The sequence below is a fragment of the Argentina anserina genome, chromosome 4 (assembly GCF_933775445.1).
Source record: "Argentina anserina chromosome 4, drPotAnse1.1, whole genome shotgun sequence".
NCBI classification, from domain to species: Eukaryota; Viridiplantae; Streptophyta; class Magnoliopsida; order Rosales; family Rosaceae; genus Argentina; species Argentina anserina.
In genome coordinates, this window is record NC_065875.1 from 18,327,201 (window position 1) to 18,388,148 (window position 60,948).

Genomic DNA, 60,948 nt, shown 5'->3' on the forward strand with positions numbered 1-60,948 from the left:
TACGTACAGGAAATACGTATTTAATATTTATACGTACAGAAATACGTATATAATATTTATACGTACAGAAATACGTATTAATGGAGTATTGTGAATAGTGAACAGTGAACAGTAACTTCGTATAACCAAAATTGCTGAACAGTACCGTATATTACTGTTTTGGCATTTAAAGGTTTACGAAACGATTCTAAATTCTTTTCTTATTCTTTTAAGGTGATCGTTAAATCGAGAAAAGGAATTAGCATCGCGAATTGTGGGATTACGCTCAAGTCAATAAGGTGAGTAAAATCTCACTGAATTACGAATCTACCCTCGTGGTGATTCAACATTTTTACAAGTGTGTTTATCAGATGAATTACAACATGTATATAATTTTGTGGACTACATATATACAGTATAATGGTAATAAGTACATATATATATATAGTTCATTAAATTACGTACTGTTATTAATTCATTAAAAATAGTCATTTCGGTGACAGAAAAATTGTGCATGTGTGTGATTTAAATGGTACGATATGATGTGAGATTATCGTACGTAATTTTCAGGTGTTTATGAAATATGACATGTATAGGATATAGTGGACTATGTATATATTGTATAAATGGTAAATAAGTACGAATATATATAGTTTGCTATATAATATACTGTTATGATTTTTATTGTGGATATATCGTGAAAGTTTTAAAACGTACAATATGATGTGTGATTATTGTACATGATTTATCACGGAAAATGTGAAATATTGTGATTTGTCTTCGGACGTGATGTGTGGTACAATATGATGTGAGATTATTGTACATGTGAGGCAAGTCGGAACCTAGCCTTTGGCCGGGCGAAGGTTACGATACAGTTAGAGCTCTAGTCTGTCTGCCATAGTACTGCATGAGGTAACGGGTGGTTATCTGATCATGGGTACTCAGCTTGTTTTGGATGTTGGGTGGCGGGTGGTTACCCAACATCAGCGGTATACTAAGTGAGGGGTAACGGACGTGTACCAGCGCTCATTAGTTACCATTTTGTGAAAGTATTAGAGTAACCAGATGGGTTGCTCGCTTTCTCATGGTTTCCATTTTACTGTGTTGATGTGGAGTTGTGTCTTTTACGAGTCGAGAGTTATTTTAATATTTTACTCATACGAGCTGTAAAGCTTACCGGGTTTGTGTTGCAATCCCGGTGCACCAATTTCAATGGTGTAGGGGATACTTCCGCAGGTGCTGAGTAGTGGTGATTGAGTGACGACCCGAAGACTCGAAGTCGATCGCATCCAGTCGTGGTGAGGTTTCAGCGTGGATTGTGTGTGTGATTTGGTGTGATTTTATTTGTGAGTGTGTTGTGAGGATTATACAATTCCATTTGTTATATGTTGAATTATCATTTGGGTTTGTAATAATCGGCTTGACTGAGTTATATTTTAAACTCAGATGAGATCCGCTGTTACGCTTTAATGATTTCGATTTATTTGAGATTATTTGGTGTTTAACGACTTTAGAATTTTGAGTTTTTAAGATCGAAATTTTGGGGTCGTTACAGCATACTACCAATTAATAAAACTTCTCTTCTAGGTCAAAAAAGAAGATTTTCTAATTAACCTTCATTTCAAAGAAATAATTGTGCAACTGATGATGAATATCCAAGATTATCGGAACAGAAATTCACTAAAAGTTAGGTACTCAAGATTATAACATGCACATTTCTATGCAATCTCTTTCGTTATTGCGGTGATCTCACTAACATATCCTACGAACAAGCCAGTTATAGAATGATATTATTTTCGGATAACATGACCGAAAGTTTATAGATGATTTGAGATAATCAATCCATTGCTCAAACAAGAAAAAAGTTGAAACATGTTTATGAAAACGCGTCTCATATAATTTTGTTGCCACGTACAGCTTAATAAGATAGACAGAATATTCATACTTTCCTATCTCATTCAGACCCCTATATAAACCCTTCACCTCTTCTCCTCACAACAACGACAACTTCAGCAATCCAAACCTCCATGCTTGTTCCACTTCTACCCAACTAGTTTGTAGTATCATATATAGCCCTTCAGCTTTCTTAAATTCATCATGTCTACTTCAGATCAGACAAACGGAGTAGAAAAGAGGGCATACGTGACCTTCTTGGCGGGCAACGGGGACTATTGGAAAGGGGTGGTTGGTCTCGCCAAGGGACTCAGGAAGGCAAACTCTGCCTACCCACTTGTGGTGGCTGTGTTGCCGGATGTTCCTGAAGAGCACCTTCAGATTCTGGTGTCTCAGGGATGCATTGTGCGCCCCATTGAGCCGGTCTACCCTCCTGAGAATCAGACTCAGTTTGCCATGGCTTACTATGTCATCAACTACTCGAAGCTCCGTATTTGGGAGGTACAGTTTAAACTTGCATGTCACATCTTTATAAACTATTTCATCGCTGCATCGTTGGTTAATCAATTCATTTTGATCTCACACCATAACAACTCATATAACTTTCTAACCAGAAAAGTTCATATTGTCAATAGAATTAGATTACTACTAGTCCACTATTCATTTCTTATTTCATCAGTTATTTGATTTTTTTGGCAATGAAAGGGTTGGATTTGGGGTTATATACGAAAAGAACTATGATCGAATATATACTAGCTAGTTTTGTCTTTTTGAAAATAGTTTCTATAGATTGTGCAACTCGTACGTACCATAAGCTCATTTAATTTCGTTTGTCTGATTTCAGTTTGTGGAGTATGAGAAGCTGATATACCTGGACGGCGATATACAAGTGTTTGATAACATTGATCACCTGTTTGACATGCCCAACGGCTCCTTCTATGCCGTGATGGATTGCTTCTGTGAAAACACTTGGAGTCACTCTCCTCAGTTTAAGATTGGATACTGCCAGCAGTGCCCTGAAAAGGTGCAGTGGCCAGCAGACATGGGCTCGCCCCCACCGCCTTACTTCAATGCCGGCATGTTTGTCTACGAGCCTGGTCTTCCAACTTACCATGATCTGTTAGAGACCGTCAAAGCCACCCCTCCAACCTCATTCGCTGAGCAGGTATGTTTTCATGAGCTTAATCGATCTACATACTATCTATGTTGTTCAATGGCAATCATGGCATCTATCTTATATACAGTAAAAACTTTCAAATTAGCTGTTAATTAATTAACTCTAATATAAATGACTTGTTTTTACAATGATTCATTGGGATATGTTCCAGGACTTTTTGAACATGTATTTCAAGGACATATACCAGCCTATCCCTCCAGTGTACAACCTTGTCTTGGCAATGCTGTGGCGCCACCCTGAAAATGTCGACCTTGATAGGGTGAAGGTTGTTCATTATTGTGCTGCGGTACGTTACTGCTATACGGGCCTAATATGTCTACAATAAACATTGCGATCACATTAATTCTTAATTCATCCAAATCTACTATGCATATATTAACATGCATGTATATTTATACAGGGTTCAAAGCCGTGGAGGTACACTGGTAAGGAAGAGCATATGGAGAGGGAAGACATAAAGATGCTGGTGAAGAAATGGTGGGACATTTTCGATGATCCTTCATTGGATTACAATTACAATGACGATGTTATTGTGAAGGAGACCGAGAATGACCGTACTGTAAAGCTTGGACCTTTCATTGCTGCATTGGCAGATGCTGGTGTTGATCACCACATAACTGCCCCATCTGCAGCTTGAAATGCTGCTCCTCATATAGTAACCTTGTGGTTGTGAGAGCTCTATAGCTAGATACCCATATTTATAATCATATAAACGTAACTATATATATATATATGACCTGCAATACACCCTTATGATCATATATACAACAAATTACATATGCAGTTTGTGTAGGAAACTGCACTGCTACTGTCTTTTGTATAAGTCGTGGGGTATGGTGAATGAGTTTGCAAATAAAATTATAGTATTACGTACGTACTATTGTGCGATATACTGCGAATCATTTTTGTTCTTTCTTTTAAAAAGAAAAAAAATGCCAGCACCAGTGCCACAGCCAATTGGATCAATTTGTGATGAATAAACCATGACTAAGGATCGATGTATTATGGAATACGTGAGATCGAAATAAGAGTAACATGATACAGTATTGTCTTATTGTCATCTAGATTAATTGGATTGTTACACGCCATGCATGCATGATAGATGGTGTGTCGGTATATATATATATATATATAGTTTTTATCCAGAATGAAGTTTTACTTTGGAATTACAGAGTGAAGTTCCAATTTTGGCACACTTTTCGGTCAAATGTTTTCACCATAACCGATTCAATATTTATGTATGCTATTCAAGATCATCTATACAAAATTTCATCAGATTGAAGTTCTAATTTTGGCACACTTTTCGGTCATATTTTTTCACCACAAGTAATTCAATATTTACGTATGGTATTCAAGATCATCTCTATAAAGTTTCATCCAATTTGACAATGGTTTGAGCTTTCAAAATTGAGATTTACACGAACGGTTCACGTTGAACAGTTTTAATTCATTCATTGATTTAATCTAATTTCAATACCTTAACGATGTACAAATTAGATGAAATTTTGTAGAGATGATCTTGAATAGCATACCTAAATATTGAATCTCTTATGGTGAAAAAATTTGACCAAAAAGTGTGTCAAAATTGGAACTTCACTCTGTAATTTCAGAGTGAACCTTCACTCTGTAATTTCAGAGTGAACCTTCACTGTGTAATTTCAGAGTGAACCTTCACTCTGTAATTTCAGAGTGAACCTTCACTCTGGATAGAGACTATATATATATATATATATATATATTATGGTCACCTAGTAACAATCAATAAAACATTGTAATATATGCTTCCGTGGTCTCTGGTATCAGAGCCGTAAGAGTTGTAAGTAATCAATCTCTGCTTTTTAAAACTTCTTAGTCCCCAGGTGGAGGCTCTGCCTCCTAAGCGTGGATCCTAAGTCGATCTATTTATTAACACTTCTCAATCCCCGATTGGAAGGCCTAGCCTCCTAGAGTGGTCCTTGAGTTGAATCTTTAAATCCTCTATTTATTGTGCTACTTGTTTGTTTTTCTGCTTCTATTCTTAAGACTTTAGGAATTTACTTCTTTTTACTGGGTTTCTGGGTTTCCTTCTTCTCCAACCAAACAGTAAGTTTTCCAGGTCCAAACACTAAGTCCCAAGTGAGGCATGAGCGGATGCGGCATGAGCGGAGCAGAGAAGAGTGTTACCCTTAGGTCTAAGTATTCTGAAGTCAATTCTCTACCATTTTAAGTCTAGTACCAGATCCCTTCCACTTAGCACAATGAGCAGACTTTTTAGATCCAATTCAGTCTCCTCTCGAGGGTCTAGTTTCTCCTTGAATAGGATCCCAGACATTGTTAATGAAGAACAGATCGAATACCAGTCAAATGATAATATTGACCCTAATGATTGGAACATACCCAGAGTACCTACCAGTGAAATTTATAGGAAAAAATGGAATCTTGCAGCCTTTAAAGGAGAACATCACATTAAATCAGTAGAACAAGTTTACGCCTTGAGTAAACAACATGAAACTTGCCAACTTCTCAGTCCAGATTCAATTAAAAAACATCAGAAAGATGGTCACCATTTCCTTCATATTGGCTTAGTTCAAATTGGTATTAAACCTTTAACAAGACTTGGTCTTAATGCCTCTATTCTCTTATGTCTAAGAGATGCAAGATTTACCAACTTCACTGATAGTACCCTTGGTCTAATCGAGTCAAGTCTTTTTAATGGACCAGTTCACTTTAATTGTTTCCCAGACTTTTCAATCAGCCTAAGTGACCCTCATATCTTAAAAACTTTAACTTTAAACATTAAAACCTCAGGATACAATATCCTTGAAGGAACCCAACCACTTGCTTTAATCTACCGAATCCATTACAAAGTTACTGGCACAAATATGAATTTTCAAGCCATTAATAGAAGTCCTAAGAGCCAAACCTTGTTAATTCAAAGCAGTCAAAATAATGCAAACATCACTGTCCCGCAAACTATCAGATGGTCGGATGTTCATCTTCCGGCTGAATGGTCTCTTACCAATGAATATCAACCAACAAATACTCAACGCAATCTTTCTGATTTAGATTCTATTCGTCAATACAATGATGGAACTATAAGAATTAACTTCCAAAATTCAAAAATTAGCAGAACACCAAGAATTCAAGAAATAGGAAGTTCCTCTAGGCATTCTTTTGCCACTGCCAGGCAATCATTTGCCGGCTCAACCACTGCAGATTCTACGTCTCGCCGTGATCGTGACATAGAACTTGATAATGTCATCAGAGAAATTCGAATAAAAGAATTAGAAGAACAAGTTCAGAATTTAAGAATTAACAGTATAAGGACAAATGAACAAGTCAGCTACCCAAATTATACTGAAACTGAAAATAATAATAATACAACTGTTGAAGAAAGACAAAACTCTCCAACATCCCCAACAGCTTCAGATTTTATTGTAGTTCCTCCAGAAAATCCTCATATAAATACGCTTAATCAACCATTCAAAATCGATTATCCTAAATTAGATACTCATTTGAAAGCTAAAGAAAATATCCTTAGAAGAAACCTTTTTAGAATGAAATTTCCTTTTGAAAATCAAAGAAAACAATTATTTAAAGATTGGCAAGACTTGATGCAAAAAACAAAAAATGAAATATTCTTTCTTGATTTCCTAGACCAATTAAATGGACATAAAAACATTCAGACTTTAACAAAAACAAAATGGCAAACTGTCCTTCCTAATTCAACTCAAACTAACACTATTTCCTCTAGTCATCCTCCTTCAGAAACCATAGTTTTTAATCATAAAACAAGCCCAGTTTTAGCTTCGCCTTTTAAAAATCCTTCTGATGATGCGAAAGTTAAGGAACTTAACCCAGATGCTAAGAAGATTATTGAACAAAATAATTACACAAATAATTACCTAATTACTATTGGAGAACAATTAGACAAAATAGAAACAACACTTGATCATGTTACATCTAAAGTTCATATTCTACCTAGCCCTAAAACAGAATCTCCAATAATTCATTTCAATAGTAAACCTATTGTCGCGCCTACAAATTCAATCCAAAAAATAGAAAAATTATTAAAAAACCTAAAAAATGAACCAAGATCATCTAATACAATTTCTGTAATCAATACAAAACAAACTCTTGATTCCACTTCTGATAGCGATTCAACCATAATTTCTCAATTAGACAAGGCATTCCAAACTTTAAATATTGATCGAATAATGCGACCAAAGAGGCAACATTTAAGAAATTGGACCGAAAGGCCACTTCCAATAGACATCCAACCAAGCACTCATCCAAACACACAATTTGCAGTGTCTTCTGACAAAACATATGAATGGAATATTGATAATTTATCAGAACAAGAGATATTAAATAAATTACATCACATGTCAATGGCAGCAAATAGTTACATCACAAATCACAACTTCACACAACCAGAAATTATTGATATCTTATCCTCTGGGTTCACCGGAATGCTGCATTCTTGGTGGGAAAAACATCTCACCGTTGATGCAAGGTCCGATATTAAACATGCAATACAGTGTGAACCAGATGGAACCCCAATCTTTGACGAACGTTGTAATATGGGGGTTTCAGATGCAATAAATACCTTATTCTATACAATCATTCAACATTTTATAGGTACTCCGAGTCATATCACCTCTCGAATTCATGATCAACTCAGTAACTTAAAATGCCCAACCTTAAGTGATTTTAAATGGTACAAAGATGTTTTCATATCCAGAGTAATGCTTCGAGATGATAGTAACCAGCCTTTTTGGAAAGAAAAATTCATAAATGGTCTTCCCAAACTCTTTGCACACAAAATTAGACAAGTCCTCAGTAATGAAACAGGATTTATTAATTATGATTCTTTAACCTATGGAAATATAATTACAGTTATACAAAAAGAAGGCATGAAAATGTGTATTGATATGAAACTAAATTCCCAACTAAAATCAGAAAAGAACATAGCCAAGTATGAATTAGGAAACTTCTGTGAACAGTATGGTTTACCTTCTTTACCTCCCTCTAGAAGGAGAAAGTCATCCAATAAATTTATTCATCATTCCAGGTCTAGTCGTCACAAACCCTATTTCCAAAGAAAAGAAAATTTTGAACCAGACAAATTTTATTCAAAAAATAAGCCAAAGAAAAATTGGAACAAAAACCGGAAACCTTACTCAAAGAAAAGATCTTTTGATAAAAGTAAAACGAAGTGTTTTAAATGTCATAAAACCGGACACTTTGCAAATGAATGTCAGGTTAAAACTACAATAAACCAATTAACACTTACACCAGTTGAAAAAGAGAATCTGATTAAAGTTTTAGAATTAAGAAATACAGATTCAGAGAATGACATGAGTGAAGATATTAGGTCTTTATCAGGATCCTCTTTTTCAGAATCAGAAGAAGGATCTTCCCCCTCTCAAAAAATCACCTTTGGCTGCAACGATGCTTGTTGTAAAACAATTAATGTCCTCTCTAAACAAATTAATGTCCTCTCTAAACAAGAAGAACAACAAGAATTATTAATTGATTTAATTGCTAGAATTGATAACCCTGACTTAAAAACTGAGTACCTCAAAAAACTAAAAAAATTAATTACCCAAGAAGATGTTAGTAAAACTCCCTCACCAAAAGTCAGCCTTACCTCAACCTTTCATAGGTTCAATAGAAGTAAAAAGGAAATCACCATCCAAGATTTACAACAAGAAATTAAGAACATTAAAATAGAAATTCATACTTTACAACAATCTCATTCTAAGCTTATGGACGACAATATAAATATCAAACAAGAATTAAATATTATTAAAATAAATGAGGCATTTTCTAACTTAGAAAGTCCGCCAGTTAATGAAATATTAGATGAAGAAAATAAAATACCAAAAGATGAAGAAGTTTCTGAACACAATATTCTTAGTGTTATTAATCATATTCAACTAAAAAAATGGTATACTACTATCCAACTTAGGATAAAAGACTTTGAACTCACAACAATAGCCCTTGTAGATTCTGGAGCCGACCTCAATTGTATCCAAGAAGGTTTAATACCTTCAAAATATTTTGAAAAATCTAAAGAATCACTCAGTTCAGCAAATGGTTCAAAAATGAATATTAAATATGAAATTCCTAGAGCACATATTTGCCAGAATAAAGTTTGTTACAAAACATCATTTGTCCTAGTAAAAAACCTAACTGATAGGCTCATCTTAGGTCTACCATTCATTACCTTAATTTACCCTTTCCTTGTTAATTATGATGGGATCATTACTTACCCTTTTGACGAACCGGTCAAATTTAATTTTCTTTCAAATCCTGAAATTCATACTCTAAAGGCACTACAAGAAAATTCAGTTACAAAAACTATCAATCGTATCCAGACAAAAAATAAACTAATTAGTTTTCTCAAAGAAGAAATTAATTTTAAAAGAATTGACAACCAACTTCAAGACACCACTCTTCAAAGTAAAATTAAAAATTTCGAAGAAAAAATAATTAAAGAACTGTGTTCTGATCTTCCTACGGCATTTTGGCATAGGAAAAAACATATCGTTTCATTACCTTATATAAAAGAATTCAACGAAAGTAATATCCCTACCAAAGCTAGACCAATACAAATGAACCATGAAATCATGGAGTTTTGCAAAAACGAAATTAATGAATTACTCAGAAAAAAAATAATTCGACCTAGTAAATCTCCTTGGTCATGCGCCGCCTTTTATGTTCAAAAAAGTGCTGAGCTTGAAAGGGGTACTCCTCGTCTAGTCATCAACTATAAACCTTTAAATACAGTTTTGGAATGGATCAGGTACCCTATTCCCAACAAAAGAGATTTAATCAATAGACTAAATAAATCAGCAGTTTATAGTAAATTTGATATGAAATCAGGATTTTGGCAAATCCAAATCAATGAAGCTGATAAATATAAAACTGCATTTGTTACTCCTTTCGGCCATTATGAATGGAATGTGATGCCATTTGGTCTTAAGAATGCTCCCAGTGAATTCCAAAATATTATGAACGACATTTTTAATCCTTACAGTCATTTTTCAATTGTTTACATCGATGATGTCCTAATCTTCTCTCAGTCTATTGATCAACATTGGAAACATCTACACCAATTCTTTTCTATTATAAAAAATAATGGTTTAGTAGTATCTGCTTCAAAGATAAAGCTATTCCAGTCAAACATTAGATTCCTAGGATTTAACATCCACCATTTACAGATCCAACCCATTAACCGAGTTATCCAATTTGCAGATAAATTTCCAGATGTCATACTAGACAAAACCCAATTACAAAGATTTCTTGGATCATTAAATTACATAGCGGATTTTTATCAAAACCTCCGAAAGAAATGCAAACCCTTATTTGACAGGCTAAATAAAAATCCTCCTCCATGGACCCTTACTCATACATCTATAGTCAAAGAAATCAAAAGTCATGTTAAAACATTGCCGTGTTTAGGAATTCCCCTTCCAGAAGCTTTTAAAATAGTAGAAACTGACGCTTCAGACATAGGATATGGTGGTATACTTAAACAACGAATTTCTCCTACCCATCCTGAACAAATTGTCCGTTTCCATTCCGGAGCCTGGAACCCGGCCCAATCTAATTATAGTACGATAAAAAAAGAAATTTTATCTATTGTCTTATGTATCAGTAAATTTCAAGATGATTTACTAAATCAAAAATTCTTAGTCAGAGTTGATTGCAAAAGCGCAAAGGATGTCTTAGAAAAAGGTGTTCAAAATATTGCCAGTAAACAGATTTTTGCCAGATGGCAAGGAATTTTAAGTATTTTTGATTTTGAAATTGCATTCATAAAAGGAAGTGATAATCATATACCAGATTTCCTAACCCGAGAATTTTTGCAGGGTTCATCATGCGACGGTTCAACTCTCCCGGCTCCCACAGGGCCGGAAAAGAAATAGTAAATCTTGAGTCACCATCACCAGTAAAAAATGAAGTAAAAGATGAAAACCCCAAGTCATCCTCGTCTCTTAGCCTCGTTCCCCATACAGGTCATACCCTTCTACCAGTCACGAACAGATATAGTCCACTAGGAACTACCCTTAGTCAACCAAAGCCCAATTACCAGTCAGCATTAGTCAATGATTATGACCCTTTCAAACTCCAAACAGCTCCACCTCCCCCGGCGTATGTTCATCATCCGAAATCATCACCTTATCAGCTTAGGACTAGAGAATTTTGTTTCTTTGCTGAGCCATCCCTAATACAGTTAAAATCACCAATTGCCATGGCCAAACTCTTCTATGGCCCAATCAACTATTATCCTCCTGGTAAACCATTATCTTTCTACCACAATTGTCTCACTACTTCTGAGTCAATATCAATTAAAGCCATTTATGAAAACCAAGATCCAACAAAGAAAATTCTGTACCATTCCCTTTATATTAAAAAGGTTATCCCATTATCTGATTGGGGTTTTGATGCTTTCTCCAAACACCCAACCTTCAAATGTACTTATCACGATTATATTGATGCCTGGAATAAAATTTTCCTCCATCAAAAACAAGATTTCAGTCACTCTTGGTTTATCAATTTTGACAGTAGGTTCATCCGCCAGTTCCCTTTATGGTTCGGTGAATGGTGGGAGTACCATGGTGCCTCTAATGATATTCTTCCTCCTGTCCTACAATCAGCAGTAAAGAAATTTGAAGTTTCAGTTCCCCATACTACTTATGAAGAAAACTTTGATCCAACACTCATGTTCATATCAAAATACAAAATCCCTTGGATCTTAAAATGGAATTACGATCTTCACAATGAAATTTGTATTTCCAGAAACTATCTAGTTAAATGGTGGGACAAGTTCAACACTGACAGAATCCTCACCCAGTTTGAAAAAGAATTTGCAGACAATCCTCCCGGACAAGTTACAGTTAAAACAGCTCCGGTCAATCTCCAGTCAACACATGGTCAGGTCACAATTAAATCATCCCCTGCAGAAGTCATTTTGGCCCATCAGCCGTTTGCAATAAGCCCAGGCCAGGCCAGCACGGCCCAAACAACATCCTCTTCCAGTCAGAAAAATAAGTCAAAAAAGTCCACATCTTCAAAATCAACCTCCACCACAGCATCAGAGCTACAAAAAATGGCTGAAAAACTTATGCAACAAGCAGTCACTTTATCACAACAGGCTACTAATCTTTCAGAAACTGAAGATAATGAAGATAATTGCTCCTCATCATCAGAAGCCCATAGTGAAGCAGCCCCGAGTCAACCAACCAGATGGGCTGATTACCAAGATAGTCAAGACCCATACGAACTATAGATAATCCAGCATTAGCAAACCCAGTCAAGATTCAAGCCCAAGTCAGAGATCTAAGCAAAAGTCAAAATAAGCTTTTCCACCGAAGCTACAGTCACTCGACAGAATACTATTCATGAACAGTGACTTTTTACTATTCACTCACATGCCAGACAGTCCACTATTCAGCAACAGTCAAAGTCAACAGTAAAAGCAGATTCGTTCTCCTATATAAGGAGGTCCTCTCCTTCATTAGAATCACCCCGGAATTTTCCAATTCCTCTCTTCTCTCCCTCTCTGGACAATCCGAGAGCTTCTTCATTGTAATAGTTCTTTTAATTCATGCATAAGTTCTTATTAAGTCAGTAATCTTTAGTTTCCATTCTCATGTATTAAACCTTCTGTAATATTATGGTCACCTAGTAACAATCAATAAAACATTGTAATATATGCTTCCGTGGTCTCTGGTATCAGAGCCGTAAGAGTTGTAAGTAATCAATCTCTGCTTTTTAAAACTTCTTAGTCCCCAGGTGGAGGCTCTGCCTCCTAAGCGTGGATCCTAAGTCGATCTATTTATTAATATATATATATATATATATCCCTACAAACACACACAGATAGATTGGTAACCGCACCAAAAACTCATTATCCTAGAAATAAGAGATATTGGGGGAAAACTACAAATACAATAATTACCGTACATTTTTCAAAATTTAAACGAATGTGATGAATTATAAAGTTAGTTGAACATCCATAATTCAATAAATACCTGATTGTGTAATATAAGGGAATACAAATTATGCTTAGATTTTTCAATTCAATATACAGAAGAATTCTGGTAGAGTATTAAGAATAAACATCTGGCTGATCCCAAATTGGGTTCAGTAAATTAGATGGACTTTGACATTGTTTGATTCCATTCCATGAGCTTCATTCGAGGGCCATCTCATAGAGATTATTAGGATTTAATCATTTTAAAATTTTAATAGTTTTGCGTAGTTTAATTTTTTTCGTAGGTGTTTCATGTTCATATTAATTCCTACATTATCAATTCAGAAGTAGTTTATGAAGTAGAATTAATAATGTCAATATGGAAATACCATAAAACAAATTATCAAAATTGATTTAGGCTGGAGGCCAGGAGCTTGTTATCAACAAACACAACAATTAGTCTCAGGGCTGGCATGGTATGAGAATTTACCACGATTACCGCAAAACCAACCGAGCCAATTAAATTGGTAACCGACATAGTCAGTTATCGACTTTTTCGGTTGGTTACCGTACCAATTATAGACTTGGTGGTATGGTACGGTAATAGATTTTCATTACCACGGTAATTACCGTACCGACAGTTAATTTTTGTTTATATTAAATTATATTAATCCTAGCCGTTGAATGGAGCTTCCTCTCTCCGTCGCTTCCTCTCGAGCTCGACCGCTCTCAGTCGCTGCCTCTCTAGTCTCTCGATCTCTCTCGATTCTCTCGATTCTCTTCGATCTCCGACCAGATTTCTTCGATCTCTCTCAGACAAGCTCGTCGCTGACCTCAGACAAGCTCGACCTCTCTCGACTTCTCTCTCACAGGTAATTGAACTTCGATTTGAGCTTTGATTTGAGCTTTAATTCGATTCTCTCTTAGATAACTCTCCCTCTTTCTGGATTTCTAGGTTTTTGAGCTCGATAACTCTCCCTCTTTCTGTGTGTGAATTGTAGATCGAGGATGGGTCACCAAATGATTAGGATGACCAGAAGCACATTAGGGAGGGGCAAGCAAGGCGCGCAAGGGAGGGGCACTAGTGCGCAATTGAGGGGCAATGGCGCACAAGGTGCGATCTCTTTCTCAATTTGGATTCATCTTATGTTTTGTACTTTTGTTCAAAGGGTTTGGATTTTTATTGGTTTTTGTTTTTCAATTTTCATAGTGGATACATCATTGTCTCATATTCAAAGCAGTAGAACTAGTAGATCATCTCCATTTGTTCAATCGACCGCACATGTAGAGGAACACATAAACATTTCCCTATTAGGACCTCCTCCTGCCCCTGAGCTACCTCCACGCCCTCCTCCTCCTCCTCCTGCCCCTGAACCTCAACATGAATCTCAACCAGAAAGTAGCTCACAACCTTCTTGTGGAAAAAAAAAACCTGTGAACAAAAGTCGTCTTTGGGAATTCTTTACTCGATGTAGGTCACCAAATGGTGAAGTAGATCTGGAATGGTGCACCTGCAACACTTGTGGTACATAGGTGTTGTGTGTAGTTAGGAGAAATGGGACAAGCTCAATGTGGAACCATGTGAGGAAATGTGAGTCACACCCAATGTATGGCAAAGCAAACAAGCAAACAAGCAAACTTCTGAATTTGATTCCAAACAGGCCAAGCTAAACCTAATTAATGTGTCTGGAGGAAAACCTCATAGGTTTAACAAACAGAGGATTGATGATTTGTGCATAGAGATGATAATAAAGGATGAACTACCCTTTAGGCATGTGGAGAAGGATGGTTTTAAGGCTTTTGTTAATGAATTACAACCACAATGGATTATATTGAATAGAAGGCAGGTTGCCAATGGTGTATTAGATAAGTTTAATCATGAGAAGACAATTTTGTTGAATGGCTTGAAGGCATCAGACACAAGGATTTCGATCACCATAGACACTTGAACATGGATACAAAACATCAACTACATGGTTCTTACAGCTCATCTTATGGATGTTGACTGGAAATTGCACAAAAGAATCATAAACTTTTGTCCAATTATTAGTCACAAAGGTGATGATATTGGTAGAGCTGTGGAGCAATGTTTGAGGCAATGGGAGAACTCAAAAGTGTTTTCCATCACTGTCGATAATGCATCTGCTAATGATGTGGTAGTGCAATACATGAAGAGAAGGTTGAAAGGTTACAAGACTTTGATGTTTGATGGTGAATTTTTGCATTTAAGATGTGTTTGCCATATTATTAACTTGATAGTTAAGGATGGTTTGAAGGAATTGGAGAAGGGGATTGCAGCAATATGGAATTGTGCAAAGTATGTTAGGAGCTCATCTGCTAGGCTTGATAAGTTTAGGGAGTTTGCTGTTTTGGAGCAATGCATGGCTAATGCAAATGTTCCATTAGATGTTATAACCAGATAGAACGACACATTTCTTATGCTGCGCTGCTTTGAAATATGAAGCTGTTTTTGGGAGGATGGTAGAAGAAGATGCTTTATTTAGAAGCTATTTTGAGGATAAGTTTGGACCACCGGATTATGAAAACTGGAGGGATGCTGAAGCCTTTTTTTTGTTTTTGAAGAAATTTTATGAAGCTACTATTAAGCTGAGTGCATGGAAATCAGTGACTGCAAACATATTATTTGTGGAGATGATTACATTGCAGATTGAGATTGACAAGGCTTGTGACTTTCCTGATCCGGTTTTGAAGAAAGTTGTTGTGTCTATGAAGGCCAAGTTTGACAAGTATTGGGGCAGTTTTAAGGTGGTGAACAAGGTTGTCATGATAGCTAATGTTTTGGACCCAAGATACAAATTGCAGTGGGCTAAAGTGGCAATGAAAAAAGTAAAAGTAAGTCCCCAAGTAATTGAATCCATAGAAGCTCACTTGAAGAAGGTCTTGATGAAGATGTATAATGAATATAAAGGTGCATAAAATATTGATATGACTGGGCAGGCTTATGGTAGTGATATGGCTGAAATGGAAATTGAAGATTTGGATGAACTCAATGAAGTTAACAGGGAGATAGCTAGGGAGAGGGTGGCTGAGCAATCTTTGTGCATAAGAAATGAAGTTGATCAATACTTATCCGATAGATATGTCAACCTTCTATCCAAGGGTTTTGAAATTGCCAAGTGGTGGAAAGGCAATGAGGCAACCTATCCAGTACTATCAAAGCTGGCCAAGGATATATTTGCTATTCCTTGCTCAACAGTGGCATCTGAAAATGCATTTAGTTTAGGTGATAGAGTTGTTGATCATTTTAGAGCATCATTGACACCGAGAATGGTGGAGGCCCTTGTGTGCACTAGTGATTGGCTAAGGGCTGATCCACTAAACCTATACAGGGATCCTACTGAAGAAGACCTAAACTTTTACTATGAGTTGGAGGAACTTGAGAGAGGTAACTAGACTTTTTACATTGTGAATTGATATGAAATATCATACCTTATTATTTTTATAACTATGTGAATTTAGTTTTTTTTTTTTGCAGAAAGTGGTTTCAATGATGGTCAAGTATTCGAGGCACCAACCCCAATAGAGCTTACTGGAAGTTCTGGGCAAAACAGTGTGTAGCAGTCAATTGAGGTTTGTGATCCATTTTTCATATGGTTTGTTTTGTTTTTCTTTATAGTTATGTGGGTCTTGAACTAGGGCTACAATTTGGGTCACTGTATGAAAGATTGATTCTCTGGTTTGTCCCATCTTCCCCAATGAACAAAAGAAAACTAATTGATCTTTGATTCTCTATCTCTATATAATTCATTAATTCCTCGTGAGTTTCAAAAGAATACAAACAGATTGATGTTGAAGGAAATTTCAAAAAAAAAGCCTATTAGTAGTTTAGTATTAGATGGGTCGTTGTTTACTACTTTGGCGTAAAAATTTGACAGTCACTTTCAGTGTCTCCATTCACAGCTCATCATATTTCAGTGTTTCACCATCTGGGTGTTAATTAGCTGTCAAATTATTGCATTGCTGGATACTATAGGTTGTTGGCTTGCTGCATACTATACTTTTCTCTCATTTTTGTGTTTTCTTGTTTGTTAATGGCAGAAGAACTCAAGAACTAGTGAACTACAAGAGATGGTTGGATGACTAGGCATCTAGACAGACTAGCAACACTGCAGCCTTGCAGCAGTCCAGCAGCTTGTTCTCAACTATGTTTGTGATTTGTTAATCTGTTAATGAACAATTTGAAATTTTGAACTGTGTTTGTGACTTTGTGGTTGTATGATTCACTTGTATGAACCTTGTTAAGTTGGTTTTATAACTCTTTGTTGATTATTTCATAGCATGAAAACTCTAAAAAATTTGAGTCAGGTCTTATTTTTCATGAAAAAAAACTTGCCCAATTTAATGTTGGTAAATGCCCAATCGTACCGTAACAACATATACCGTACTGTACCAACATGTCGGTATACCGACTTTAGTGGTTGATAATGGTAATAAAATTTTGTTTACCTATTATAGTTAGTTGATAATTAATAATGGTAAAAAAATGTTGATAACCGTACCATGTCAGCTCTAATTAGTCTTGCTCTTGATTAATTTCATATCGGAAGAACACAATCTAAATGACTCAGATGTCCAGTGAATTCTAATTGTAGTTCATATTTAAGTTAGGTAATCCAGATTCATTTCCATTATTCATAATTTCATTTAATTTCTGCGACCTTGGAAATTTTGACTCGACAATTCTGTACAAGTTAGGTAGTAACATATAAGAACATGGTTTGACAAAAAAATTTTTGTTTGAAACATCAACCTAGGGTATTGTGTTTGACGTTTAGGTAATTGACGGCCCATCTTTTACATCTTCGACTGTTCACCTTAACGGTGTAGTGATAGACCCGGAACTCCGGAAGAGAGAGAGAGAGAGAGAGAGAGAGAGAGAGAGAGAGAGAGATGGAGGAAGCCAAAGGAGTGGTGAAGCATGTATTACTTGCCAAGTTCAAAGATGGAGTCTCTGAGTCTGACATTGATCAACTCATCAAAGGCTATGCCAACCTCGTCAATCTCATTGATCCCATGGAGTCCTTCCACTGGTACCCACTATACTATTTTCCTTCTAGTTTACACCAAGTTCAATTCTCAGATCTTCAATTGACGAAGATTGTAATTTATTTCAAAAGTTCACTTCTTGATTGTGAAACTGAGTCTGTAGATTATTCTCGGGCTTAGCTTGCTTTGCTGATCAGATGTAGAAATCAAATGCTAAGCTTGCTGTGGTTTTCGTGTCATATGGATCCTAAAAGCCTAGACTATTTTTTGCTACCAATGGCCAAAACTAAGCCCTATATTTCTCAGAAAAACAAAATCACAGAAAGTGTGATGCTTAAAAGGGGTTTGAGTTCTACTATAAGGGTTGGGCATCAAACTTTAGCTAAAACTGAAAATGGGAACTGATTTATTGCCATGTTGGTATTAGCAGTTTCACTATTCTCAATTGGTAAAAAAAACAATTGTGTGAAATTTACATATGTAATCTTAAATTTCCAGCTATTGTAGGGGGACTTATAACATTTTGATCAGGTTGTTTATCTAACTGAAAGGTCAGTCATTTACACTGATAAAGTTCTTTAGCTTTTCATTGGAGTTTGACATGATTGACTATCTTACTTGGCATGCCCTGCATCTTTAAACTGTTTTTCAACTAAATGCACTCTCGAAGTTTGGTCAGGAGTTAGAAAAGTTCATGTTAAATAGCATGTCTCAGGCGTCGCTGTATGATGTCTGTATAGGTAATATCTTAATATGAATGATTTGTGATCAGGGGGAAGGACGTGAGCATTGAGAACTTGCATCAAGGTTTCACTCATATCTTCGAGTCCAGCTTTAACAGTACTGATGCTGTTGCAGAGTATATAGCTCATCCTGCCCATGTTGAGTACGCTAACTTGTTCCTTTCCAGTTTGGAAAAAGTCATTGTGTTTGACTACAAACCAACCACAGTTCGTATCTGAATCTGAAGAACAAAGGTGCCTTTTATGAGTTTTATGCTATAATCATGATGTAATGGTACTTGTTTTCAATGTACACTTCATTCCAGTGTGTTTGATACTTTGATATGCTTCATGCAAATTGCAATAATGAAATTGATGGGCTGATATCATTCCCAGTCATGCAATGCATTTCACTTTTGCACTGCGTTTCTTATCTATGATTTTGACGCTATTGTCTGGTTTGATATATGCTATCCTCTAACATGACATTGATCTAACTGAAGTTGCACTATTTTGTGCAGCTATTAACTATTATGCTCATCAAAATGCTCATTTTAATTTATTTTATCCAAACCAACTGTTAAGACATGCCTTTACGTTTCACATAGTAAAACCTCAGGAAAAACGTATGCCTAGTACGTTTTGGCTGCCTCCAGAGTCCAGATGCTACCAATGATTGTCTATTTTTCTATCTGCTTTGGTTAACTCTGTTTTAGTTTCTGTAAAGTCTGGTGTAGCCTAGTAGGCTGTAACAGTAAGCTTTCTCAAGTGATAATTAAAATAAAATAAATTAGAAAAGATTTGATGAAACCCATATTTTCATCGATCAATTATTCCTCGGCCAAAAATACTGCAAAATCATTTATATGATTTTGCCAGAATTTCAAAAACAGCTATAAGGATGCTAGAGATAGCAGTCAATTCACTACTAGTACTTCCCAATGGCGATGTATCCGGTGGCGTGTCTTCAAATTTCTCATCGCATGCATGAAACTTTATAGCAGCATCAACTGCTGCACGTTCTAGTGCAACATAGTCACCAGACCTGAGCTTCTCTTTGGCTTGCTTCAGATCAGCAATGGCCTCATTGTACGGAGTCAGACACTGATTCATTGCATTCTTCAGTTGAGGATCGTTTGTTTGGTTCTGCCACTTGGTTATCTGCTGGCTGGTACTCGTAGCGTTCGAAGATGCAACATATATAGTGGCCTCGGCAAGGCTATGAAGGAGGGACTTGATCACAACCGGATTAGAACCAAGAAATTGCGAGCAAAATGAGCGACTCAAGACCTTGGTGTTGGAGCAAATATCCTTGTTTATAGTAAAGGCATAGGAGGGAATAGCACTCATCAGAACTAGGAAAGGCATTAGTACAACAGAAACTATAGAGAAAGAAGAAACCACCATTCTGTAAGATGTGGTTTCGGTCTTCCTTAGTTTCTGATAAGAGGTTATTGAGGAATTGGTACGATTTCTTGCACTACCAAAAGGGTGTTATATAGTACGAGAATTCAAGCTTCATTTGTCATGTTGGAATATGAAGGATTTCAAGTACTAAATTCAGTGCAGCGGTTACCATATAGGCATAAACCTTAATGGCTGGTTTGAATAAGTTTGAATTGAAACTTTGAGAGCCCCAAAAAAGATCAGTCGCTCCATAATCCCAATTCCCAAACGACAAAAAATCTCATAAAACTGCGTTATTCACTTTGAAGTTTGAATATAAATTTTCAAACCGAGTAATCAATGAGGGAAAGTTTCAAACGATCACATTGTTCAGCTATGTCAGTACGAGTGGCGCTACAAATGTGTGTTTCTAGAACTAGAAATGGATTGTATACATGCATCATGTATATGAGTTCAGGAATAATGGTGTTGCATCATGATTCATGCATATCAAACCAGATGTAAGGACTAAAAGACATGTTTGTTTGTAAGGTGCGGTTATTTCCACCCCATAGTCTGTTTTGTTCAACTCACGTTCTTTTTTCACCCCAATAATATTTTTTCTATTTCCGAATTACTATGTTCACCCAATTATAATACCTAAAATTGCCATTTTTTCAAAAATCTAATCGGTCTGCTTTGATTTAGTTGGTCACAATTTGTATTCAATTCTTAAGATATTTATAGGGAAATACTGTAATACCAATTATAAAAAAATAAAATAAAAAGATTATAGGGAAATATTTTTCATGTCTTGCTTTATCATGTATGTCAAACTGGAGTCTAGAAGCAAGAAAATTAGAGAACACACCTCAAATAAGCACGCATAATTGTGAATAGATCGTTCATAGCGGGTTCATCTGTTGTACAATTGTTGTATATCATACAGTAGGATCTGAAGGTGGACAGAGGGGGAAGATGTTGATGCACTTGGGGTGGTGGTGTGAATGTGTGGTGGATGTAGTTGTTGTGAAAATATAAGATAGAACAATAACGAGTAATAGCAGCGGAATATGTAGAAGAGTTTTACTTTTCTATTGAATAAACAATATTACAATGATTACACCTTAATCAATAATAATGTTATTCTCAAAAGTAAAAATACTTCTTATTTGATAGTCACAATCAAGCATGAAACAACCTCACTAAGATCGTTGCTTCAAGTGTCGATACAATGTCACTAAGATCGTTGTAGTCATACGAATGATCAACCTCACTGTTGATGTTGCCACTAAGGTCTTCAATGGAGTCACAATGATCTCCTAGCACTAAGCTTCCCTTTTTGTGAATTTTCTTCTCTTTGGTTTCACCTTCTTTGTCCTCTCTTTTTTTCTTGTTCGTGTATCTCCTAGAGGCCACCCAACTTACTGCCTATATACATCATATATATAGTAGCCACATGTATTCCCTAAGCCTAGGAATTAAACCTAACTTCCCTTCCTAATACATCTCACATAGAAAAGGAAAAAATCCATATGAATATGGAATACACCTTTTATTTTGAATCCTTTTCTATAACAATTCCCAAACACCATTTAACTAAATATATATTCCCAAATATATATCAATCTACCCATAATCAAATCGGTGGAGACTTCTTTGGTAGGAAAAACAAACCATAATCTTTTCCTAGTCCAATTAGGAAACAACTTCAATTCTCCTTTTGCATATCAAATCTTCATGACTTGTCCTCCACACCTTTGGATCTTCATCAACTATATGGAGGCCAATATATGTACCTTCAATCTCCCCCTTTGGTCTTCCATGTAACTTTTACCATCAAGTACCTACAAGACCACCATGAACAATGTAAGTACAATTTTTTTTTTCGATAAACAAACTTCAAACATAAACACTAATGTCGTAGGGACTTGATTCTCCCCCTAAGTTGATGAAGCCAAAGGAGGAGAAAGTATTCTGAACATCATCCTCTTCTATCTCATGACGAGTGCTCATTGCTCCACTCATGATAAAGGACTGCACACTTAACACACTATAAGGAGAACAAAAGAGATAGCAATATAAGCTTCATGTTGTATTTCCTTGATTAAAAGATATACACGCAAGAGAGTCCAAAAAGGGGTAGGAAATGTAACGCATAAGGGAAGAAAACATGAAGATCTCAAGCTATAAGGAACTGTGCAATGAATGAATATATATATATATATATATATATATATATATATATATATATATTACCGAGAGGAAATAAGGTGCACCATATGGTTATCTCGAAATAAACATGACATATGGGATGATATCCTTCCATATAGATAAGCATGCATATGATGAATATGATGAGAATATTTCCAGGAGAATCCTTCTAACAAATAGCACTGCATGCAAAACTCATATAAACTACTGCACGGCTACAAATAATCTAGAGAAAATATATAATGATAATCATAATTACCACAAACTCATGCATGCAGCCAATTAATACTCACGTAAAAAGTATGGCACACAATACATGATTTTTCAAATAGACCTGTGTATGCAAAACAAGGATAAGCTAGAACCCAACACCTATTACTACACTCGAATAGGTCAAGAATTTTTGCACATGAAGAATTTAAAACTACACAGTACCAATAAACAGACTACTCTAAGGATAGAAACCATCTTAGGACCTTACATGCACTTAGCTCTCAACACTACTTGTAGGGGCAGGACAGAGACCACAATGACACAGTAACACAAACATGTCCAAGCATATCATACAACCATAGTAAGAGTTAATACAATGACCTGAACATTCTTGTTGAGCGAGACAATACACTTTATCAACCACACAAACAAACATCCTCGAGTAATATGCATGATCATTAGCCAATAGTAAGTGTGATGTGGATTTGAATATACTTCATAATGGGAATGAAATAGAGGAGTGATTAAATGCGCAAGCCAACTTAAACGACACTCCCCCTATCTCTCCAAAAAATCACCTTGTAACACCATAATTTGTATTATATATTTTTTTTTCTGATAATGATAATATATGCTCAGTACATTGCTGAGACAATTTTGCAACCACCGTGGAGACCAAGCCAGCCCATTCCAACAGGTATCAAGTAGTTAGTCAATCCCTGGAGAGGAGAGCTAGCCTGGCCTAAGAGTATCATATCCTCCGGGGAGACCAAACCAGTCCATTCCTCTAGGAGTCGAGTAGTTAGTCAACTCCTGGAGATGTAGAACTAGCCTGGCCTAAGACTGCATGCACAAATTCCTTACAATTTTTTTTTCATGCAGTCATAATCTATAACATGTATTCAACTACACCGGCTCCTGATTAGGTGACTCAACTCAGATTTGTCCACCACTATGAAGAATGTGTACGTGAGAATCAAACATAAAGGCTAATGATCATGAATAATATCCGAGAACACTGGATGGGTGATCCAAAGCAACAATGCCAAAAGCACTAAAGAAATAACAAGTAAAGTGCAGTAACTCATCTATAGTAAGATAAGATCGAGGACAAAGGAAGGTTATCTTGACATATGTACCCACAAAATCTGTTATTTGTCAATATTGAGAGCAAATGCCAATGACATTACGTAAGGTCAGAAAGCGTTCTGTATCCAGTGGTTTGGTAAACAAGTCTGCCCATTGATAATTTGTAGAAACAAATTCTAATGATAGAATATTCTTATCAACAAGTTCACAAATGAAATGATAACATATATCAATATGGTTAGTTCAAGTATGTTGAACAAGATTCTTGGAAATACTAATAGCACTTGTATTATCACAGAATACAACAAACTTTCCTTGCGGAATACCATAATCTTTAAGCATATTTTTCAACCAAAGCATTTGTGTACAACAACTACATGGATCAACATATTAAGCTTTTGTTATAGACAATGAGTGCAAATTTGTTTCTAACTATGTCATGCAACTAAATTCTTACCAACGAAGAAACAACCACCACTAGTACTTTTCCGATCTTGCAGATTACCTCTCCAATCGGCATCAGAATAACTTGCAATTTCAGCGTTAGTTCATTTAACTTTCTCTTTAATAAAACTTACTAGAGCTTTGTTAATTTCCATATTTTCAGTGTCTGAGCTTTCTGCGTTTTTTCCTTTGTGTGACGCAATTTCCATTGTCCTTCCTCTGGTCCGAACGCCTTCTCCATTGACATCTCTAGTTGAATGATCTTTTTGAACCTGTTTAAAAACTGTACGAAGTTTTGTTACAGGTTGTAAACTTTTATCAACTTCTCTTGATTCTCCATGTGACTGCACATTTGTATTATTAGTTATTGGCAACCCATCATCAGATAATTCAGACAAATCCACATAATGATCAGCAGTTACATTTATAGAGTCAATTGAAGTTGTAGTTTCTTTATTATCAGATTCATAATCTATATCAATACAACATCGATTACAATAAGCTTCTATGTGACTTTGGTCTTCTTTTTTCCTCCAAACCTTCTTACTTGGATATCTCTGAGTCTTTTTCACATCCTGCTTAGTTTCTTTATAAGATTTAGATAAACCGACAAAGTGAGAAATATCAAGTAAAAACTGACCATGTTGTTTCAACTTACTTCGAATATCTTTAATATCTTTCGCATATCTGTTATTCAAGTTGATCACTTTTGAATTGAATGAAGTTTGAATATTCTCAGTTTTTTCATGTTCTCCAACATATGTTTCACTTGCCTTTGAACCTATTTGTTCACGAACAAAGTTAGTAGAGAAATTATAATTTCTATTTGAGTTAGACTTACCAGTATATCCAAGTCCGGTTCTATCATTGTAGCTCTTTCCTGAACTTAAAATATCATATAACGATTTCGAACTATTTTGAAATTTTCCAACCATGTTATCTGTTCCATCAAGCAAAACCTGCAACTTACCAAGTTTAGAGTTTAATAAATCAATTAGATTGTCTTTTTCGATTACCTCATCCTGGAGCATTTGAATCTTTGCTAGAAGCCGTTTTCTTTCAAGCACATGATCACCATTGTCACTTTTTTTTCTCAGGTTTAGTTTCTCCACTTCCCATTCCATTTTTTCACCTTCCAGCTTCTCCACTTGTTGCTTTAATATAACATTCTTTTCTGAAATTTTCTCAGCAGCCTTGATAACTGTTGCTTGATATTCAAACATCTCATTATCCTCATAGCTGTTTTCTCCATCTTCTTCTTGATCCTCTTCATCCTCAGTTTTTGAACCTGCATAATCTAAAGAGAAAGAAGACACAAGAGCAAATGTTTTGTCCCTTTTCGGGAAACTATCATCATCATCACTCCAAGAGGACTTGTAAGCCTTATTACCTTAATCAATTTTTTTATTTCCACAGTTAGTAGCAACGTGGCCAATGCCACCACAAGTATAACACTTCTTATTATTATTACTACTACTTCCATACTCATACTTCTTTTGTGAGTAATTATCATTACGTTTCTCAAAATGCCTATTATTTCCATTAAAATTCCTCCTAGAATTCTGATTATTTTGTTCATTTGAATTTGACTTTCTCTGACTCAAAAATTTCTCAAATTCCAAAATGAACTGTTCATTATTTTCAGCTTCCTCAGAGCTTGATTTAGGATTTTTTGTAACAATGAAAGAAATCTTTTTAGAATTCATACCTTTCGGTCTTTCATCCTCTTCAAGCTCCATCTCCCAAGCCTTCAGGTTTCCAATCAACAAGTCCACAGAATATGTGTTGAGATTATATTGTTCCTGAATCGTTGTCTTTTTCATCATGTAAGACTTTGGAAGAGACTGTAATATTTTTCTTACAATATCAGATTCTTGTAAAGGTCTTCCAAGGCTTTCACATAAACTAGAGAGATCAGTAAAACGACTATAAAAATCATCAATAGTTTCATCATCTCTCATTTCTAAAGCATCGATTTCATAATAATATTGTTGTAATCTTTGTTCTTTTACAGTATCATTACCTTCATTTAAAACACAAAGTTTATCCCAAACATGTTTGGCTGTAACGCAATTCTGAACTTTTTTCCTTTCTTCTCTGCTCATTGACGCATATAGAGCATTAAGAGCCTTGTGATTTCCTTCACTAGCCTTAATCTCTTTTTCAGTCCACTCATCTTCATCTTTTAATTCACCAGTGGATGTCCCCTCAGTAGCTTTTGAATTAACATCTTTCATTTGAGGTTTCCATCCACGTTCAACGCTTCTCCATGCATGAAAATCAATACCATATATAAAGGATCTCATTTGAAGCTTCCATTGAGCGAAATCCATACTGTAGAGCATGGGTGGTTGATTCAATCCTTGACGTTCCATCTTTAATCCCACAGATCTCACTAAGTACGTCTAGTGACCTGCTCTGGTACCAATTGAAAATACAAAATAGAACAAATAACGAGTAATAGCAGCGGAATATGTAGAAGAGTTTTACTTTTCTATTGAATAAACAATATTACAATGATTACACCTTAATCAATAATAATATTATTCTCAAAAGTAAAAATACTTCTTACTTAATAGTCACAATCAAGCATGAAACAACCTCACTAAGATCGTTGCTTCAAGTGTCGATACAATGTCACTAAGATCGTTGTAGTCACACGAATGATCAACCTCACTAAGAACGTTGATGTTGCCACTAAGGTCTTCAATGGAGTCACAAAGATCTCCTAGCACTAAGCTTCCCTTTTTGTGAATTTTCTTCTCTTTGGTTTCACCTTCTTTCTCCTCTTTTTTTTTCTTGTTCGTGTATCTCCTAGAGGCCACCCAACCTACTGCCTATATACATCATATATATAGCAGCCACATGTATTCTCTAACCCTAGGAATTAAACCTAACTTCCCTTCCTAATACATCTCACATAGAAAAGGAAAAAATTCATATGAATTTGGAATACACCTTTTATTTTGAATCATTTTCTATAACAATTCCCAAACACCATTTAACTAAATATATATTCCCAAATATATATCAATCTACCCATAATCAAATCGGTGGAGACTTCTTTGGTAGGAAAAACAAATCATAATCTTTTCCTAGTCCAATTAGGAAACAACTTCAATTCTCCTTTTGCATATCAAATCTTCATGACTTGTCCTCCACACCTTTGGATCTTCATCAACTATATGGAGGCCAATATATGTACCTTCATGTTGTATAGTATACAACAGCGCACCCTAGCCATATGTATTTCAACATTAAGAACGTGCCGAAACCTATCCATAATTTCCCGAGCATTATGTGTCTGTAAATTTTATTGGACAAATTATAAAATAGTAACATTTCTCATAATAAATTATAAAAATGTCACAACTTATTTCTCATTTATAAAAAGGGTTATCTCAAGTGATTAGAAATTAGAAAATAATCAACAAGTTTTGAATAAAACTAAAAAAAAAAGTTACTTTTAAAATATTTTCGGTCAATTTTACTTTGTGTCTAACTATTCTTCTTCATCATCATCTTCTTTTTCCTTTTTCTTCGAATTGCGGCTATAATTTTGTCGTCCAGCGATGAATTTGAGCGTGGTTGGTACCGTTAGAAAGATCTCTCTCCCCTCTTTTATTTGATATCATACTCACTCTGAACCGACCACCGTACAAAGCGCATCAACCTTCACAAGGGTCTATCGCCATCCATGGTGGTACTTCAAGCTATTCTGGCAAAATCGGAGCTCAAGGCTCCCAAATTCTAGTTTTTCTCTTCATTCTGAGTATACTCATACCAATTTCCTTTGAATTTAACATCATTTCGCATATTTAGACATTTTCTCTCGGCATGTTACATACGTTGTCACAGTACCTGTCACACCTCATGTCACACTACGTCACACCCACTGACACACTACTTTTCACACTCGCTGTCACACTAACTGTCACAACTGCTGTCACACCTCCTGTTACACACACTGTCACACTATCTATCACACCCGTTGTCACACTATTTGTCACAATAAGAAGAAAAAGAAGAAGAAAAAGAATAATAATAATAATAATAATAATAATAATAATAATAATAATAATAGAAATTGCTCTGGGCACCTAGAGATTTGCTATGGGAACCTACGTCTACATCTTCTCCGGCAAGGCAATCGATACTAGTACGGATGAGCTCTTAGGGCTCTCATATCTTCTTCGAATCAAAACTGGTGTGGCAGCTATTAATGCAGCTCGGTGTAAACCAGATCGGCCTCGACCCGACCCGTTGCTCCGCCTTCACAAATCTGACCATCTCGTCGTTCAACTGCTTCACATGCTCGAACGTTGACAACATTAGAGCCTAGTTCCGGCGACGAGAACCTTCGTAGATCTGGCCATGAGAACCTTCGCAAATCTAGCGATGAGAACCTCCACATATTCGGTGAGGATCTCCACCGGTAAAGCCGGATTCTGCCATGGAATCTGAAGATTGAAATGGCGGCGCGGTGCTTGAAAGCCGCCGGAAGCCAACACTGGCGAGTTAGCATGGAGGTGCAATCGTCAAGGCAGCGGTCAAGGTCTCCGACAATGGCGATGAGGAAGGCGGAGGAGAAATCAATTTGGTGGACTCATCAACTTTTTTGTTTTTTTGTTCCAATTTTTAAGGCGGTGGCATTCGTGTAAGTTACTGGGAATTCGTGGGCAATAGTTTAAGAATTTTTTAAAATTTACTTTTTTATAATTTTCAAAACTTAGATGATTATTTTTTAATTTCATGTATCAAATGTGACTTTTTTATAAAAAGCCCAATTTTATTTGCAAAAAACAAAATTCCCTAATTGTCAAAAATAAGCAAAGGATAGATCGATCTATGTGATTTGAATGAATTCACATCTCTGAAGCGATAGGACCATAAACAACATTTGTATATTGAGTTATTGACACATCTTGAATGAATTCACATCTCTGAATGCTATTTTGCGAATTAAATTAATTGCATAACAAAGAACATTATTAAACATCAGCAATGTAAGAAACATTTGAATTTCAAATATCCCCATTCAATCGTTGTTTAGAAAGAGATAACGTAAATCAACGTGATCAGGTTCATCTAAGTCCCCCCTTAGTAGAGAAGGAAATAAGCCCAAGCGACAAGACTTTGTGTCGTTGGATGTTGATGAACGTCAAATTAGCGGGGTGGTGTCGTGTCGCCTAAGAAACGAGGTCGTCCAAAAGGTATCAAAAACAATCCTAGACCTATATTCTGGACTTAACCTGTGGCTTGTGGCTATGGAAAAGGCAACGGTAGGTCGAGGGAGGAAGTTGGTGATGGTGTTACTCTTTTGCTTGAGCTGCCACCAAGCTAAGCCCTATCTTCATGTGATTCATTGTTGGATTAAATTGTTGAAATGTTTATGTTACCACAATTGGTGGGTGGATTATTTTTATTCAAAAACAAAAATCTACTATGTTACTTTTACGGTGTCAATTAGCCATTATGTTTAGTTGATTACTGAGTACAAAATATAGGGGAGAAAATCAGTAAGAGAGGGGTGAGACCCAATATTTTTAAAAATGTGATGTTGTGTTAATTAAGAAAATTAATGTTAGAAGTTAGTGATTATAAAATTCAAAATTCAAATTTTGTATTTAAAATAATTAATATTTTTGTTTAAAAAAAGTAATTAATGTTTTTTTTATGTAAGTGCTAGTGTGGAGCCCTCAATTCTTCATTAATGAAACCGTCGAATATAAGGGAGAGACATGAAGTTTAAACCTTGATTACAAATATCTGACATAAGATCAAAGATTCTTACAAACAAGTACCCAACAAAGCACCAACTAGCAAAAAGTACCACACTAATGACGACTTTATTTGCTTTCGAACAACGGTGACATAGCGAAGATAACACTAGATATGTAACACAATCAACGATGAAGCAGCAATTACATATCATAATGTTTAATAAAACAGCTCTCCAACTATGTTGCCGCCGGATAATAAATAATCCGGCAACACTTAGTCTCACCCTGCCACTAGGCGGCAAGGACCATTTGACGAAGTAAAGAACTCGCCGCCTCCCTAGAGCAGACAATGCACATTGGCAAGGACCATTTGACGAAGTAAAGAACTCGCCGTCTCCCAAGAGCAGACAATGCACATTGAGTGCGCACACAGACATGAAGCCCAGCTCGTCCAACAAAACTAATGTATGGACTTATTATACACAAAACGCGTAAACAAATGACATAACACAGGTAAAAAACTAAACATAAATAATAAACTTTAAAGGACCAAGAGGAATGCCTCAAACCCCCCAAATGCTTGACAAAGAAAAGTAATTAATGTTAACCGCTGTTAAATTAGTAACTAACTGAATTAACTCAATTATTGATAGTGTTAGTTTTTAGTAGGTCATATATTGGTTTTATAGGTTACATGGACCAATCATACGATGACACGTATTGTTGTATGAAATATTGATGTACGCAAGTCTTTGCCCTAATTATTTATACTAATTACGTAAAGTCTGTATAATATGAATTGGGCCTCGACGACATGGGAAAAACCCAGAAAACAAATATGTGGTCTTTTGGAACCCGCGAAACCCGATAACTAGGGGTGGACACAGGTCAATACGGTTCGGTTTTGAACAAAACTCATAACTCAACCCAAATTTTAAATTCGGTTCGGTTCGGTTTGGTTTTTTTATTTTAGAGATTGTGACCCATAACCCGACCCAACCAACACGGTTCGGTTCAGTTCGTTTTTTTTCGGTTTTACCCGTATGTAAAATACGTAATATTAGATATTAATTTTAAAGTATAAAATTTAACATAAAGATAAAAAAACAAAAGGTTAATTGATTATTCCATACCTAATTGACTCTAACATCTCCACAGTCTATATTTAGCTCAAGTATAAAAAATTCAACTGCATGAAAATCAGATATTGAGTAACAAAAAGGTTCGCACTTCCTATGAGTTTAGGTAAATGAACCTCGCTAAGTCCATCGTGTAGGTCGTTTGGTCTATCTAAGTCTTATTTCACGTCTCATGTGAGCCGTTATTGATATTAAGTCGTTGAGGATATGAAACATTAATAAAATCATTGATTAAAGAAATCAATTTTTAGAGTCTCGATACAAAGTGAGGCGATATGAAATATAGAAATTAAAGAGGGAGGAGAGATGAGTTATGTGGACTAGTATGCGGAATGAAGTGAACTATTAATATAGCGATGAACTAAGGAGTGAGGATTTAGAAAGAGAGAGATGGCCGTAAGTTTTTCTTGTCTGAGATATATGATCGGTTCGATTACTCGACATTAATATTAACCATGTAAGCATCGTTAGTAGTATAAAGAAAGAGTGTATCGTTCACAAACCGGGGATCCAACCAGGGTATAGAATCACAAATATTTAACAACGAATTCATAAGAGTTTAAAGGGTATAAGTTTCGAATCGGTTACTAAACATAAGTAAAATCTAAACTAATATATACATGTGATCAACCAACCAACACATAAGCAATTACCAAATAAATCATGTAAGAACAAAGCCATCGAAATCTATTCTCAATCATGTTCATGACATAGGTATCATAGTTCAACTTAAGTTTGATCATGCTTCAAGTCTACTTGGTTCCTAATACATGGATACGTTCGGCTCAACTACTTGTCTTGCCATGAAATCTAACACACTAATGCATCATGCAATTACGTATCACATAGAGAAATTAACATGTTTCAAGCACCTATCTAATGTCAAACTTAAGAACATAATCGGTGGGAGAACAAAGAACAAACAATTAATCAACTACTTGTATCATAATCGTCTTTAATTTTGAATAATTAACATATGCAACATCAACTACTTGTCTTAATCACACATGCAATATAAGAACACACCGAAAATTAATCAAGAACATGGACAAACTCACGACATAAAACGTAAAATCATTGAATAGGAAATCAAAAATTTCATATCATTACACAATTCGAAAGTCACAACTATCTCATAGACAAGACCGAAATAACTTTAATAAAACAAAAAAAAATCATTCAAGAACAAGAATATAGAAAACCGAAATAAAACATGAAGATCATAGAGTTACACTTTGAAATATTCCTACGGGGTTTATTCCAAGCAAACGAAGATCCTAGGCTACTTGCTTCAGATTCAAGGGATGAAGAAGGATGAATTTCAGATTCTAGGGTTCTTGATGAATGGGGGACTGTTTCAGCAGAGATTTGGCTTGCACTTGTGTGCAAGGTTGATGATGATTAAACAATGAGGCCGTGCCTCTATATATAAGAGTCAATATAACCTTCATGTCGTCCCAAATAGGAGATAGAATCGGATTGGGAAGTTGAAATCTTCTTTGATATGGACTTTGATTCGTGTACTCCAAATCCAACTTGATGTAAGAAATAGGGGCTGCACGACATCTCTCCTTCTTCAACTATTAAATAGCTAGGTCGGCCTCTCCTCTCCTTATCTAGCTTGGACATGACTTCCTTGTTTCACTAGGAACGCATCACGACATCACTACTCCTTGTCCAAGTAGGATTTGTATTTCCTGAAAAGAAATCGAAGATTAAGGAATATGAAAGAATGAAAATAGAAAAGTATAATCCTAGTCGAGTAAGGAATCCTAGCTCAATAAAGATTTCTAACACCTAGCACAATTTCATCATCAAAATATCTAAATTCGGCATAGCTCTACTAAAACATACAAATAACAAATATGAACTTAAAACAACTAAATAAGAAGTAACAAAGCATAAGAATATGACATATATACATTAAGAACATCACACTTTGTGCTCCTATCAATATAAGAGATGTCGCGAGATTGATTAAGTCAATTAGGTTTATATTTGATGTAGTTTTACTTTCTTTTAAAAAATTAATAAAAGTAAAAGTATACCAAAATGATGACGTTGACCGTTGACTTCGGTTTATTTAGGTCGGTTCGATTTCGTTCGGTTTATGAGGGACTAAACCCAAAACCCAACCCAAACATATTCGGCTCGGTTCGGTTCGATTTTTTTATTTTCTGTTCGATTTTTTTGAGTTTTCAATTTTATCAGATTCGGTTTAGATTCGAATACAATTTTTTTTCGATTTTCGAGTCTGTGTGTGCACCCCTACCGATAAGAGACTCTCTACTATGTGAATATATATAGCTTTGTTCAACAGCGACTGCAACTTTCCTTGCGTCTTCAATGGCTTCCACCTCCAACCCAATCGATGCCTCTACCTCAGGTACCCTCTTTTTTCCTATTCCCTTTTCCTTATATTCTTTTTCTTTGCCGTTTTGATCTACCTTCTTTGTTTCACGTCTCCAATCTTCCCAGAAGATTCAACAAAACAATCGGGGTTTTAACCGAGGATCCACAAAACTCTACCCTAATGTTTTTTTGCTTCTGTTTTCTGAGCTAGAATCTGTCTTTGAATAACTCTAAAGCACAAACAGACAGATGGGTTGTTTGAGCTTGTAACTAGTTGATTTGGTCGGGCACTAAACCGTTTTGTAGATTTATGAATTGAGGTGGTTGATTTTTAGTTTATTGTAGAGGTGGAAAGATGTGTGCTCAATTACCCAATTCATAAAATAGTAAATTCACTCAAATAGTTTCGGGTTTTCAGCTGCATTATCCACTCTTTTATGGGTTTGAAGCCTTTGTTCTTGTCAGTTTTGTTGTCATCTCAAGCTCTAATTTAAACAAGAAGCTAGGCTATAACCTGTTGTAGTTGTTTTTAGTCTTGATTAACTCAAGATTAGTGATATAGGTAGAGTAACAGTTCAGAAACTTGAAGATCAGCATCACATGTTCTGACAATGTTATTCTTATGACAACTGATTTCAGTGCTTGATGTCTTAGTAAAATGGAGATAGTCTATGACTAGCAAAGAGTTATATTATTAGCTTGTTTTGAAGATTTATCCAAAGATCGTTGGACATGAGAATTTTTTATTCTATGAATCAGCTCCTGGGTAGTGGTTTTCCAACTTATTGAGCATTTGTTGTGTGTTGCCTCTTTAAAGTTCCGACTGAGTTTTCTGGCATTAGTGCAGGCACTTCCAGCATTTAGTCCTTCTCTTTGTTCGGCTACTTGTGGTTAAGTTATTTGGTTCTGTGTTTTAGGTAGTGCAAGTGAAAAGGATAATGCTGAGCCTGCACAGGGAGCTGCTACTCTTCCAAGCTCAAATGCAAACCCTGGAGAAACTGGTCAGAGCTTCTTTTCGTTCACAATGTGTGTTTCTTCAATTCCAGTTCTTCTGTTTGGTTTATCTCGATGATTTTACACAGTCAGTTGATTGGAAGATTTGATGTTCTTTCCTGTCTTAATAGATGTAAAAGCCCGGGTAGATGCTGTGTGGGAGCAAATGAATAAAGGAATATCTAACAAGAATTTCAAGGATTTATTAAAGAAATCCCAGTCAAATGTGAACAAAACTCCAAAAAAGGCATCATCTGATGTAAGGATTTCTCGTTCTCACTTTTGTGTTGGAATTGAAATATATAAGTGGCTGGAATTTGACCTCTTACTATTGTATTTTACAGGGTTGGAAGGCATATCTGGGCCTGACACCAAAGACAGAGTCCCGAAAGGATGATCTATCACAGAAGGGATCAATTGTCGTTCCGAACAATACTAGTGATACTATCATGCAGGACAGCTCTGGTGAAACTTCCAGGAAGCTAGCTGCTGCGGCTCTTGTAGAAGTTAAGGATGCTGGAGTTGCTGCATTGGGTAGAGGGAAAATTGAGGTAAGTAAATTCTTTTTGTTCTCCTGCTTTTTTGAACTCCGATGCCCTGGTGGTGTGGGATTGGGGAGCTTATACACTTTTGAAACCTGTCTCATGATTGGCTTTTCGGTCCATATTTGAAGATTTTATATAGAATGTATCTACACACCTATCTTTTGCTACTTAAGTGGTATTTTGTATTTGCCAAAATTTTAATTTTTAGGCCGAATTCATTGAGCTGGTAAACCAAATTTTAATATTCAGCACATCAATCATTATTTGTATTTGAAGCTGCATCCTTTATCTAAAGCGGTGTTCTACGGCTTGCACTGTTAGTTTGTAAACTAACTGAAAAAGTAAAAATCATAACAAATGTTCCTTTTTGTAGATCAGAGAGGTCCGCGACTTTGCCGGTCAACAAATTGAAGTTAAGAAGCTTGTGGATGCTGATTCAAAGGAAGCATCTGACAAGGCAAAAGCTCATGCACCTTCAGCAGTTGATGCTGTGCTTGAACAGATCAAGAAGAAACCAAAACTCAGTGTGCTCGACAAGACCAAAAAGGACTGGGGAGAGTTTAAGGAAGAAAAAGGGTTGGACGAGGAGTTGGATGCTTACAAAAAGAGTTCCAACCAATATTTAGACAAGGTTTCCTTCTTGGAGCGAGCAGATTACAGGGAGTTTGAACGGGAGAGGGATGCACGGCTGGCTGTGCAGGCCAAAAGGAGGCCTGATATGCGGGAGGGTCCATAACTTGACAATTCAGGTCTGCTTCCAAGTGCCTGTACCAAACCGCCGAATTTACTATTATCGAGAAGATATGAACTGTTGCTGAACTTTCAGTATCATTTTTTGCTTTGAATTTGGTTAACAAAGCAAATCAGGAAGCCTATTAAGTATTACGCAAGGGGGTATTGTGCATCATTTGCATATAGGTGTTTTCCAGCAGCCCGGGTCTCATGTGGAGAGAAGGCATTAATTGTAAACTAGCTATTTTCTTTGAATCAAAATGGGTGGGTAGGAGCAGAAGCATTACAGAGCAGAATGTAACCGCGATTCTTTCTTGTCAGTGTCGTTGTACTGCACAATTAATAATATTATGATGGTTTCTCTTCTGAATTGGCCATTTTTGTTGCACAATGTTGCAAATAAGAAACATCTTTGTAAGTGGTTCGATATATGTAGTGTAAAGTAGCTCCTGCGAAAATTACAAGAGATCTAAAATTGAAAACAAAACAAACTAGTGGGTACAATGCGCACCACCAAAGTACCAACACAAATGATTTTTTGTTTTTGAGAGAATACGAAGCCCAGCTTGTGTTGTTATTCACATTGAGAATAGCAATCATACAGTCATTCCCTTATTGAACCAAAGGGGCTGGAAACCTTGTCAAAAATCAAGTACTTTATCAGTTACCTTCATTGAAGGCCAAAATAACTAAATGGAAAGTTCTTCACAAGTCATTCCAAAATTCTTAAAAGGTAAAGACAGTAAAACCAAAAGTCAAAGTAATTAACTTTTCTAGATGTGAATGGCCTTGTCATAAGTAGCCATGGCAGCTTCCTTCAAGGCCTCGCTCATGGTTGGATGTGCATGACAAACACGAGCAATGTCCTCACTTGATGCATCATACTGCAATGCTATGGCTGCCTCGTGAATGAGCTCTCCAGCATTGGGTGCCATGATGTGAACTCCCAAGATCTTATCTGTCTCCTTCTCGGCCAAAATCTTGACTAGTCCTTCGGCATCATCTATTGCCTTGGCTCTGCTGTTTGCCAAGAAGGGGAACTTTCCAACTCGGTATGACACGCCTAAGGCCTTCACTTGCTCCTCGGTCTTCCCAACAGACGCAACCTCAGGGTGAGTATAGACAACCCCAGGGACCTTGTCATAGTCCACATGGCCATGCTTACCAGCTATGAACTCCACACATGCAACCCCATCCTCTTCTGCCTTGTGAGCGAGCATGGGTCCAGGAATAACATCACCAATTGCATGAACACTTGGAACATTTGTCACAAACCTTTCATTGACTAAAATTCTCCCCATCTTGTCAGTTTCAACTCCTATCTTGTCCAAATCGAGCCCAGATGTGAATGGATTCCTACCAGCAGATACAAGAACGACATCAGCGTCAAGCGTGGTCTGCTCACCACCAGCTGCTGGTTCAAGGGTCAACTTCACACCATCTCCAGAAGTATCAACTCCTACCACCTTTGTTTTGAGCACGAATTTCATTCCTTGCTTCTCAAGGGAACGCTGGAATTGCCTGCGGATTTCCGAGTCCATTGATGGGACAATATCAGGTCCAAACTCAACAACAGTTATCTCAGAACCAAGCCTGCCCCAGACTGAACCCATCTCAAGACCAATATATCCTGCTCCGACAACCACAAGTTTCTTTGGAATTTCAGACAATACCAGAGCTCCTGTTGACGATACTATCTTCTTCTCATCAATGGTAATCCCGGGCAAAGATTTGACATCAGAACCAGTGGCAATGATAATATTCTTTCCTTTCACAACCGTATTTCCACCATCAATGGTGTCCACCGAAACCTCATTAGGGGATAGGAACTTTCCATAGCCTTTAACATAAGTCACCTTATTCTTCTTGAACAGACCCTCAATACCTTTTGTCAGGTTAGCCACAGCTTTATCTTTCTGGCCCATCATGGCAGCCAAATCAATCTGAACATTGTCGAAGTTCACACCATGACTCTTAAACGAATGCAGAGCTTCATGGTACATGTGTGACGAATGCAGAAGCGCCTGGACATAAAAAGTTCATCGTTAGTTAACACTAAACCACACCAGCAACTCACACTTAACATAATTCAACGAATCCAAAAGCCACCTAGTTCAATCAAAAACAGCCGAAAAGATAAAATTTACAGTACAGTAAATTCTGAATGCTGCCAAGTCTCAAATTTTACTAAGAACATCAATTTTACGGCTTATTTAAGCGAAAATTTGCACAATTTAGCCCCAAATAAACTTCAATTAGTAAGAATAATGAACTCAATCCACTCAAAATGAAACTATAATCACAATTGGTTAGATCTAATATTACAAAAGCACAAAGATACTGATAGATTATTTAACCCTAGTAAAACAGTAACAATGAGTAGGTAGATGACCTTGGAGGGTATGCAGCCGACGTTGAGACACGTGCCGCCGAGAGCACCGCGCTTCTCGATGCAGGTGGTCTTGAGACCGAGCTGGGCGGCCTTGATGGCGGCGACGTATCCGCCGGGGCCGCCGCCGATGACGACGACGTCGTTGTCGTCAGATCCCGAGGAGGCGAAGCGGCGGGAGAAGGAGGTGATGGAGTAGGAGTAGCGGACGGCCTCCGACGAAGTGTTGGAGAGGTTTCTGGAGAGCAGGTAGGCCTTGCGCCGCGCAAAGCTCGCCATCGCCATTGTTTAGTGTTTGTTGAAGAATTTGAGAGAGAGCTTTTGGTTTGGCTTAAAGGCTCCAATTTTCTACGACCCTGGCTTTTCTACAGTGAAGCCTTCACCGCTTTGCCTATCGAATTTTCCCTTTTTCTTTTTTTGGTTTATTGGCTTTGTATTATATTCTTTTTTGGTGATTTTGTGTGCTAAGGTACACAGTAGAGTTGAAGGTGCAACGGTTGATCATATGCCACGTTATGTATTTGGGAATGAAGGAAATCGTGGTCGTTTATATTGTGTTTAGGTTGAGGGCTCACCTTATTTGACTCCTATAATTAGCTGGCAAATGAATTGATTTAAGTAAGAAGAACGCAGTTATGTGTTGGCTACCTTCTTCTATTTGGTTGATTCAATTTTTCATTTTTTTTGGAAGAAATTCGATTTTTGTTTTGTTTTCTGGAGTTGACATTTTAATATAAAAGAGAAAAGACAAGGGTAGAAAATGGGAGCCTCACAGAGGCTTAGCAGATCATGAATTGGGATGTTTGGTTTAGGAGGGGTGCAAGATGATGAGGTTATTTGTCTGCTGCCAACTGAAGCCAATCCTACAATGGATAGTGACATATAACACTCCCCGGGTCTGTTTTGGATTGAAATGAAGCAATCTATAAGATCAGTTTTCGGATTTAGGACTGTTTCCAGAGTGTTAGAAACTTAGAACAGTTTTTCAGGTAAATAAATGCTCAAGGATAAGCACGCAGAAATGAGAAGAAGAATATGAGCCACAAAGTGCCTATTTAAATCAAGATTGTAAATTCTGTTCACAGCTACAATTCACTCAATTCAATTCCAATACAACTCAAGTGCCTATTTCTATCCTACAAAACTGCTGACCGCTTTGTTCAAAAACTATCTGAAACAGCCACAAACAGATAGAAGCTCATTTCCATTTGGAAATGGTAAATAGTGAATGAATTGGTTGTATACATTCAATTGCCTTCTAGCAAGCTTCTCAATCTTGAGAAACTGCAGTTCCTTAACCTTTTTCCCTCGGAGCGTGGCTCAGCAAGGCGATTAGGAGAAGACAGGCATACAACAATAACAGTGAGGTTGTCCGATGCATACAGGCGTAATGCTTCTTTCACGAGTTCTCTGGCACACTGTTGCGGATCATTGTGCTTCCTCAGCTCACGACGAACAAGGCTCACTGCATATTGGCTAGACATGACATCCCATATCCCATCACAGCTAAGTATTAGAAACTCATCATCTTCTGTTAACATAATCTGTTGAACATCCGGCTCAGCAATGAGAGGTGATGAGGAGCCAAGTTGTAATTTGAAATCCCAATTTCCAAGGGTTCGGGTGACTGATAAATAACCATTAAGATACCCATCATCAATGTAACCACCCAACTGCTCAACCCGCCTACGTTCTGGCAAGTAGGTAGGCTTATGATCTTGGGACATATCAAATGCGACTCCTTTCCTACAAAGAACTGCCCGACAGTCACCAGCATTTGCTACGAGCAGCTGGCTTCCAAGTACTAGGGCAGTCAATGCTGTGGTTCCACATGAACCATCCACGCTGTGTTCATCAGCCAAGGCCTGGTCTGCCAGTAGAAATGCTTTCTTATGTGAGTTCTCCAACTCTTTGAAAAAAGTGCCACCAAAATCTTCTGCATGCGGCAAATCAACATCTTCAAAAAACAGTCTCATGGCATTGCTCTTTATATAAGTAGCTGCTTCAGGTCCGCCATGTCCATCAAAAACTGCATAAAATGCACTCGGCAAGGAACTATTAGAGAGAGGCCCGACATGGGCAGATAGGTCATCGATCCGAATGTGATCGTCATCCATGGAATGTCTTACTCCAATGTCAGTATGGCTTCCTGAGTAAATGTTTGGAACAAACTTGACTGCAGGAGTCTCTATTACAGCATTAGCAATGGTCTCTGAGCACCTCACAACCTGATAAAAAGAACAGACGAGGTTAGTAAAGTTGTCCTTCATCTCAAAACCAAAGTCATAAAACTGATCATGCAGATACAAACAAATAACTAATGGACCATATTAACACATCTGACTCTAATAGACCATTAACACAACTGACTCATTCAGTTTCACCAGTACTTTATCTCTGTTTCTAACATCCCTCTTTTACAGCATAATCACACACCATTAATGGCAAACCAGAAACCTACCAAAGACCCATAAAGCAAACTTTCCAGCAACATAAAGGACATGCTAAAAAACAAAAGAATCTAAAGAATATCCAAAACATGTTCATAAACTCAACAATGAATTTCACACTTCAAAATCCAAATCATCACATAATTATAACTTAGTCAGCTTTTTCTATGTATCAAAATATCAATTTTCTAAGGTGGGTTGGTGGTGTAAGGGCCAGAATTTAAGTCTACAACTCTACGCATTAAAGATCAAAGCTTTACACTTAAAGATCATCATTATCAACAACCATGAAACACAGAGCAAACAGGGGTGGTCTACTCTAATCAACCTTATTAGATTCACAAAACCAAGTTTAAATTTTTTATATTTTTCCTTCATTCAATTCCATACAAACAAGCTGATCTTAAACACAAGCATCAAAGCAAACCCTAAATCAATAACTAAATCCTACAAAAAAATCAATAACAGAAACTATATAAAAGTAAGCAAATTTACTAATCAAACTCAAAATTCAAGCTTAAAAGCAACAGAGATACATACCGATTCGAAGCGCTTGACCTCGTTCGATACCACCTCGTTGACGCAGACCTCTCCGAAGCTCGGAGAAGAAGCCGGCGGCGACCCCACGTCGATCTGCACGCGGCGGTACTTGACGTCCAGCAGGCTCTGCTGGCAAATAATCTCGGCTTCCGCCACCACGTTCTGGCTCACAATCATCTTTAAAACGCCGTCGTATAATCTCGAGAATTGGGGGAATTCTTAGGGTTTTCAGAAACGGAATTAGGGTTTCTTTTTCTTTTCTTCAAAAAATCTAAATCGCGCTTTGGATTTGCAAACTTGCAAAATGTGAAGCGCATAGGGAGAGACTTGGGGTATTTAAGGGGTCCAATTTTGGAAATTACCGGCTGCAGCCAGTAGCACCGACTCTTGGTTTACCGGGAGTTGGCGCGTGGGTTGACGCGGGGTTTGAGGTGAGGCGTGTGTTCAACGCGAGGGGATTTTACACGTTACTGGCTGGAATTGGTGTGCGGGAATGACGGTTCTGTCCCTGAGTGGGGTAGCTTTGCCGCCTTTGCGGCTCATGGTTTCCGATTCCTACTTCGAAACTGTGCGGGGTTTTTTGGCTTTCCATATACGGAGTGACAACTAAACAGTGTGGTGGCTTCTCCTTCACGCCCGTTTGTTACTGGTCAATGGAGATATATCAGGGATTTTTGTTCATATTTATATATATTGTTTTTCATTTTTTTAGCAATGGTACACCGTTACACATCTTCTGTTCTTGGTTTGTATCCTAGAATTCAAGGCATTTTTTTATCTTATATATATATATTTACGAAGAATTCATTCTGTTATATTCATTTGGTTTTAAAGTCTGAGAGAGACTTACACGTATTATTAAGATGTCTTATATTTTTAAGTTTTCAAAGAGCGAGCTACATGTTTTTTTACAGCAAATCAATATATATAGGTTTTTATAAATCTTATGTGACATGAATAACCATTATATATATATCCGCTGATAATGACATCAAGTCAGAAGTTATGAGTCTAAACTCAAGACTAGTATGCGGTATATAACTATTTATTTTGTAATAAGTGCAAATCAAACTAAACTAGTTTATTCTATGACTGATACAAACATAGTAATAAGCATTGTCCTACACTAATAATAGAAAAATAAAATACTAATAAAGGTCTAACAACAGACATTTGAAACCAATAAAACTAAAAACTAATTAGACTAGGGCAAAACCGAATAAAAGATAACGAGAACCTGAGTCCAAGCCCAGACCCGAACGCTGTTGAGCCCCACCAAAGCCAAAGCTGCCAAAGACAAGCAACCACCACCACGCCGGCACCATTACCCTTCGACTTGCAATCCTGCTGCGACCATAGCCAAAAAGACACCCAGAGAATACGACATCTCTGGGTTCCAAGATGCCAACGGAAAAAAAAAAAAACAAGAGCCAACACAACTTGACGAAGAAAATCTGGATCCAACATATCTGAACTCACACTAATCGCTCCCACTACTTCCCCCATGAACCCGACCATCCAGCACAATCAACCAACCTCATTGTATCTGTGCTTCGCGCACAAAGACTTTCGCCTAGCGTTGACCTGCCGCAACCCTCCCAACACTTCCTCCTCCCGAACGTGATGGATCGACCCACCTCCAACAACGCTTGCTCTGACGAAGTCCTTCATCTCTGAACACTATGTCCTCTTAGTCTTGTCCGACGGCGGCGCCACAAGGTCACGCAAGGTCTCACTGGAGGCTCTCTCTCTCTAGTTTTTTTATATTTAAAGCGAGTTACATGTTGTTATGTTCAAAGAGCGAGAAATATGTTGGATATATTTGTAGGGGTCTCAAATCTCAGGGTTCTCAATTTGTTGCTAACACGCTTGATAACCCAAGGTTGTTTAGTATGAAAACTTAGATCTCGAGTCCAAAATATAGGTGTTGATATCTGAACTGCAGTTTTCACATTGCCGGGAGTTGCTTCGATGTATGATCTCCTAGCAAGTTTTGAAGTTTGAGCTGATATCAGAAGTTCATAAATGATGTTTGGATGCAAATTCGCCCTATCTTGGGATATAAATCAGATTATATATTTTAATCTACGACATTTTTTTACTAGCACTCAAATTTCACTTTCGACATAAGTAAAATCATTGTGTTTATAATTGGTAGATCTCTTTCAATACATGTCCTTGATTGAATTTGTGTGGATTTTATACCAAACGAGTTTTAAAATATAAGGAAGAGCATATCATTATCATTCAAGAGTGATGAGGACGAAATGTAGCCGGATATACTGCCCTCATTTCCCACATGATTTCACAACAAGAGCTCGTCTTTTGATTTGTATGTTCCTTCAAAACCTCCATCAACTTATGCTAAACGTTTTCCCTGACTTTCCTGAGATTCAAGTTTGGAAGAGCCATCTTGATTAAAGAAATGAGTGACCGTGAAACTTTATTTTGGTGCTACTACCTTAAATTCATATACAAAAAAGGTTGCGTGCTTAATGGGGTTAGCTTTTGTTAGTTGTTGCCTTGTTGGATTTTAAAGTGGCTGCCGTCACCATTTGAGCACTTCGATTCCATTCATTTGTTCAAAGCCAAAACACTAATCAAACTTACTTGGCTCACAAGTCTTCTCTCCTCCTAAGTCCTTTCTTCTATAGTTTTATGCAGCAAAAGCTCGTCTTTTTTGTTATTGTTATCCAGATATCCAATGAAAAAAGTGAAAAGGAACTTGAGCAGAAAAGATGATCAACTAGCTAACCATGATCAAGATCCAAGCATTTATCTTCTTGCCTTCAGTTGTAAGATTGAGTTTTGAAAAACTGCAAATACTCCTAGATGGAGCATGGAATCACCTATATCATATAGGGAATTATACATAAAAAATTATATAGAAATGTGATGAACTTAAATTTGATTTGTCAACTCCTCACAACTCACATATTTTATTTTGAAAGTTAAAACGACGCGGAATTTCACTCGGACCATTTTCTTTCCAAGTACCACTTTAACGGTTGGCTAGCCTAGTGAAATCTTGTCGTAGATAAAATAGTAGGTAAACAATAAACTAGTAGCCTAACAAGCATTGCGGGACTAAAATGTTGGTGAGGATTCTCTTAATCTCTATATCTTATGTGAGTGGCTGAAATCCTAATCAGTCACTACAGACCTAATCATATACACTTGGCAGAAGAAAACCTCGGGTGAAATCTATATCTTGAGTGCTGGTTCAAAGCCAGAAAGTTCCCACTGTTTTTTCAGTTGATCTGTTACCTATCTTCTACTGTTCTACAAGAGGTGGCACCATGACAATCATGTATAGAATTACCCTTCTTTTGTTTGTTCATGGAAGTTTTGTACGTGTCTCGACCACAATCACTTGCATTGCAGAGTCCTAACTCCTAACCAATACCATCCAAAACTTCGAGTACCTTCCACTTCATGTTCTCTATCATATGCGATATGATATTCTTATGTTTCAACCAATCACAGTTCGACAATCCATGGCATTGTGTTCTGGACTTGTCACATCAGCTTAAAAGTACAGAATTGTGACCTTCTGTTACCAACAAAAAGAAGAAAGAAGATGCGTGTGGTTTTAACACAGAGATGGGGCTTCACTATTTGGTACAGGGGTCAACTTATACCAGCCCTTGAATCTTCTTTCATCATCACAAATGCACCACCAGCTTTCTGAATTCTAACTAATGGGAGAAGATGATTAAGAGGTCAACTTGATGCAACAAGATCAACCCATAAGGCCAGAACCACCTGGATCTGACTGTAAATGAATAAAGAATACCATGTAATCGTCAAACAAGATAAGAGGAACTCGGCATAAAATTACTGTACAGTTGACATCTGAGAATTTTCTTTGATATTTCTAGACACCCCAGAAAAGGGTCGATTACGGTTGGTGCAGTTTGCTGTAAAGAGTGGAACTGAACCAAAAGAATGGAATTTTTAAGGCTGATGTTAATGTGTTACTCGCAGCAGTTGGCCTGGTGCTCTTTCTGCAGCTTCTCCCAAAGGCACAAGACTAATCTGGGGGACTGGTAATGAGCAAGAATATAGTTTGGCTCACATCCTGCATTGTAAAACCTTTAGTCCGTGACATAATTCACTTCTTGACTTCTGTTCTTGTAATTGTTCAATCCATATGCCCATTGCAACATCCTCTAGTTTAAAAAGCTGGAGAAACAAAATCCAAGTATGATAGCTCAACTCATTGCCTGATCCATTAATGTCTTTTCACATTCCAAATGCAATTCAATGAAATGTTTTTTTAGAAGCTATATTATCTTCTTTTTTCAAGACGATGATACTAGATTATACAAAATTATGCCAGATCCCAGAAGAGATACAGCTTAAATATTGGACAATGTGTTAGCAAGTTTGTATACCTTGAGTTCCATTTCGTGGTGGCTACGAACAATGAATTTAGCAATGTCCCTAGAGATGATGTAACCTGGATCATGTGCCCATGGTGGGTAGCCAGCATAGGGCCATTCCTGCACAAAATCAACACTCATTAGAACCAAGCCAAAGTACCATATTGAAGCAAATATAATGCGTACAGCATACATTAAGAAAGAAATTTCATGAGCATACCTCATCACCAATGTACCATTTGCTGTCTTTGTCTCTATCAGGTGATGATTCAAATGATATAAGACCATACAAGAGCCCTTTAGCTGCCTTTCCCTTGAGGCTGGAGACAACCTCGTCTATTCTAACAAAAGCATCATCTGTTTTCATGATATATTTAGCAGGGAGGATATTTGTCTGTTTGAGATTGTGATCATTTGTATGTTTTTAAATATATTTGCACAAAGAATTATGACAAAATGTCGATGCAGAATTAAAAAATAGTTCAATTTGGAGGCACATACCAAAAATGCATATTGCAATTGTCTTCAGGCTTATCAAGCTGTAGTAATCAACAAACGGCATTAGTTGGATATCTCCATAAGCTTGAGCTTCTCGCCACAGTTCAAAAATAACTGGACTGTTCTTGTGCTGCAGGTATGGAAAAATGTACTTGAGTTTCTTGGTAAGAATTTCTTTAATGTTCACCAAGTAATATGTTGATCAGCAGGCCAGTAGCATAACCAGAATGAAATCATCAAACCTTTTGGAATAAAAGGAGCTTGTTACAATAAATTACATGGTGCCCTCCCCCCACTAGGTTCACATACAAAAGCAACATGCTCTAAGCTAAGTACTAAAAACATTTCCTCCCCCTCCCATATCTGTTTTACAAGCAGCTGCCAAAGAATCAATTTTCAGGTAAAACCATAGATATTAGATAACTTGTAATGATCTTGAGAAAATGCCAATATAAATCTCACACTTGAGGCACAACAACACAAGACACTTGTTAGTAATAACGTACTGTCCTGTGTTTGTGCTGAATACTGATCAGAGAAACAAAAGTCTGTAGTCAGTATACATACATTACAAAAATTTCCATTCCTAGGCCATAGCAATATCTGAAATATTACGTACAAAATTGAGAACCTTATTTCGAACAACTAAGTGACAAGTTGTTGATTATGACTTTCAATTAGGAGATACTAATCTTTTACTGACTAAAACAGTAAAACAAGATGTAGATGAAAATATATTGGATTATTGGTATAAATAAACACAAAATTCCCCGTCTGAAATGGTTCACTTACCAGGCCAATGAAAAATCGGACAGCCACATCTCCAGAACGTACAGCCTCGTACTGCATCCAAGTCCTCCTCAATGCCATTCTACGCTTGAAATTATTTCCAGTTGAGAAAACTCCAATCAACATCAACAGCCTTTTCTTCAAAAGAGGTGGAGCTTTCAGGTGCTCAACATCAATAACTAAATCATGATCCTCAGAAACAGGCAAGACTTTAGCTAGGGCTGATAAGACATTCAAACCACCGGCCACTTTCACTTTCGAAACTAATCATGGCTCGAGTTTCTGCTTATAAAAATTAAAACAGACGTAAATAACCATATATCAACATGGAGTGATATTTCCAAAAAAACAAAAACAAAAAAAAGAATCTAATATCATCCATTAGCAAGCTTATACCTTACCTCCCTATAAGAAAAAGATGTTTCATGCCTTCCGCTCACAGTCATGTGGAATCCCTCTACACCAATTCCCTTCAATGAAAGGGAAATTATTATCTCCATGAGCACTTACCCTAGAAACATTGGTGAACATATTACTACTAGGTTGACTCACATTTAGAGATTCATCCAGAGAGCTTCTGACAACTTGTTCATTGCAAAGAACAAGTCCATCAACTGTAGAATTCGCTAAATATGTTAGATTTGTAGTTGCAAACCCTTCAACTGATAAACATGTTTCACATGATGTTTTATATACAAGCAAATAGTGCCAATGTGCTACAGACAGAGTTGCAATTGCACTTATAACAGTTTAAACTTAAATTTACCTTCTAAACTGCTAGAAGATTTGTGAGGACACCTTTCCTCTTTGCCCCAACCAAATTCATTATTCCATATGTTTTGGATTACAAATGGCTCCTCTGTCATGTTGTCACCTGGAAGGCTGACATTGTAATGCAAGATAACAGGAGGCTGAGCCTCTCCGGAAAGTTGTGAGCCTAGAAGTTGAATCTGAAAGCTTCGCCCATCAGGAATGCCAACCAAAGAAATGGAAGAATCATCAATGAGGCCACAAGGAATTTCAAGAATATTCCCATCTCCTGATGCTATATTGTCGAGTGCATTTACAGAAAAAGGACACAGTTTGTCTTCTTGATCTTCACTTTTGTTCAGTTTTGAAGCGTTGTCCTTGTTAATTATAGACAGCAAGTCTTTCCATGCGATAGAAGCCTCTTTTACCCCTTGAGCTGTTTCAGGCAAAGCATCAGACCTGCATAGTAGGGGACGCATGTGACGCCATACAAGCAAGGCTCTTGACTCTTCTTTGAAGATATCATGTGAAGCAAACATATCATCAAGCCCATCAACCTCTATGAAATGCGGTTTCTCAAATGGTTTTGGCTGTACTATCACTTTAACCTCAGGAAATGTCTCAAGAGATTCATTGTCAGGATTATTTCCAAAGAATTCAGCAGCAGATTGCTTCAGTGACTGCGTTCGTGGTAGCTTTAGGGGTTCAATTTTGGCAATGCTTCCGTAACGAAAAACTAATACCATAGCAAGAGAAGTGATCAACAGCCCTCCAGACCACTTCCTCATTTTCGGTAAATGTCGAAACTGAAGCTTACAGTAAAACGACATTACTCCTGTTAACCCTTTTCTATAAGCTATTAAACGCTAGACAGCTAGTGAGGATATAACCCAGTTCTTGACCTAGCATCTTCCATCATCTGTTTGAAAACACAAACAACTACTTCCATTATTCATAGCCAGTCCACATGAAATCTGAAATGCCCAGTCAGCCTAATCCAATTATTGAGTTATCAAACTCCCAAAACCCCAACAAAGACCAAAACTTTATGCACCAACTACACAAGTACACAAACCCACCACTTCAATATTGAATCTTTACAATAAGGATCTAGTTCTAGTGTTAGTGTGTCACTATCAAGTAAGTGTTTAGTATCGAACAAAGCAATGTATGGTTGAATATCAACTAATACAAGAAGCTTACTTCTTAAATGGGATTTGGGTTCTTCGATCTGAAGCTGGAGCAGGAGCAGAAGCAGAAGCACCCAAAGTTTGCAGAGAAGTCTAGGATGGGAACTTCTGAGCTCGAAAGCTGAACTTCATGGTCGAGTTGCTAAACAGTTCTGAGAGACTTTGGGGGAGCTACTTATACAGCGCCGTTGTCAAACTGTTGGCATTTTGTTTTAGGGCGAAATAGACTTTTTGTTTGACCATAAATGGTCAGGAAGAGTGTTGGAGTAATATGATGGATAGTTATAAACGATCATCTGCCTGATGTTTTTGTTTATTATGTATATGAATCAAAGAAATTTGGTGTTCGTTAGCAGGAATTGTAGCTGGCCCCTTTCTTAGATGTCTCAAACTCATCACGTCATATAGCTTGGTATAATTTCTTGAACCATGATGAAGACTTTATAGTGGCGTCATTCTCCTGGAGAAGCTGCAGATTGGTTCACCTTTGCTCGTATGGTTTTGGCGTCTGAAGTCTTATTTTGGGTTGTTTAGTTTGCATTTTGTTGTTCTTGAATTATATAATATTTCGTTTATTTATCAGACCATATTTATTCATTTGTTAGCATATGTTTTTTCATTTTTCTTTAAGGAGAAATCAGAGGACAAATTTGATCAAAGTTAAATGCAGATAAATAGGTGGGATTGTGCCGGTGAAAATTCGTCTTCATCCTCATGTCCTAGATACAACACAAGCAAACACAACATTCTAGCCTCCCAAATGGGAACTCTAGTACTCAATGGTAACTATAAAAATTAAATTGATGTCCATGCCATAAGAGCTGCTCAACTAAACTGGTATTCCCATATCTCACAGAAGAGAGCTATCAATCACAAGTGCAATATCAGGCCATATAGTACGTGTTCTTCCATCAACTACACTACAAAGAAAGAAGAATACTCGGTACATATTATTCTGCAAGACTTGCATTGACCGAAAAAAATAATTGCAAATGGAAAGCAGGAGAACATTGGAAAACTGTGTTGATAACCTGCTAGTAGTCTTTCAGTGAACGGTACCAGCTCCGAGTACACATCAGGGCATTTGCTAAGTCCGGCTTCAAGCGGATCATATGTTCATCAACTGGCCTTGGTTCGGTATAGAATGCATCATATGAAGTTGCAAGAGAGATTGGAATAGACAAAAAATCGCGTGCCATCCTTGAAAGGGTAGGATACTTAGCACCAGCGGTTTTCCACCATGTCAATGAGCTAAACTTCTGACTCCAAGGTAAGACAGGTTCGTCCAAGTAGTAATCTAACTCTGATTTTTTAATAGGCTGATTACTTGATTGGATGCACTGGTGGTAGTCTTGCAACACACTAAAGATATGATTCACTTGCCAGGGAATAGGAGACTCCCCTTCTGAATCTGATTCCGAAGAAGATGAATCGCTCGGAAAGGTCTCTCTTTCAGGAAAAACTGTAGCATATGCATCAAACTGTTTCTGAATGGCTCCCCAAACAGCTAATACTTGTGCATTTGCATCACACTTAACTTTTGAACAAACAAATTCTACATACTTCATCTTAAACCGAGGATCCAATGCTGCAGAAATAGCCAACAGCAAGAACATCTCATCCCAATACTTATCCAATCTTTTTAACATGCCCTCCGCTATTGTCCTGATAAAATCATCTGACTGTATCGTCATTTTGGTCAGTATTTCGCGAAACTCATGAAGGTGATATAGATAAACATTAGAAGTTAGATGCTTTGTCTCAAATAATGCTGTTGATACTTCATATATGCTCCCTACAATTTTGCATACACCTTCAACTTTCTTCCATTCATCAGGAGATGGCAATGGTTTGTCATTGGAATTGGTCATTTCTTTTGTAGAGTATTCTCCCACAGACCACAACTTCAGGGCTTGCTGTAGATCAAAGATAGTGTGATTCCACAAGGGTAAGGATTTACCTGAAGAAGACAATGCTCGAATCTTTTCAATGATATCTTTAATCTTGTCAAATGCTTCCTGCACCATAAGACTGACCATTTCACCACAACAACGTACTTGAAACCGATGAAACACACAACCATTCAAAGCAAGGTCGTTGTTTCCTTGGATTTTACTTTCCAAATAATCAGCCACACTGCCATAACCACTAGTCATAACGAAAGTAGAAATTTTATCCTTAATACCCCAATTTTCAAGCAACTTCATAATTCCCCAATCTTGAGAGCGAAAGTTATCAGAACACTTGTCTTCAGGATCTGAACCAGAACGGAAGAGAAGTACCAACTTTTTCATTCTCCAATTCCCTTGAATAAAATGAACTGAAAGACACAAGTAATCACGGTAGTTATAATACTTCAATATCTCTAGAGAGAGGCCAATCTGTCCCTCAAAATTTGTCAAGAATTCTTTAACTTTCAATCTACTTTCCTCGTAGAATATCAAGCATTCACTCTCAACCATCTTGACACTAATGTTAATGGAGGAATTAAACCTACGTACCATCTCCCTAAATTCATTATCTTCAACCATCTTAGGTGGAACCTGTGTAGAGCAAACAAATTTCGCAAAAGCCCTCAAACCATTTTGCTCATCATATTCAAGCATTGCTTCCGACTGAAAGGAAAATTCACCAAAATCATCGCTGTCACTACCATTGTCCCCCATTTCTTGATCAGATTCACCAACTCCTCTCCCTCTAGAACCAAAAGATTCAAAGGTTTGAAGAGTGCCAGACATCTGATGAACACAAATTATTAGCACCCTAGCAACAAAGAAACAAATATGTTCCTAGAATCCGTTATTACTCCATCTTTCTATATATATATATAAACCCTTCTTCCCCTATTGATTAATGATCATGAATATATCCATGAACGATATAAGAAAATTCTCGAAAGTGAAGGATTTACCAAATCTTGACAATTTCATGAACCATGAGCTCGAAATTAAATAGCAATCCAATGAAAATAACATAAATCATCCAAATTAATGACAAAAAAAGCAGCAAAATGTGAAAGATCAATACGTAAATGTTGGTCTCATTTTGATTAGAGAGAATGAGATACCTCGTTCGGATGAGTCGTCCCAGATGAGAGAGTTAAGAGTGCTTTAGGGTTTTCAATTGGAAAATATGAGATTTGAGAAGTGGGAATCGAGTGAAGGAAACATAGGAAATAGGAGCTGAATTTCCCGCGAAAGTATTGCGGACTAGCCCTACACGTAGCCAGCTTCAAATGATTATGTGGCTTTCTATCTCTTTTTCCATTTTGGATCATGAACTAGTAAAATGTTTTACTAATGATAGCACCATTATGTGTCTTTTCTATCTCTTTTTCTTTTTCCATTTTGGATTAAGCAGGGTAGCTGTTTTGGAAAGAAATGGTGATGTTCCTGAAATAGGATAGAACAATCTTCATAAAATCCTATGAAGCAATGAGATTTTTGGCAAGTTAGGTCAGGTTTGACGGTGGATTTATGGCAGGACAATTGGATCCCAGGATTACCTTCTTTCAACATTCGGGAAGTAACACTCCCCATTGCTTCATGCCAGTTTCCTTCATAACTGATAGACAAATTGAGACATGGAATATGTCTTTGCTCAGGCATCTAATTCCTCATGCAGCTTCTGATGCAATCAGTGCAACAAGGTTTGGCTCTATAATGGATCTTGACAAACAAATTTGGTCCCCCACTACTTCAGGTGTATACTGAGTCAAATCAGGCTATAGGTTGTGTTAGATCATAATTCTTATATATTTTAATGCCCTAAAATATGGAATTTACTTATTTTATGTGCTTAATTTAATTTAAACTAATTCATTTACATGTTTTGTACAATATCTTGACAAGAAAAGAAAAATGTAAAATTCCGGCAATTTCCGAGTACCACTACTTTTAGCGGCACTATTATGGCGGAGCACCACCACTTTTGGTGGTGCTATGCATTTTCCGGCTAATTTTATGGAGAAGCAATACATTGTTCTATCACAACTAGATCTCATCTTTTTAGTTGGAATTTAGCTACATCACTTTTCTCTATTTCTCACAAAATCATGGCTCCTCATTGTCTAAAAATCCACACATATATTATGCAAAAAATCTGATTTGATTTTGGGTGTAATCATCACCTCTAGGTCCATCATTACCTAGTCATCCACCCACTTCCTCATTTATCACCTATTTTCTTCTTTATTACATACTTCCTTCTTTATCACTCACTTCTTCCATGACCACATACTTCCTCCTTTATCACACACTTCTTCCATAACCAACCACCTCACTCACTACACCATTATCTCTCACTTTTCTCTATTTTTTCCACCACCATTATCCTCTACAAAAACCTCAATTACCACCACCACCAAGGGGAGAAAAGAGAAGGAGAAAAAGAAAGGAAGAGTGAGGAAGAGAACATTTCCATCTACCCATCTCATTCTAAAAACACCAAGTTTCATCACCTCATCATCCACTATTTTTCATGTACCATCTTCAAGGAAGGAGGAAGAAGAAGAGTATATCATCATTTGAGGATCTCCATCACCACCACCTTCATCACCACCATGTCAAGATATCCATGAGTTCATTTACATCATCCTCAACTTGAGATTCACTAGTCACCTCTCTACTCTCTCTTTACTTTGATGTTCATAAACATGTTGAAGTTTGTGTATTTGGTTATGAGTGAGTAGTTAGTTTGTTGGGGCTAGGGTGAAAGCCCTAACCAATCTTGTATGACATTGATATAAATATTTTGTTTGATGCACTTTTCATTATCACTCTAATATGCTAGTTCAAAAGTTGAACATTCATGTTTAAAGTTAATCAACTTGGGTATGATTGTTTGCCATGACATGATGAATGATTAAGGCTTGATTAACCTTAGTTGTTTGAAGCATGATAGCATATCATATGTGTATGTTAGAGTTGTGAACTATAATCATTTAAAGATAAGCATGGTTGGTTTGCATGATTTCTTCATCTCCAAACTTTATGCACTTAGGGTAATGCATTTGATACTTAACCGGATTCATATGTATGACCTGAGTAGTTAAGTATTACACCCGAGAGGGGTTGCTTGATACCAACAAAGGAGATTGTCATACCCGAGAGGGATACAAGGAGAGAAATTGGCTAGTTAGAGTGGCATCATTCAATTTAGTAGCATCATTGTTCACAAGAGAAGCTAGAGGTGGAAACCTTAAGTCCTAACTTCCATTCATTTCATCACATCTAGTTTAGCATAGCCTAGTTTACTTTTTAAGTAGTCATTTAGTTTTTAGAAGTAACTCTACATCTTAAACAAATTTGAATCACTACACCATCTTACATATATCCACCATGAATTTGGGTTCACTTGTGAGTCTTGATTTGTGAACATTTGCATATTCTTCTAGCATCCCTTAGGTTCTCCTAGCTAGAGAGGATTTTTCAAATCCCTTGGGTACGACATCCCCTACTCACAATCTCACTACACTATAATTTGACCCTTATACTTGAGGGTGACCTTTGAGTCGACAGGTTGCTTGTTGAGGAAAATAATAAAATAGTTTCCGCCCATCCAAATTGCTCAAATCATGTGCCAACTAAGGTGTGGAAGTGGGTTTGGGCAGTTGACATTCTTCTGAAGATTAAACACTTCTTATAGAGGGTTGTGTCCAACATTTTAGCCACTAATAAGTTGAGATTTTTAAGACATTTGGCAGATTCTCCCATCTTTCCGCTTTTTGATAATGAGACAGAGTTTGTGGAACATTGCTTGCTCCTATGTCCATTGGTCAAATAGGTTTGGTGTGTCACCCTCTCTCTTATTGTGTTGATTCTTAGGCAATAACATCGTTGGACAGGTGGTTTGAGATAATGTTTACTACAGATGAACTGCGACCAATCTTTGATATGGGATTTGCCACCCAAGTTACTTTTCTTCTTTGGCATATTTGGAAGGCAATGTGTAATTTGGTGTTCCGTAAAGTGGTTTTTGTCCCAATCAGTGTTGCTTATTTGGCTCATATGTCTACTTAGGAATTTTTGCAAGTTCCCAAAAACCTAACAGGCCTTTCGCGGGTAAAGAATTTTCCTTTTGATGACTCTTGCAAGATTTGGGTTGCTCCTATGCTTGGAACCATCAAAATTAATACTAATGCGTCATGAGACATAGTTTCTTCTGATTGTGGTATTGTTGCAATAGCTAGGAATGCTGCTGGTGGGGATCTCATTGGTGGTTTTCATGGGAATTGTTATGTTATTTCTGCAATGGCTGTTGAGGCCTTGGCAATTGATTTGGGTCTCAGTTTAGCTTCTTCTCGCTCTCTTTCTTCTTTTCAATTGGAATCAGATTCTCTGGTCCTTATTTCAACTCTTTTGAATCCATTATCTACTGTTGATTGGACTGCAGCTCAGACAATTGTGAAGATCCGTAGATGGGATAGAGGTTTTCAACAGGTTAACTGGTGTTGGGCCAGTAGGAATGCAAATAGAGCAGCTGACATTGTTGCCTTTCTTGCGCAACGCAGGGTGTGTCATGTGGATTGGTCTTCCAATCCTCCCCCCTCCCTAAAGCGTGTTCTTCTTTATGATGTTGACTCCCCTCTCCCTTGAAGCTTTGGTAGTTGTTTGGTTTTTCACCCTCTCCCCATGTTTTGGAGATGGTCTGTTTCTTTTAGTTTCATTGTTATTGTTGTTTTTTTTTTGTTTTTTTAATGAAAGTTCCATTGCCAAAAAAAAAAAGTCTTGCACACAATGCTTTAGAAACATTTACCATACAACATGGGCCCAAAGCAGTATTCAAGTTATAGCTAAGACCATGATCAAACAATTTTTCATCATCTCTATCGATATTCAATCCAAAATTAATAAATTTGGGTGAATATGATAACGCATGCTCAGTAGGCAATGGTAGAGTGTTACCACTGGGAGAGTCCTCCATTTTGCTCAAACTACCAGTAGCTTGCACTTGAATGGGGCTTACCATCATAAAGGAGACCCTAGCTTTGAAGAGGGAAGTGAACCTTGCAACAATGAAGGGACAAGTTCAGTCTATGACGGAGAATCGATTTGAGGCACCGAAGACTCAATCACTTCAGCTAGACGCCCCACTCCCAGTTGCCTAAACTCGTTCAATTTTCTTTGATTGGAATATAGCTTGTTCCATCGCCATTGACGCCATAGATTTATGAAGATAACAAAATCTCTCTTCTATCTTCAAATTACTAGCATTAGGAACATCAACTTCAGCATCTCGCACATTTTAAAGTCATTTCATCCTAATTACAATCAGTAGCAACGACAATAAGGTCAGGTGATGAGAGCTGCAGACATCCAAACTTCAGAGAATTCTCAAATTGGCTTCCTAAAGATTGCCATGAACCCTAGCAACAGTAGCTCATCCTTGAACTCTGATGAAGGTATCCATCAATTTCTTGAAAAATTCTTCCATCTCACAAAGCTTAGCATATGTGTGACCTTCGCGGGAACCTTGTGGTAGTGTCGGTGGCTTCTCACTCCCCTAGAGCTTGACCATAATATCTGGTTGTTCCATATCTGAGTTATGAAGTCGTATATCAGTCTTATAATCCTGAGCAATTTCGCCGAGCAGCTGCTGAAATTGGGGCTTACGCATCAAGAGAGTATTGTGTTTCTGTTACTTGCTAGTCTTGCGGTTTACGACCCTTCTGATTACGCATCTATGCGGCTTCTTCACTCCCCTAGTGGCCGAAATCGACCTGCTAGAGGGCGCTTGCTTGATGGGTGACGGTAAGTGATTGGGTATTGGGGAATGACGACGTGGAGCGTCTACCAGAGGACACCACTTGGTGGTTAGTTGGGACAATAGTGTGAGTCAGCGGAGGAGTTGTGAATGAACTCTCAGTTCTAGGAGGGTGAATCGGAGGAGTAGCTACGTGCGAGATATCGATGTTCGGAGGATAACTGGTGGTGGAGGTAAGGATTCATTGCAGGGCTTTGTGAAATTGGGTGAGGATGAGGTGAGTTGTAATTAGGAATTTATGGAAAAGTGGTGGTCAGTGGCTGTTGAGAAATGGGTTGCGATTAAGGTGATGGTTAGAGCCAATGTGCCTGAGTGGGAGAAAGTAGGGAATTTGATGAGGCAATAAATGGCTATTGATGAGGGTTGGAGAATAGTTGTATGGCGGTGGTGAGTAAGGGTTTGGTTGAGCAGATTGATGGTGAAGCGATGGTGGGTATGGGTTCGGTTGAGTGAAATTGGGCGAATTATGAGGTGGGTAAGGAGGATATTGGCTATAGTATTGAATTTTATTGTTTTACAGTTTTATCCAAAGTTATATTTTTACTTTTACTAAATGATTTTAACGGTTTTACTTTAACCGAAGGTAACTTTGTGAAAACCAATTTATTTTAAAATGGCGACGATTCATGTAACCTCTAGTTACGACTTAAGTTATTTTTGATTCTCGCCCGGTTCGGGAATCGAAAATTCACTTTAATTAGAAATGTGTCGGTAAATAATAAAGTCGTCGATTTGATTTTAAGTAGCTTTAATATCCTTAAAGTAGGTTTTTATCGCTCGACATTTGAAGTTAGATTGTTTTCGGGTTTTCCGAGATTTAGTTGATAATTGGTCAACATGGTCAATTCATGGTCAACCCAATAAAGACTTGGTCAACATAAAGTCAACCTTTGACTTTCATGGTCAAACTAGGAATATTGAATTGAGTCAATTTACGATACTCGGAAATTATTATTGACTCTTTGATAAATGGATTCAGAGTTGATGCAACGAAATCGTACAAAGCTGGAGCCACAACAACAACGTTATTTCGGAACTGAAATAGCAGCGAGGATTCTGCACTTTAATCCATGTAGGGTGAGCTAACCCCTTGTGTGTATTTCATGCCCTTAAATTTCTTGTCTATGCCCAAGTGATTGTTTATTTGTTAGAAATTGCATATGAGATTTAGAAATGCTAAAACCCGAGGATAGACAGTTTCTGAGATTAGTGAGTAGACTTGAGAGTGAACGGGACCCTAGCATTCTAGGTGATCCTACAGTGTCGATGATCGTGAACCTCCGGAGGGGCAATGCCCTGTTTATTATTGGATCCATACTTTACAGTTTTATTGAGGGCTTTCAAGTAAATGGATACTCTCACTTCTTTGTTGTTTCAACAAAGGAAGTTGGCCTCGACTTAAGAGGTGACTCATTCGCCTCATAGTCGTTAGGATCGGTCACCACTGACTTGATATTATTGATGGCCATCATGCATGATTTGCATTGTTTTCCCATAAATGATAACACAATCTGATTTTTTATAAATGATTTAAAGCACGTTGTCACATCCTATAAGCTTTCTCTCCTTAATACAAGTTCTCTTTAGAGATATCTTCTTTGCCTTTTCAATTGTTCTAGCAGGGCGATTGCGAGAGTAATGCTGACTTAGCATAAGGGAGTTGCTAAGGCCACACGAGTAGCATAGCAAAGGAGTAAGCTCGTGACAACGTGCTCACATCTAAACTATTTAAGTTTTCATAAAACTTAGTCTACCTTACTTTTAAACCACATAGGTGGGCTGACCCCTACTGGGTGAGCGAGGACGAAGCTCACCCCTACTATAGTTTCTGTGCAGGTTAGGAGCCAATAAGAGTTTAGGAAACATGAAGTTTAGGAGTACACATTCATTGAGCCATGTGAAGTCATTGTCAATTATTAGTTCCCTCTTTTGATTCTTGTACTATTTGAAAGAGAATTCCCGAGGTTGTATTATTATCTCTGTCACCTTTGTTGTACATTTGGGTTGTCATAGTTGTATTTTTTTTGGGCCGGTGACTATTTAATCACCTTCTGTTGTCTCAAAGATGTTGTAAGGCTCGTATATTATTTCCAAGGGTATTTGTAAAGTTTTGTGTTTTCAATTCAAATCTCATTTTGTGAATTTGGTTTGCTCATTTACGAAAAATTTGTACAGTTTTCTAAACTAATGAGTGTTCAAATGGACTCTATTCATTTGTCCAAAATTGTTAACTCTAATACTGTTATTATCCCTTACGGGATGTGACAAATAGGCTTCTCTCCTCTCACTATACTTAGCTTGTAAAACTCGTTCCTTTCCTTTTTCAGTCTCGTAAGGATATCTTTTTATTCTATTTTGCAGAAAATGACAGAAAGTCTCTGTTTATTTCGATAATAGCTCCAAAGTCTCGCTAATTGCCGCACGAAAGTCCTTAACTACACCCAGGCTCTCTTGGAACGAAGCAGTGAGTAACTCTTCTCCTAGATTAGATACCCCTTGATCTCCGAATAACAAAGATGCAATTTTAAGGTCGAGAGAAACCTGAAAACGTGGTTCCGGATGAGATCGCCGAAAAGAACTGAGGAATAGAGCAAATTGGGGTTTTAATAGCCTCGGTTAGGGTATTCTTCGTTTTGGCGGGAAAGTGAGTAAGACAACATCAGTGCCGAACATGTGGTTAGCTTAGGAACAAATCTCGCCTTTCATTGATCTCTTTTATTTTTCCCTAATACAATAAGGATTAAATTGGTTTGTTCTCTTCGAATAGAAGGAATGCAAAATTGATAATAGCTATCAATAAAACAAAATTAATAAATGAATTTAGGAAAGGAATTTCCAAATAGATCTAGTTTCCTAGTTAGTTTAGGTTAATTTATAATGGGTGACAGCTTAAAGAGCTAGCTAGATAGTGCTCTATATAACACACAATGGTATCTCCACAATTTATGATTCACTAATCTCCTATTACAGAGAACATGTTTAGCAGGTGTTTTGGGAAGCCTAACTTGGAATCCGCTACACGAAGCTCCAAGGTTGATAAAAGTTGGCAGAGGTACATGATAATCTTGTAATACTTGAAAAAAAAGGTCTCAACAAGTTGAAGTTGAACTTTGTTGAAGAATGAATGTTTAGGATTTAAGGTTTAGGGTTTAGGATTTAATGCAGAATGTGAAGTATTCAATCAACAATTAATGCAGAATGTGAGAAGTATTCAATCAACAATTAATGCAGAATATGAGAAGTCTTCAATCAGCAATTAATGCAGAATGAGAAGTCTTCAATCAACAATTAATGCTGAAATTAATGTCAAAGACCACTGAGCAATAAACCACAACTCAACAATTAAATGTCGCTTGAATAATACGTTTAATATAACTTTGCTCTCACATCTTGCCTTGCATCATTGCAGCTCTGCCTGCACAGCCATGTCTGCCACTTGCAGCTCTGTTTAATGCTCCAATATACCCATATGCTCCAATATTCCCCCTCAAACGAAGCCTGAAAGAGAAATGACAGCCGAGCTTGACAAACAATCTCCAAGTATGGCTGAAGAAGTTATGGATGAGAGGGTGGATGGGAATAAGTGAAACAAATTCTGGAAGCTCTGTCCGTCCACTTTGGATGGCTCCCATTTTCTGCTCCGACAACCTGAGAGCATGAGCCAATATGCCGGGAAAACTCTATGTGTCTAGTTTCTGCACCTTTTTATAGAACTGGATTCGGCGGTCGGAGTCAATCCCAATTTTGGTTTTAGTGCAGCAAGGTCATTCCAGAAAAACAGAGCAATTACTTGCTCAAATGGTTGATTGCTCAAAATTGCTCCCCTTGAAGCCAAATTGGGATATGACCCCGACCTTGATTGGAACCAACATATATATATATATATATATATATATATATATATATATATATATAAGCTCTAATAGTCCAACATCAGAAATGATGAGGTTAAAACAAAAACTCTAAACAGATCACTCCTCCAAATAAAAGATAAAGGAATCAGATCTTGGCCATGCACAATAAATCTCTTCAAAATGAAAGAAGAAATAATAAATTGGCTAAGGAGAAATGAAATGAGGAGTTATGAACTGTAAACCGATCTCTCCTCCAAAATGGAATGAGATGGAAATATCAGAACTTGATTTCTCTTCAAAATGAAAAGAGGAAATAATGAAATGACAATGAACAAATGAGGAGTCTTATATGGAAAAACTCCAACAGATTTGTCTCCCAATGATAGAAGAAGAAATCAGATAATGAGACCGACTTGGATCTACTCCTTATCGGAAGATTTGAGGTATGACCTCAAACTTGATTTCTCTTCAAAATGAAAGAAGAAGAAATCAAATAATGACTCTGATTTGGATCTACTTCTTATCGGGAATGAGTGAGATAGATGGAGATAGAGTTACTTCCTTCGGCCATTATAAATTAATGGATAAGGAAGATGAAGATGAAGTTTTGCGGAAGCACGATTGCAGAAACATGTCATATGAGGAAGCCTGCTCTGATCCAAGATGCAGAGTAAAAGAGACAGGCCATGAAACCTGCTCTGATACCATATTGAAGAATGAAGACAGAAGAACAAAGAGAATGAAACTAGTGCGAAAGAAAATAT

The 60,948-nt window shown here is 37.1% G+C and overlaps 7 protein-coding genes and 1 pseudogene across 7 annotated transcripts; 3 read left to right on the top strand and 5 right to left on the bottom strand.

Moving 5' to 3' along the window:
- Positions 1-2,024: 2,024 nt before the first annotated feature.
- Positions 2,025-3,897, top strand: LOC126790820 (galactinol synthase 2). The gene is made up of 4 exons (XM_050517170.1): positions 2,025-2,373; positions 2,717-3,037; positions 3,201-3,335; positions 3,450-3,897. Exons 1-4 carry the CDS (start codon positions 2,077-2,079, stop codon positions 3,684-3,686), a joined length of 990 nt encoding a protein of 329 aa, XP_050373127.1. The 5' UTR covers positions 2,025-2,076; the 3' UTR covers positions 3,687-3,897.
- Positions 3,898-17,877: 13,980 nt separating this feature from the next.
- Positions 17,878-19,153, top strand: LOC126791566 (stress-response A/B barrel domain-containing protein HS1). Its single transcript, XM_050518034.1, has 2 exons — positions 17,878-18,067; positions 18,796-19,153. The coding sequence occupies exons 1-2, from the start codon at positions 17,928-17,930 to the stop codon at positions 18,983-18,985; spliced, it is 330 nt and encodes a 109-aa protein (XP_050373991.1). The 5' UTR covers positions 17,878-17,927; the 3' UTR covers positions 18,986-19,153.
- Positions 19,154-19,603: 450 nt separating this feature from the next.
- Positions 19,604-20,152, bottom strand: LOC126792314 (pectinesterase inhibitor). Its single transcript, XM_050518768.1, has one exon. It carries the CDS (start codon positions 20,150-20,152, stop codon positions 19,604-19,606), a length of 549 nt encoding a protein of 182 aa, XP_050374725.1.
- Positions 20,153-33,214: 13,062 nt separating this feature from the next.
- LOC126791020 (uncharacterized) lies at positions 33,215-35,981 on the top strand. The gene is made up of 5 exons (XM_050517412.1): positions 33,215-33,339; positions 34,223-34,306; positions 34,430-34,557; positions 34,643-34,849; positions 35,217-35,981. Exons 1-5 carry the CDS (start codon positions 33,300-33,302, stop codon positions 35,577-35,579), a joined length of 822 nt encoding a protein of 273 aa, XP_050373369.1. The 5' UTR covers positions 33,215-33,299; the 3' UTR covers positions 35,580-35,981.
- Positions 35,982-36,174: 193 nt separating this feature from the next.
- LOC126791019 (dihydrolipoyl dehydrogenase 1, mitochondrial) lies at positions 36,175-38,317 on the bottom strand. Its single transcript, XM_050517411.1, has 2 exons — positions 37,968-38,317; positions 36,175-37,599 (listed from the first exon to the last, which is right to left on the bottom strand). The coding sequence occupies exons 1-2, from the start codon at positions 38,247-38,249 to the stop codon at positions 36,349-36,351; spliced, it is 1,533 nt and encodes a 510-aa protein (XP_050373368.1). The 5' UTR covers positions 38,250-38,317; the 3' UTR covers positions 36,175-36,348.
- Positions 38,318-38,986: 669 nt separating this feature from the next.
- On the bottom strand, positions 38,987-41,245 carry LOC126790469 (probable protein phosphatase 2C 13). The gene is made up of 2 exons (XM_050516706.1): positions 40,955-41,245; positions 38,987-40,192 (listed from the first exon to the last, which is right to left on the bottom strand). Exons 1-2 carry the CDS (start codon positions 41,129-41,131, stop codon positions 39,212-39,214), a joined length of 1,158 nt encoding a protein of 385 aa, XP_050372663.1. The 5' UTR covers positions 41,132-41,245; the 3' UTR covers positions 38,987-39,211.
- A 3,453-nt stretch (positions 41,246-44,698) lies between these two features.
- On the bottom strand, positions 44,699-48,844 carry LOC126792596 (hydroxyproline O-galactosyltransferase GALT3). Its single transcript, XM_050519002.1, is given in 10 exon segments — positions 44,699-45,072; positions 45,074-45,139; positions 45,352-45,459; positions 45,560-45,696; positions 45,841-45,967; positions 46,630-46,908; positions 47,028-47,091; positions 47,093-47,240; positions 47,393-48,433; positions 48,580-48,844. Coding segments are annotated over 9 exon segments (1,884 nt in total). The 5' UTR covers positions 48,207-48,433; positions 48,580-48,844; the 3' UTR covers positions 44,699-44,931.
- Positions 48,845-49,600: 756 nt separating this feature from the next.
- On the bottom strand, positions 49,601-51,843 carry LOC126792315 (zinc finger BED domain-containing protein RICESLEEPER 1-like; annotated as a pseudogene).
- Between the last annotated feature and the right edge of the window lie 9,105 nt (positions 51,844-60,948).

What these genes read in the sequence shown, in the direction of transcription:
- LOC126790820 (XM_050517170.1), top strand. Translation starts at nt 2,077, where the DNA reads ATGTCTACTTCAGATCAGACAAACGGAGTAGAAAAGAGGGCATACGTG. An exon ending in CGAAGCTCCGTATTTGGGAG is followed by an intron (nt 2,374 to 2,716) that starts GTACAGTTTAAA and finishes GTCTGATTTCAG; the next exon opens with TTTGTGGAGTATGAGAAGCT. An exon ending in TTGTTCATTATTGTGCTGCG is followed by an intron (nt 3,336 to 3,449) that starts GTACGTTACTGC and finishes ATATTTATACAG; the next exon opens with GGTTCAAAGCCGTGGAGGTA.
- LOC126791019 (XM_050517411.1), bottom strand. Translation starts at nt 38,249, where the DNA reads ATGGCGATGGCGAGCTTTGCGCGGCGCAAGGCCTACCTGCTCTCCAGA. An exon ending in TCGGCTGCATACCCTCCAAG is followed by an intron (nt 37,600 to 37,967) that starts GTCATCTACCTA and finishes TTTTATGTCCAG; the next exon opens with GCGCTTCTGCATTCGTCACA.
- LOC126791566 (XM_050518034.1), top strand. Translation starts at nt 17,928, where the DNA reads ATGGAGGAAGCCAAAGGAGTGGTGAAGCATGTATTACTTGCCAAGTTC. An exon ending in CCCATGGAGTCCTTCCACTG is followed by an intron (nt 18,068 to 18,795) that starts GTACCCACTATA and finishes ATTTGTGATCAG; the next exon opens with GGGGAAGGACGTGAGCATTG.
- LOC126790469 (XM_050516706.1), bottom strand. Translation starts at nt 41,131, where the DNA reads ATGATTGTGAGCCAGAACGTGGTGGCGGAAGCCGAGATTATTTGCCAG. An exon ending in AGGTCAAGCGCTTCGAATCG is followed by an intron (nt 40,193 to 40,954) that starts GTATGTATCTCT and finishes TCTTTTTATCAG; the next exon opens with GTTGTGAGGTGCTCAGAGAC.
- LOC126791020 (XM_050517412.1), top strand. Translation starts at nt 33,300, where the DNA reads ATGGCTTCCACCTCCAACCCAATCGATGCCTCTACCTCAG. An exon ending in AATCGATGCCTCTACCTCAG is followed by an intron (nt 33,340 to 34,222) that starts GTACCCTCTTTT and finishes TCTGTGTTTTAG; the next exon opens with GTAGTGCAAGTGAAAAGGAT. An exon ending in CAAAAAAGGCATCATCTGAT is followed by an intron (nt 34,558 to 34,642) that starts GTAAGGATTTCT and finishes TGTATTTTACAG; the next exon opens with GGTTGGAAGGCATATCTGGG.
- LOC126792314 (XM_050518768.1), bottom strand. Translation starts at nt 20,152, where the DNA reads ATGGTGGTTTCTTCTTTCTCTATAGTTTCTGTTGTACTAATGCCTTTC.